At 46.5% G+C, this 51,257-nt stretch overlaps 6 protein-coding genes across 6 annotated transcripts; 2 read left to right on the top strand and 4 right to left on the bottom strand.

Moving 5' to 3' along the window:
* Positions 1–17,345: 17,345 nt before the first annotated feature.
* On the bottom strand, positions 17,346–20,767 carry PtA15_6A687 (uncharacterized protein; the record flags this gene model as incomplete). Its single annotated transcript, XM_053170418.1, has 15 exons — positions 17,346–17,393; positions 17,490–17,582; positions 17,694–17,716; positions 17,804–17,841; positions 17,914–18,335; positions 18,400–18,554; positions 18,694–18,797; positions 18,875–18,942; positions 19,028–19,182; positions 19,258–19,362; positions 19,453–19,494; positions 19,561–20,045; positions 20,143–20,341; positions 20,421–20,666; positions 20,737–20,767. 15 exons carry the CDS (start codon positions 20,765–20,767, stop codon positions 17,346–17,348), a joined length of 2,214 nt encoding a protein of 737 aa, XP_053021612.1.
* A 3,126-nt stretch (positions 20,768–23,893) lies between these two features.
* PtA15_6A688 (uncharacterized protein) lies at positions 23,894–24,188 on the top strand (the record flags this gene model as incomplete). The annotated part of the gene is made up of 2 exons (XM_053170419.1): positions 23,894–24,028; positions 24,093–24,188. The coding sequence occupies 2 exons, from the start codon at positions 23,894–23,896 to the stop codon at positions 24,186–24,188; spliced, it is 231 nt and encodes a 76-aa protein (XP_053021613.1).
* A 10,384-nt stretch (positions 24,189–34,572) lies between these two features.
* Positions 34,573–35,608, bottom strand: PtA15_6A689 (uncharacterized protein; the record flags this gene model as incomplete). Its single annotated transcript, XM_053170420.1, has 2 exons — positions 34,573–34,910; positions 35,149–35,608. The coding sequence occupies 2 exons, from the start codon at positions 35,606–35,608 to the stop codon at positions 34,573–34,575; spliced, it is 798 nt and encodes a 265-aa protein (XP_053021614.1).
* A 1,549-nt stretch (positions 35,609–37,157) lies between these two features.
* Positions 37,158–38,637, bottom strand: PtA15_6A690 (uncharacterized protein; the record flags this gene model as incomplete). Its single annotated transcript, XM_053170422.1, has 6 exons — positions 37,158–37,283; positions 37,440–37,568; positions 37,634–37,794; positions 37,863–37,924; positions 38,012–38,253; positions 38,329–38,637. 6 exons carry the CDS (start codon positions 38,635–38,637, stop codon positions 37,158–37,160), a joined length of 1,029 nt encoding a protein of 342 aa, XP_053021615.1.
* A 239-nt stretch (positions 38,638–38,876) lies between these two features.
* PtA15_6A691 (uncharacterized protein) lies at positions 38,877–43,455 on the top strand (the record flags this gene model as incomplete). The annotated part of the gene is made up of 12 exons (XM_053170423.1): positions 38,877–38,887; positions 38,972–39,091; positions 39,179–39,268; positions 39,334–39,422; positions 39,518–39,683; positions 39,761–39,951; positions 40,024–40,460; positions 40,546–40,905; positions 40,982–41,227; positions 42,307–42,682; positions 42,744–43,330; positions 43,408–43,455. The coding sequence occupies 12 exons, from the start codon at positions 38,877–38,879 to the stop codon at positions 43,453–43,455; spliced, it is 2,721 nt and encodes a 906-aa protein (XP_053021616.1).
* A 7,343-nt stretch (positions 43,456–50,798) lies between these two features.
* PtA15_6A692 (uncharacterized protein) lies at positions 50,799–51,044 on the bottom strand (the record flags this gene model as incomplete). Its single annotated transcript, XM_053170424.1, has 2 exons — positions 50,799–50,959; positions 51,035–51,044. 2 exons carry the CDS (start codon positions 51,042–51,044, stop codon positions 50,799–50,801), a joined length of 171 nt encoding a protein of 56 aa, XP_053021617.1.
* Between the last annotated feature and the right edge of the window lie 213 nt (positions 51,045–51,257).

The following is a 51,257-nucleotide window of genomic DNA, read 5'->3' on the forward strand; positions in this document are numbered from 1 at the left end:
AGGGCACTCAATGTTTCTCAAATATCATTGATTGAGAAACAAATGCAATCCATTGTATATGCATATCAAATACATAGATTTCATTGCTTGTATCATTGCTAGTACTATATGTCTAAAAATTAACCTGTGTAACTGTGGGACATGAAGTATTCAATTGGAAGTCATACCTGGATTGAAACATTTTCCAGAAAGGTAGAATTATCATACACTGCAGAAATTATTATTTTGGAGGAGACTGTAGCATTTCTTTGGCAAGTGCAATAACTGCTGGGTTTCAGATGATGGAACTTGTTTGAAAATTTCTTGTAAAAGCCAGTCCAAACCTTTAATTTGCACAGTACCTTTAATTTGCACAGTGATACATAGTTTTAACTCACTTCAAAGAAAATTTCCCATGATTATAAATTAGTGGGTTACATTTAGAGTGAGCTAGCTCCCATGCCACAGAATACCCTTCACCAACTGAAAGCATCAGACAAAGTATTTTTTGTCTCAAAGTCAATCAGCATGAATAATTATTTTCACTGTTTCTTACTTGGCACAATGATTGGTCTTCTTTCTTATCTTAATTTCTCAATCAGTACTCATCTTCCATCAGGTTTTTCAGAACAAGTGCCACAATTAAGATGTGAAACCACCCCACATAGATCACAAATTGACATTCCTGAATTGGAAGATCAAAACTTGATTCAAAATATAAGGACAGAATTACCTCAAGTCCAAGGCTCTGGGGGTGTCCAGATTGATTTGAAAACATTTCATAGGGGCTGCCATCCAAAATGTAAGTAAAACACTTTCTCATAGTCCACTCCAGTATCTATGATCATGGTGTGACTGAAGCTGAGTTTTGTGTTGAATGTGTGAATTCCTGTGACTGGTTAGATCATTTGGAAGAGTTTGAAGAAAACTTGCACAAATCAGTTGATGGGCTGCATAATCCCAGGCAAATCTTATGTGGTAAAATGAAGATGGAAAGTAAGTAATCAGTTCCCTGATGGAACTCCATTGAACTTTATGTTCTATCAGCTGTCCTGATATAAATGGGTTTGTTGATGGTAAAAATTACCAGTCAGAGAGGAATTCAAACCTCATCAATTCAAATTATCAGTGATTGATGATGAAAAGGATTCTGAGCACATCAGAAATGCTGATCTTTCAAATAATTGTAAGAAAAGAAATCTGAACAAAGGGTCAAAATTATCAGTTGAAAAAAGATTAAAGATAGAAAACCAAGATTTTGGGAAAACCCCCCAAGCTGTTTTGGAAATGTCTGTGAAAGAAGAATCAGTTGATAGGGCAAACTACCACAAATCAAGGGAATTTGAAATTAAAAAACTAGATGAAACCTGGAATAAAATGCTTGCTTGGGCAAGTTCATACCTTGGAGAGACTAAGAATTCACCTTTGATCAAGGATTTCTTGTCAGAATTTGACAAAAAATTAACAAAAATTAGCCAAAAGCTACCATTCAATAAACGTTGGAAAAAAATTGGCCTGAACAGCCCTTCCATTGAACTCATTGTAGCCCATAATAATCAAATGAGCATTCCGCATCTTGGTTATCATGAATTTTTGATTCAACCAAAGGGTTGGAGGGGAAAGCATGGAAACTTTCAGAAGAGGTTGAGCTATGCAAAAAATAAAATGGTTCAAATCCTTGAAGTATTGGTGCTTTTTCATGGACTTGCTCTTTCATGTGAGTTAAGTCAAAAGATCTTGGGTCATCAGATAGAAATTGCAATGGAAGACTTGGTGAAATGGTACAAGGGTATTTTCTTGGAAAAGACTGAAGATGGCCTTCCATTATTTGGTTGGTTTGAGGGGACATTTGAAGAAGCAGAACAATCCGGAAAAGAATTTGGCAGAATCAAGAAGGCAATGTTAATAGTTTTTTCTGACTGGCACTGGAAAAAAATAACATTTCATCACAAAGCTGAATTAGCACTTTCATTATTAGCTTATTGGTATGGAATCAAGTCAAATTTCAAAACTACTGGTTTGGACACCACCAAGAACCCTGAGATCTATTGGAAGTTGATTTCTGAAATACAAGAAAGATCAAGACATTTTTTGAATCAGGACAGAGGTGCTATCAGTATCTATAACAATAAGTACACAACACTATCTGCCACTGATTGGCATAAAGAGCTCACAAGTTCAATAGAAAATTCAATCAAACACCTCTTGAAAGATGAAGCTCTGGGTATATCAGCAAAATTTGAAAAATGCATTGAAGATAGATTACATGATTATGTGTTTAGAAGCCGGTGTGATTTATACAATGGAAGAAAGATAAGCTTGACTGGCTTGCCTCTTCACCTCATTCCAGTTGCTCAAGCTCAAAATGATCCTGGATATCAGGAGTTTTTTGTTGGGTTAAGGGAAATTGAGCAAAGATTCCTTCAAAAGTGTCGTAGAATGAGGTTTATTCAAAATAGAATAAATCCAGTCATTGAAAAACTCAAAATTATACACCACATTGCATGCCATTCTTTAGGGAATAAATTGCTGGCAAGCTTTGATGAACTGATTTCATGGATTTTCAAAATTCTATTTGATCAGACTGCCAGCAGCTTGCCAATTTTTGGTTGGGTTAACCTGAAATTACCCATAGATCTTCAGGCAACAGAAAGTTTATTTAGTCCTGTACACAAATACTTATCAATAAAACTGAATGAGCTAGGAAATCAGTCACCAAATGAGGCATTCAAGATTTCAATCGCAGTCTTTCAATTTTGGTATGAAGAAATCCTTTCCTCACAACCCAAACAAATCCATCCAAATGATTCTCAACTCCCTTTCTTCAAGGACCTTTTGTATGGAATGGTTGCTTATCTTCAGAGTTAATCTACTCAATATCAGATAGTTCTTTTGGTTCTCAATTTCACAAAATCCCCAACAAGAAAAATAGGAATGTGTTAGGCTTGGGTTTTAATTGCCAAGTGCTGATTAGGACGATGTATATACAGTGCAATCAACTATTGCTCTCCATCCAGTTAAGGTTTTGATCTGGAAACTGAGGATCTGGTGGTATCTGAGTGGATACCAGTTAAGGAAGGTTAAGGATTACCAAGTGAACACGGGCACCTTCGGGTGGGTAATTGTTTTATCAGGGTAGAAAATACACCTCTTGATGGCCGGTCAGCGCCGGCCATTGAGGGCAGTACAGTGACCCCGCCATGTAAGCATAAGGTGTTGAGTTACATAGTCAGGTTTTGTTTCCATTTCTCTGCTTCTCACATGTCATTCCCTTTCTCACATTTCACAGCCATGTTACATGTTGTATGTAGGCTACCTGAGGCAGCAGGCGTGGAAGGATCCCTTTCATCATCCTTCCACAATCCTTGAACACCGCCCACAACATGCCTGCTGTTCTCAGGTAGGTTATCTCTCTCACTTTCTTTTCTCTCTCTTCTTGTTCCAGTCTGACATGCAATTATCATCCTTCCAAAATCCTCAAACACCGCCCACAATGTGCCTGATGTTCTCATACCCTGCTCTTGCTCATCATAAGGATGGTGGACACAAATCCTATGCTTACATTGAGGTGTGCTTCTTAGCAAAGTAAGCATAAATCAATTATTGCTTATATAGGACTGGCCTTTATAAGCATTGTAAATTCCCAGGGCAGTTTGTGCTTACATTGTTTGGCTTGGTATATTTGGGAAGCAGATGATTAGGATATTGCAAGGATTCTGGGGAAAGGAGCTTTTAACTGCTCACTGGCCAAAAGATTTGAGGTTGCTGAGCTGTAGTTAGGAGATTCTTGTGGTTTCCAAGATGGAGATCAGTAGCATCTATGGCCCCTTGGCCTCTTTTCCCAGTCCTATATAAGCATATTTCTGTTTTCTCCCCCAAATCTTTTATGCATTATGCATTTATGGTGTTCAAAGTTGGTTTGCATAATTTTGTGCATGCATCCAAGTTTATTAAAGACACAGAAATGTTGGACCCCCCAAAAAAAATTCAAGGGTTCTCCCTGCAAATATACAAAATTGACAAAAAAAACATCATGGCCCCCCCCCCCCCCCCAAATTAAAAACAGGTAAAGCACCAACCACAACTCCTGCAGAACTGAATGCGCAAATTTCTCCAGCACCAAAAACTGAAATAGCCTTCCAACATCAGCAAAAGTGCTGTGCCACAGGCTCAGCCCCCAGCCCGCGTCAATTGCACGGGTCAAAAGGACTGGACGTGAAGGCCCCCGGCCCGCAGCAAAGGCTACTGGCCAGTGGGGGGCCCACTCTTTGCCCCTCAAACTGAGCAAGTGCTACAGCGGAGGGGTTGAGCGCGATGGATAGCTGGAATTACAGCATCTCGAATTGCGCTGGGGGATATTCAATTTTTCAGGTGGGGTACTTAAGCAATAGGCCTTGCACCAAACATTCCTCAACCTCGGCTAATTCAATCGCAATATACCCGCAATGTTTCACCAACTTCAACCCTAGCAATCCAACCCCGGGCTGCAACCACACCCTACACCCTCCTAGCAATCTCCCAGCCTTCATCTACAATACAGCAAACCCTTCCTGCCCCAAGTCCATCGCTCAAGTACAACGTATCCAAAACGGTTATGAGCCATCTCAATATCCCAGGGCATGATCTCTGTTGATCGTCGTTGGGTCAAAGCCCTCTCTCCGCCTTTTCTCCCCCAGTCGTTGCGATCGCCTGACAAAGTTTCCCTTGCCAAGCCGCCATTTCAAAGCAAAACAGGTGGGTCAAACTTCACTGGATCAGCTGTTGCCACAACCAAGGATTCCAATATCTGATTGTACTTTATTCCCCCACCTTGGCATTTGCAACAGGGCCTCACCTGATCATAACTAGGTTGGCTTGGCCTGGCAATGCCCAGTCCTTGTTTTGTTGCACTGCTGACGCCCGCGTTTTGGCTTATGGAGTCTATTACTAATAAATAACTTGTGTTAGGATCCCCGAACCGAGTTGACCATGAGATTCATAACCAGGCCATCCAGGTGCCCGGAAATTTATTCGGGAGAAGATGTGATTGGCCGTTGAGCGTGCTTCACCGGTCGTCTGAACGACAGGAATCTAATCACTGGAGATCCTGTCATACATATGTGTTCAGGAGTGTTGACAGCCTGGGTTGTTAGAGCTTACAAATGCAACTGCTTATTATTGGGTGCATTTGGGCCAAATTGAGTCATTAACCATAAGTACTTACTTTGTGGCTACCTTGGTTTGACTTCCCCCTTGGAGTCACTTTTGATGAGATTAGTGTGATCTGATGTTGATTTGACTTTGATTTGATACATCCGTTTATAATTGCAACTGGACAAATTTATGACTGATGCGTTCGATATTGGTTCTAGGGCTTAACAATAGGGCTTTATTGTTGCAAAATGTATTGTAAACTTGTCTTGCAAGCCATAGACTTATTTTCATGTTATCGTAAATAAAAAGCAGAACAATAATTATTAACGCCTTGCAGGAACGTAGTGCGGCGGTCCTTTGGTGAAGATCTCCAATTTATTTGTTGGGGCTGGATGAGCCTTGCGCCTTCGCCTGGTCGGACAGTGGCAGCATCCTGTGTTGTTGAATATGCAAGCCTTAATGAAATTTGCCTTTGCTCAGTTGTAGATAAAGTTTTATAATTATCATGAGTGTAGCCAGCAGCTATGTTGCCATAGGCTAAAATCAAAGTTTGACTTCTAGGCAAGGAACAAGTTTGCGCAGGGCATCACCCTTAGGTCCTTTGACTGTAAACCTTCCTAATGCAGCTTCCAATTTTTCATGACTGCAGAAATTTTGGTGTGCTTGCGCCTGGACACATTTTTGTGTGATGTGAGGAGAGAATCCGAGAGGCCTTGACACTGCAGCGGCAAAGCCGCCATGAACTCTAGTAAATCATAAAATCATAAAATCTTTTTGCAGGGGATATGACTGTCTGATTATGTAATACAAAATTTCCTCACCAAAATATTTTTATGATTTTATGATTTATGCATGCATAAAATTATGCAAACCAACTTTGAACACCATAATTATGCATAGAAAGCATCAAATTTGCAGTAACCAAAAATGGTGGACGGAAATCCTATGCTTACAGCAAATTATGCTTACAACGTGTATGCTTACATGGCGGGGTCGCTGTATGTAAAACAATACATATTTACATACAAAACCCTACCAATGACCGGTACAGACTGGTCATTGGGAGGACTCATCCTCTTGATGACCGTTACAAACCGGCCATCAGGAGGAATAAATTCCCTCAACTACCAATTGTTGCCAGTCCTTAGGGGGTATCAAATATGACAAAATCCACCATTATGTAATTGACGGGTTTGAAAAACCCACCATTTTTGAAAGATGCTGGTCCTTCTTCTACTCCATTTTGGGAACCACTGGTGACAAATTTCATTTTTGGCTAATTGACTGGTTTCTAGTTGTGGATTTCTCATATTTGCTACCCCCTATTGGGAGGAAACATCCCTCTCAATGACAGGTTCAGACTGGTCATTGAGAGGGATGAATCTTGATGACTGGCACAGACTGGTCATCAAGAGGGATGAATCTTGATGACCGGCACAGACTTGTCATCAAGAGGGATGAATCTTGATGACTGGCACAGACTAGCTGGTAATCAAGAGGGATGAATCTTGATGACCGGCACAGACTGTTCATCAAGAGGTGCTGTGGCACCTTTATCCACATAGTTGGCCACAGGTACCTGGTGTTTTTTTTGCCAAATTCCAACACCTGCACCCTCCTGCAGGTGCTGGGTACCACCAAACGGGTATACCTTGGCAATCCTTAATACCAGCTTGGGTTGGGTCACAGATGCGCTTTCAGAAACCTGATATCCAATCCAATACCTGGTTTTACAGCCAGAGGAATAAGATAGAGAAAAAAAACCAGCACAGCATTTGTTTGGCATTTCAAGGGAGTGTGAATGTGTAGCATACAAAATGAAGATACAACTTATTCTGGGGGGAGTTTGATGAAATATTGAATGAGCCAGATTTTCAGCAGATTAGTTCCTCAATGTGAAGCCCCTCTTGTCTTTGGGGTTTCACACAAAGGTTCATTGTATTTGGCAACACATGCACAGAAGTTTTTACCTCTGCTTCCCTAGTCCAGCAGAAAGCTTCCCTCTCTCCCATCTAGGCAAGCTTTTCTATTTTTCTCATTTCTCTTGTTGGTTCTAGTTGTACTTACCAGACAGCTCCCCTCTTTCCCATCTATCCTTTTTCAAATCAATTCTCCCGGGCTAGAGATGGCAAACGGGTACCCAGCACCCGCCGGCGGGTACTCATCAGGGTCGCGGCTACCGCCGCCACGGGTGCCAAGTACGGGTACGGGTGTTGGTTTTTGTGTGATTTTTAGGCGGGTACCCGGGTACCGCTGCTTGATACCAACACTGGGTCGCTACGCGTTAGCGTAGCGGCAAAAAGCGCCCATCTATTTTGCATAGCGTTAGCGCGCTGTTAGCGCCGCTACGCTGCGCTAATTTTCAGCTGCGCTAACAGCGCGCCAATTCTTTGTTAGCGTTAGCGCGCCGCTACAGTCGCTCCGCTACGCTGCGCTGCGCTACAGCGCTTTTAGCGGAAAAAAGCCCTTTTTTCCCGCTAAAGGCGCTGTAGCGCAGCGTAGCGCGCGCTCTTTTGCGCCCTGCATGTGTAGCGTTAGCGCAATTGCGCGCATCTGCGCTAACGCTACGCTATCAGCTAAAATAGCTGCGCACCGCGTGCGCATAGCGTTAGCGCATGTGCGTGCAATTGCGCTAACGCTATGCTAAAAAATAGCGCATTTGCGCTGCGCTATGCTACGCTAACCGCTATGGTTAGCGTAGCAACCCAGTGTTGTTGATACCCGCCAATACTGCTACCTATTTTCCGCTGTGTATGTCCCCAACCCCCTTCTGGACTTGTCTCCTGCAAGTCCTGTGTGATATCCCCGGCTGCAGCACATATCTACAAAAAACAACTTGGCGGGTACCGCCGCCACGGGTGCCAAGTACGGGTACGGGTATCTGTTTTGGGCCAAAAAAGCAGGCGGTACCCGGGTACCAATTGCCATCTCTACCCTGGGCCAAAGGTCAGCCTTTTCCATTTTGAATAGTTTACTTGTTGTCTCCAGTGAGGGTCCACTGGACCCTTAGACTCAAGGGGCTTTGAAAAACACAAGGGTAGGCATCAAACATGGCATAAATGTATGAAATTTGGATAAAATTCAGTCAGATCTGCTAAAACTGGAATAATCTGGCTTTTCATTGGGGTTTTGGGGTTCCCTGGGGGATTTTGCATCAAGCAGCCAAAAAAAGACACCAGGAAAATGAAATAGTCAGTTGATGAAAAGTGACATCACACCAGCTCCAGCCAGCTACCCACCATCTATCCAATATCTATCCACTATCTACCCCAATCTCCCAACCATCTCCTCAACTTACAAAAATTTACCAAGGAGTTCCTGTTCAGTTTTTGATGAGCCCAACTGATCCTCAGTTCTGTCCAGCTGATACTCAGCTTTGGTACCCAGCTCATACTCTACTTTTTTTCCCAGCTCAAACTCAGCTTTTTCACACAGCTCACTCTCAGAATTGGAATAAAGCCTTTTGAACAGTCCTTGCCCAGGTTATGCTCAGTTTTGTACTAGTCCTGGTGCAGCTGATGCTCAGCTTTGTACCAGTCCTTGCTCAGCCTTTTCCTAGTCCTGTCCCAGCTGATGCTCAGCTTTGACCCAGTCCTGGGCCAGCTGGCCAGCTGATGCTCAGCTTGCTGAGTATCAGCTGAGCCATGCCAGGGAAAAAGATTGGAATCAGCTTGGACAGGACCAGAGCTGAAAATCAGCTAGGCTAGGGCCAAAGCTGAGCATCTGCTGAGCCACGGCCAAGGCTGAGCATCAGCTGTGCCAGGGCCAAAGATGATCATCAGGTGGTTGGTGCCAAAGCTGAGCATCAGCTGGGCCAGGGAAAAAACTGAGAATCTGCTGAGCCAGGGTAAAAGCTGAGCATGAGCTGGGCCAGGGCCAAAGCTGAACATCATCTGTTTTTTTTCACATTGAGTGCTTTGATCCTGACACCTGTCATGTGAGCCCTAGATGTGCTGGTGGAGAGGAGCAGCATTGGAGCAGTGTTGGAGCTGGAAACAAAGCTGCATCATGTCACTTGCCATCAAGTGACTACTTTTTTTTCTGGTGCTAGAGATTCCCTGGTGCCCCCAAATGTAAAAACTCCAGATTTTACATTACCCATATTTATAGGGGGTTTCCAGGGTCTTCTTTTTACCTATCAATTCAAGGAGGAGCAGAAAGTATTTGTTACACAACAAGGCAAAATTGATGCAATAAAACAGAATAGACAGAATTGTAGTTTCTATTCTTGTGAGGAATTCGAGCCACTTCAAAGGAGTTGGTTTGATGAACAAAGGGGAGTAAGTTGACAAATGTCACAAATACGAGATGGCCCAAGGGTTGTAAGCCATATGCTCACAGAGTTGGGGTAGTACCTAACCTAAGAGCATTCACATTTTTTTGCTTAATTTTGAGGTCAAGTAAGCTTTGTTGACCCAGGGTTGGCCCAGAGTCCAGACCAATAGGGGGGTTCACATTAGGATAAAAATGAAATTTTGCAATCAATTTTAAGGCCTTTATCAACAGCTTTTTAAAAATATGGCAAGATGTACAGCACTTGATATCCCCTGGAAAGCAGAGCAAATTCTTCAATTTTTCAAAAAAATTGTTCATAAAGCTCTGAAAATTAGCTATAAAGTTTTAATTTTATCCTATTGTGAACCCCCCTAATGTGATTGCTGGCCAGGTTATGTTCCCCAAAACTACCAACTTCAAAGAATGTGAATGCTCGAAGTGTAATGTTCCTAGGATATAGTCTTGGTAATGTACCAACAGTGTTTAACATATCAGATAGCAGGAGCTACAGTTACGGGAGGTAAAAATAATGTAGCCAATGCTATTGATAGAATTTCTCAACACTGTTCAGGGAGGCCAGATAAAGTGGTGGACCAAAAGCTTTATAAAAGCTTTGCTCAGAGGGATTTCTAATAATAGCACATAATAAAATCAAAAGTAGACTGGGTAATATGGGGGTTCACAAGTGAATTTTATGAAACTTTGGAGCTAAATTCAAGGCCTTTATGAACAAAATTTCAAAATTTTGGTAAAATTCACAACAGCACTTTATCCTGGTCAATCAGTCCGATCTATCACTTTTTTTAAAAAAAAATGTTCATAAAAACACCTTAAAATGTGTCCTAAAGTTTTGCAAATTTCAGTTGCAAACCCCCCAATATAACACCAGTTATTGTAAACAAAAGGATCAATGAAAAATTTATCCCAGAGCTGTCAGGAACTCAGATCCAAAACATTAAATTTACACCAAGCAGAGGGATTCAGATTTGCCAAGCTAAGGGAGGTGCAAGACCTCTAACAATTGCATATTTTTGGGACAGGATTGTACAAGAAGCAATAAGGATCATTCTTAGAGCTATTTACAAACCCCCTTTTCTCCAGAGTAGTCACTGTAGCCAGGAAAATGATTCCTGGAGTCACCAACTTGTGGCATTTGGGGGTATCAAATATAAGAAATCCACAATTAGAAACCAGTTAATTAGGCAAAAATAGAATTCTTGACCAGTGAATCCCAAAATGGGGTAGCTGAAGGACCAGCATGTTATAAAAATGGTGGTTTTTTTCAAACCCGTCAATTACATATTATTTTTCCTTGAAAGCTTGGACCCGAGAGATTTATGAAATTTTGTTTATCGCACTGAGTATGGGGTTGGAATGAGATAGGACGGGGTATTGTTTTTGGCAAAAACCAAATTGAGCTGTCAAATATCATGCAATGTGATTTAGCACGATGTTGACTGTCAAACCCGCCAATTGCCAATTGGCAACTATCCCATCCGATCCAAGTCACTCTCCCAACGCACCAAGCTGTAAGTCGTTTCTGCCCAGCATCTCATTCCGCCAACCGACCCATTTTGCTCGCCTATCATTCCATCGCAGTCCAAAATCCAAATTCACCTCACAAATGGTTTACGTACCATACAATCCCCAAATCAAGGCAGTTGCGGTCAGAATGTCAATCGAAGGCCATCCACGAGACTTTATCCGAAGAACTCTAGGCCATCAAATCTCAAAACAGTCGTTCAATCGGTGGCTTCACATCTTTCAACAAACTAAATCAGTAATCCGCAATCCAGAGGAGTACGAGCTCCTTGGTCGCCCCAGAACAATGACCACCAAGGATGCGGCGTTCATGGTCCAGCTTGTGCGCGACGAACCTGGTCTATTCTTGGACGAGATACGTGAGCGGCTTTACGACTCGAGTGGGACTCTGCTCAGCATCAGTGCGGTTCACGAGAACCTGGTAAACCACTTATCAATAACTTTGAAGAAGGCCGAGACCCTCAACTCCAAGAAATGCTTAGTGAAGAAGTTCAGATATGTGGAGAAAATGCGATTCTATCCCGCCAACTTCCTGGTTTTCACAGGTGAGCCCGCCCTTATCTCTTCCCTTTTCATGGCGTCACGGTGCTGAGCTGAAAGCTTTGAACTTCCAACAGATGAAAGTGCGATTTGCAAGCGCGACTTGCTTCGGACGCACGCACGCTCCAAACAAGGAACTCCGGCGGCTCGTTTTATCCAGCGTTCAAATCCTATCCGGCTCAGCATCCTCCCGGCGATTTCAATTAATGGTCTACTGGCTCTGACCGTCCGGGAAGATACTTTCAACGCTCGGAAGTTTGAGCATTTCTTAAAATGGGACCTGGTTAGTCCAATTTCAATACAGCAGTTTCAATCATCAAGGCTCCTGATTACTTTGACCGCCACCCTAGATTCCACAAATGAATCGCTTTCCTGCGCCCAACTCGGTTCTAGTCTGCGATAATGCGAAGATTCACCGCAGCAATCGAGTTCGGGCAATCTGCAATGCGGCAGGCGTCCGGCTCATCTTCCTTCCAGCTTACTGCCCAGAGCTCAATCCAATTGAGCTCTGTTTTGGCATCCTCAAGGGACAACTGCGCCGAACTCAGGCAATGTCATTAAGTGAACATCCTGAATGGGACATTCGACGTGCTTGCGCACACGTGATGACTGAGAATCTCTGTGGTAAGCTTTATCGACATGCCGGCTACACAGTTCCATCATTGAGGCACTATCCCCAGTAGTTCCTTATTTTTGTGTTTTATTCATCTGGTCCTATATCTCTCTATCTCGTTGTCATGTAAACTATCAATCTGATTATGTCATGTATTGTGCAATCTAGTCAGTCTTGTCTCCAACGGAATGCAAGATATGATCGGTGAGATGTGAGAGTTATGTCTAGCTCTAGCGGTGAGGGTACGGTCTATGTCTAGGTATATGTCTAGGATATGTCTAGGTAAGTGTACGGTCCATGTGGTCAAATCGATATCGATCTACTCGCCATTCGAAAGACTAATGAGAACAATGGCATTGGTTACCAAGGCGCTGTTAGTTATGTCTAGCTGTAGCGGTGAGGGTACGGTCTATGTCTAGGTAAGTATACAGTCCATGTGGTCGCTGTGAGTTCTCGCCAATCGAAAGACTCATGAGAAAAATGACATCGGTCACCAAGGCGCAGTGATATTTGTCGGTATATCTGCCTGCCATCGTGGGTATGATTGAGCACCATAAAAGGAGCTGAGTGCTGGTATGATTTTCCCTTTCCCACTCGCTCATCCACCTCTTATTTCACTTCTCCTCCATCCATCACTCAATACAAAATGAGCTCTTCTGACGAGTCGCAAAATATGTTTAAAGTACCACGTCCATCGCCCCTCAACATTGACTACCTTTTCTACATGGAGGTCTCAAAAATATCTGGCATGATCAGTCCTACCCGCACACTCCTCCCGCATTCCAAAAACTGGACGAAAATCATTCCTGTTGCGGTTCTGGAACCTTTAGTCATAGACATCGTGTCTTTGACCTGGCCTAAGTTTCAAGAACAGGTCTTGACTCACTTGAAGTCGGGAGACCCAACCCATGATGTTTACCAACTTATACTTGACCTTCACGATAAGCGCAGGATCAAGTGGGTGGCGTCCATTACGAACCATAAGGACCGCGTTGTAAGGGCTGAGATTGGCGGCGCTGCTGATTGGGTCAGCTTCTCAAATGCGGCGTATGAAAATTACCCCGGTTGTACCGACCTGGAGCTCGTGATGGAGAACCCAAGCTGTGCAGCAGGAGATAAGGTAAGCTTCTGACCGTATGATTCTGCTTCATCAGTGTCAGTGTCCGCTCTCATAATCTGATAATGATTTGATTTATTTACAGACCTTCGAGAGCATTAGCAAGACTCGCCTGAACGGAGTTGTAGACACCATCTTGAGCTATGCGTCGGCAGTCGGTCCTCAAGGGATAACTATTGTTAATCCATTCGATTGGCGGCAAGTCATGCATGTGAAGAATGAACACCTCAGCGAATGGGCAGAAGGTGTCATCCACAACCACATTGGTGTCAGCGTCCGAGTCCCGCCTCCTACCAGCCATTTTGTTTGGGGCCTGGTCAATGATGCGCCGAAGAGTACCTCACATCCTGACAACTCACCTCCCGCTCAAATCCGGCGGCTCAGCGGTCCCAAGCTACCAACTGACTCGGGCGATGAAGAAGAGATTGAGGTCCTCACGAGTTCATCCGCCATGGGTACGCGTGCGGTGGATGAACAAATACCACCAGCGACTGGTCCACAACCGCCTCTGATCCCACAATCCGCGACGGTTGCGCCGCTAATTCCAATCCCACCAGCCTCCCCGCGATTAGAAAGCTACGAAATGGAGACTTACCTCCGGGCCGCTTTGATCGATCAAGGTGACACATACACACGCGGCCGCTTGATGAGCTTGGGCATCCACCACTGGGTTTTCTTCCGAACGTCAAGCGAGGCCGAGCTCATAGGTCTTGGCTTTCCAATTGGCGTCGCGCGAGCCTTAGTTGAAGGTGTTGGACGTCTTGAGCGGCACGATGACCGAGAATATGATCACGAACAGGACTATGAATATATTGCGCAGCGTGGAAGACATGGAACGCCGGCTACCCCTTCCCCGCTGATATGACATGTATTCCTATTTTTCATGTATTGCCTGTTTTTCCTCATGACCTCTGGGAATAGTCTTCCCGTATTCCAGTGTATTTCCACATAACCTCTGAGTATTCCCTCACTGTTCCATGTTTCCATGTTTGTTTCTTTTTTATTTCTGTATTTTATTACACTCATGACTTCCAGGAATAGCACCAATCCATGTTACAACTTTCTTAAGTCCAAATCATTGGCTCCTGTGAGTTGAGAGAGAGAAGTCTGAGAGACGTCTGACATTGGAGAGAGAAATATAACCAGCAGAGACAATGTGTATGGACAACGTGTATGATGACATTGAAGAGAGACAGAGAACCAACCAACATAGACAAAACTCGCACACACGCTAGTACAGGATAGATAGACACACAAGCGAGTCGTACAAATTATCTTCTAGCTAGATATTGATCGTATTTACTAACGTTATCAACCAAAGCTGTAACTACGCCTACCTTCAAGCCAAATTGACGGATCTCATTACGAGAGAGGGAAGATCCAGGGCGGAAGTACTTGTGGGAAATGATGTCGTTCTCTATGAGGATTTTGTGAACCATTGATACGTCTCTGAGTCGTAAAAACTGCAAGTACTCGAGAATCGGTGGATTCAAGTCGGGATTACTATCCGAAGACGGAGCTGGAGGAGTAGGAGGGGCAGGCGCGATGTGAGTGGATGGCTGCAATGATGATGCCACATTGGCATTGGCCACCAATGATCCTACATTTGCTGCGATGGCCTCAACTATAAACTGTTGCAACGATAAATTGGATTGCAACGGTTGTGGTGGATCGGCATCGGCTAGTTTGGTCTTCTTTGCTCCACGAATGCAGTAAGGTAGCAAACTTCTTGGGGGGGACGTCAAGTTAACTCCAGGCATATCGGGGTCAAGCTAAAAAGGCAGATAGATCAGTAAGAAATATACAGAAATAGACCAAACGTTCAAATAGCTCACAATACACATGGCCCATTCTTGACATGCATTCATTGTGACCACAACGTACTTGTTGGGATCCGACGGGTTGATGAAGACCGGCGTGTTCGTATCGTAATCTTTATTTAAAGCGCAGCCATTTAGAATCTTGCGCATTTGAAAGTTAACATCGTTCCAGTCTTCCGGGTCGATTTCATCTTCCTCATCGTCCTCGTCAGTACCAGCCGCAGAACCATCGCTTTCGTCATCTCCCGCCGCCTTGCGCTTGAGAGCTCGGTTATCTTTGACCGCTTGTTGGTACTGGGCTCGTTTGGCCAAGAGGTCTGCTTGTACTCCGCGTTTGATAACCGTGGTTGGATTGGTCATGCGGAGTGTCAAGAAAGCCTCCGGGTTTTTGACTTTGGTGTTGAGAAACGCATTGATCCAAAGTTGATAGGAGTCGACATTGGTTATCTTGACCCAGTCGCATTTGAACCATCCCTTGACTCGGGGGATGCTCACGAACCAATTCAGTTCATGCTTCTTCTTATTCTTCCCGAGCACCTCAAGAACTAAACTACCCGTGTTTGCAACCGCTTTATCACATCCCGACGCCACAAGTGATTGAAACTCCTCAAGTGTTGTTTTCCCCGGAATGATCGTCACATTAAAATCCACTTCGGATGGAACTGGCATCCAATTCTTGATGTTTTTTTTGCCTCGTTTAGATACAAAGAGTTTGAACGAAGTCGTCACATCCATTTGAGTCGACTATAACTCAACCATATGTACAATGATCAGTTACGAATCAATATCTTTCTTGTTAAAGGGTAAGAGGGAGGAGGGAAACTCACTGGCTGGGATGGTAAATCACTACTCTTTTTCAAGGGCTGACGTCGGCTGTTCACCGGTAGCGGAGCTGGTGTATCAGGCAAGTCGGGTTCTTTGGATTTGTGTTGCCGAGCAGCAGGTGCAGCCATTTCTGATATTTCTGGCAAAGGTGATTCGCTGTTATCCGGTGGCGGAGCGGGAGGCATGATTTCCGTCATAGTTGGCTGTGATTTGGTCGGGTTGTGGAGCTGGAGGATGATGATTTGGTTGGGTTTGCGGAGCTGGAGCGGATCGGGAGGATTTTGGATCGGGAGGATTTTGGTTGGGCGGATGGATGGGGCATGTCTGCGAGTGGCACCCGCGAGAAAGTAAGTGCAAGTGGCACCTGTCAGATAGTGAACAACAGGATTTGCAAATGAGTATGATACTCGTCAGAGTGTGTCATCCACCAGCTGCATACATTAGATTATGTCAAAAGGCAGAAACTGCGAGCTTTAAACGTGTATCTCCATGTTTTTTGGGAACAACAAAATTTCATAAATTTCTCGGGTCCAAGCTTTCTGGGAAAGACAATAATAGTGGATTTGGTCATATTTGATACCCCCTATTATTTGTTCCACTTGAGCAATCTTCATTTTTTGGAAACTAATTATTAACAAGAGATGGATGGTGGTATATGAATTCTGAGTAGACCAAATTATAGAAGGATGATAAAAGTCTGGAAAGGTGTGGTTCAGCCTCAGGACCTATATAAGAGAGGCTGGGGGTGGAGCTATTAGAAAGTTAAAAAAGCTTACAGCCTAATGGCACTTTCTGCTCCCCTATGAAGTTGTGGGATAATATGTGAGTCCCTCCCTGTGCCAGTCGGAGGGTTAGCTTTGCCGCCAGCCACAACTAACCTTCCACCAGGGGGGACTTGTGTTGAATGAGGGTTCCAGTGTTAATTGTATCCTATGTTTTTGGCGGTGAGCACAGCACTCTAGCTGGGCGGGCATGCTGTGTGACTTGCGATCTACGTATAAACTGGCTGCCACCAACAGGAAAATGCATTAAATAAGGGGTTTCAAAGTAGACCCGCACAAGGCAAGGCAAGCCGGCATTCAACTCAAATGTTGAACATCGACTTGCAGTCTCCCTGCAAAACTGGGTTATGCAAAGTGACCTGCATGCACGCGCAGGTCTACTTTGAAACCCCCTAATATGTAGATGAACTGGCCCCGCCGGCATCAGTCTACATAAGACCCAAAGCCCAAAAATCTTGCCAGCCTGGGCAATACGTCTTGACATGCTGACAGTTCCCTTAAGACACATTACCCTCTGTTGTCAGGCCATGGTCACTTTGAAAAATACACCGGAAGCCCAACTTGACTTCCACCTTTTTTTGAAAGCACCAACACAGGAATATCGATAAAAAGAAAGAGACTGAATTGGGTATATGTGTCAAAGGTAATTAAGTGGGAATAGTGATGGTGGATGGGATATTGGACCTGGAGCAAGTGGAAGAGGGATCGTAGTACATGCTTCACTTGCGTTTATTACTTGCTGCTACTTTTCCATCAACACTCAAGACCTACGAACCAGAAATCAGACAACCATCCAAACCCACAACCGTCAAACATGGAATCCATTGACAAGAATGGGAGATGAGAGTGAGAGGAGAACTGACGGCTGAAAAGGCCTCTTGGGGTATTTCAACTTTGCCAATACTCAACGACCTCAGCTTCTTTTTACCTTCTTTCTGTTTTTGTAGATGTTTCATCTACATACCCCACAAGCAAGATTAATACTCAGTGTATGTCCTAAAGATGACTGGACTGGAAAAAAAAAAAAAAAAAAACAAGAAAAAAAAACAAGGAAAGAATGTGCCCACCTTTCGTTCATAATGTCCCCCGTCTGGAAAGTTATAAAATAAATGAAAAAGATCAGCGGTGAAAATTCAATGGGAGATGGTCTATGATTAGTCATAAATGGAAATCGTACATAAACCAGCGGTCACATCTTTCCTAACAGCCGTGATCCTGCAAGACGAAAAAAAGTGATTAGGACCTGAGAAAAGAGAGTGACAGGGATCTGCATGAAGAGGGAGACACCTTTCACTAGCAATGATTTTAGAGCCGATTGCTGCTTGCAAGGCGATTTCGAACTGTTGTCTAGGGATGACAGATTTGAGACGGGAGAGGATAGCCTTAGCCTCTCTGAGCGCATGATCGCGATGGACGACGGTGGCGAAGGCGTCGATGGGCGAGCTCTTATTGACGACGATATCGACTCTGACGAGGTCGGCCTCGACAAAGCCTTCGTCGCCCTCGGGGGTCTCGTAGTCGAAGGTGGCATAGCCCGACGAGAGAGACTTCAGAGTGGAGTGGAAGGTAGTGACAATCTCGGAGAGCGGGATCTTGTATCGGATCTCCACCCATCGCTCGTCCCCTTCCAATACCACCTCGCCATCCTTCTTCGTCTCTGACGAGGGCGCGGCGATGTACTCGAACGTCTGCTGGATCCCCCGATGAGACTATCATACACTTTGGTTAGCTGCTGCCCCTCAGACCTCAAGGCTGCGGACATATTCACTCAACTGAACATAGCTCCATAACCGGTCCTGTGAATCGATCCGGTACAATAATCGTCCCATCAATGATTCGCTCAAAGACTTTGACGCCATCAGCCCGATTACGAACATTGGGGAAATCGATTGGCTTCTCGATCATCGAGGTCTTGCCCTTGCTGACAACTATCCAGATGCACGCCATTAAGAAAAATCAAAAGAAAAAGAATAAAAAGATGTTTGGGTCCATGTTTTTTACATATTTTATTATATGTTTTTTTTTATTTTCGATTGAAGCTCAGCAGGAAATGGACTGGATACGAACGTTGGAGTGGGACGAAGGGTCGAGTGATGATCACCTCGCTGGCATATTCATCATTCAACCTTTGCCGGAAAACGTCCATGTGCAGGGTGCCCAAAAACCCTAATCTACAACCGAGGAGAACAAAGCTTACATCAAATTTCCATCGTGCCAGAAATGAGATGAGCAGAGAGGGTAGACGGACCTGAAACCTTGACCTAGGGCCACACTAGACTCCTTATTCACAGTCACGCTTCGATCATTCAGTACAAGCTATTGTATTCAAATTTGGTTCCCAAAAACTCATCAACCTCCGTTCGATTGTTGGATGTGTTGAAAGGTGAGGGAGGAAAAGTACTCGTTGGATAGCGTCGGCCAATCGGTCAAAAGCATTGCTGTCGATCGGATAAAGGCCGGCAAAAACCATCGATTGGCGGGTCTCGATGCTCCGATTAACCGGCTCGATTTCCGTCAATGGTGTTTTGGCGGCATAAAACGTGTCTCCTAGGATAGCTGTAGGGATCAAAAAAGATCGTGAATGTGTAGAACAGTCTATCGAGTCAAGTTTGGTTTGCTGATCATGCTTACCTTCCTTGGCATTCTTCATCGCACAGGTCAGCCAGCCACATTGACCGGCATGCAGTCCTGATGGGAGGGAGAGCTGATGAGGGTGCATGATTCCACAGTCGGCAACTGAGATATTTGGCATACACAAAAAGAGTAGAAATGGATTGGTGAATGACTTGAAGAAATTGCAAGTCAATTGAATTCATGGATGTGCACCTTGAAAGGTCTTGCCGGTCTTGAAAGACTTGATTTTGTCGCCTAGAAGCGCGTAAGTTTAGCAGGATGGTCGCGGATCGTCCAGAGTGGAGGATTGGGGAGTGATACCTTTTTGGATCCTGCCATCGGCGATCGAGACGAGGGAGACGACGCCCTGAAAATGATCGAACCAGGAATCGAAGACGAATGCGCGGAGGGGGCGATTTGGATCGGCGACGGGCGGAGGCAGCTTAGCGACCAAGGCTTCCAACAAGTCCTCGACGCCCTGGCCGGTCTTGGCGCTGATTTTGATGATGTCTTCGTCGGGGCGCGAGTCGTCGAGCAATCGGCCGACTTGGAGCGCCACTTTCTCCGGCTCGGCGGAGGGCAAGTCGAGTTTGTTGAGCACCGGTAGGATCGTCAGTCGGCGTCTTCGGGCGGCTTGCAGGACGGCCAGAGTCTGGGCCTGGACACCTTGGGTCGCATCTACCAGCAGGATCGCCCCTTGTGTGGCTGACAATGAGCGCAGGACTTCGGTGGTGAAATCTACATGCCCGGGTGTGTCAATCAAGTTGAGTAGGTAGGTTATTCCTGATTGGGAGGTGTAGAACATGCTGTTCGTTCCATCATATTTCACAAAAAAGGGGGAGATAGGCCATCACTCTCTCTGGAGGCTCAACTTGATGACGCATGGGAGACACTGGTACGCACCTCACTGCAACCGCCTTGACAGTAATCCCTCGTTCACGCTCGACGGCCAGTTGATCGAGAACTTGTTGGTTCCTTGCCGGACCCTGGTTGGGATTGGCGTGGCCAGACGAAGATGACGCTGATGACAAAGGCTGCTGAGGAATGGTGCGGGTGAGTTCGAGGAGTCTGTCCGACAGGGTTGATTTGCCATGATCAATATCTGTTTTTTTTTGAACCAGCAAACCAGCATTCATCAATTTTCTTTTCTTGAGTTGAGAGTGGGATGGATGAATACTGACGGGCGATGATGGAAAAGGAGCGAATAAGGTCAGGTGTGAAGCTGGATAGGTTGATGGGCGTGGATTGTTCGGCGGCGGCTGGTGGGGGTTTTGTTGCGTGGAATGTCCGGTACTGTTGGTAGCTTGTGCTTACTCGTATTCGTGGTCGTATCGTTCTTGTGGTGGTTCTTATCATCTTCTGCTTTCCTGGCCTGGCTCGACGAAGAACGGCCGCATTGGAAAAGTTGGTCCGCCGTAAAGTGGGCCCTCAATTGTCACAGATCACCTCATCCGCATACATGTCACACACTGACACACAAGGCACAAACTTACTTACCACATTTGGCAAAACACCTTTGCAAAGACATACATAAATATGCCTTGAACTTGTGGTCTGATGGCTTCAGAATAAAGTATTCTTGGGGTTGCTTGTGAATGTGGAGGCGTTGGCGCGAATGACCAACATCCTAACATCAGGGTTTCAAACCTCATGATTTGTGCTTGCAGGTCCAATTTGCAGGTCTCTTTTTCAGGAAAAATTTCCCTGCCAAGGTTGAACTGAAATATGGTCAAGTTTGAGACTGAGTGCCCATAAATTCTCCTGAAAATTTGTGTTTTCAGGACCTTGAGGCTTTTGACAGTATTCAAACTTGGGCTTGTGATCCCCCCACCCCCTAAATAGGAAATCCTCATGGGGAAAATTAAACTGGAGAGATGAAGAAATAATTAATGCAACTTAGAGCATCCACATTGGTGGCTAATTCACCAGGAAAAAACAATGATCACTTGCCTAAAAGTGACATGAAATAGTAAAAAGGCCCCTTTTTACTTTGCTATGTCACCTGCAGACAAGTGATCATTGTTTTTTCCTGGTGTAAGTTGGCACGAGCTAACTTAGTCATCTGAAACCCGGCTAGCGCTAGCCAGACCCCCGCAACCGCATCTGTTGGAGCTACTATCCAGCTAAGTTAAATCACATAGCTTGTCTTCAGTGGTATCAACCACATTGTTTTTGCCAGCATTGACTCGCAAGAATAACACATCCAATTCCTGTTCTACAGTAATAAAAACACCTTGTCTCTTTTCATCTGGTTATGAAAAAACACATGGACAAGCAAGAGTGTAAATGAAAAGAAAGGTCATGAGTAGGAGAAAAAAACAATGTACATAGTGGGTGTGAGGAAGCTAGCAAGCAAGAGAAATGAGATCAATCCATCAACGGTGAGCGAGCAAGAGCAAGAAGACCAACCAACCAAAACTGATCCAGGAGAGTACCAGCAGTCAATTCATCAACCGCGAGCGAGCAAGAGCAAGAAGACCAATCAAAGTTGTTGTTTGTTTTCTTGTTGTTTGTTTTTTGTTGTTTGTTTTTCTGTTTGTGTTTTTTGTTGTTTGTTTTTGTTGCTGTTCCGTTTCGTTTTGCTTTCACCAACTTGTTGATCGAAGAGTACCTTGGGCAGCTCCCTAGCCAAGAAGCTAGGCACGGCTAGATTTAGCTTGAGCTAGCCAGGATTCTAGCTTTTTGATAAGTTAGCCGGTGTGGTGTGCCAAATCTGTTTCAAGTATCAAATTACATAAAGTGATGGTTGAATACATGAGAAGGAGATATATTCTTAGATTTATTATTGCATAATTAGATTTTGAAGGTCATTTAACCCCTAGTCACTCACTTGAACCACTAGGATAGCTCCACTCAGTCAAAAGTTATTTGCATTAAAAGGTTTTGTCATAACATAATTACATAGTATAGGATTATAGTGATAGTACATATTATTTCATCTAGGCACAAGTACATAGTTGGGGTGTAGTTTATACAGGGACATTGCATGTACCCCTGTATAGCCACATGACATCATCAGTCACATGTTTGATCACACGTTTTATCACATGTCTGACTAGCAGAATTCTGTCTGCAGAAGGCAAAGCTTCTATCAGCAAAAATGCCTCAGAAGAACCCTCCTTGATACATGTAATAGTCTCTGTACAGCAGTACATGTCACATGATCCCACTAGCCAAAATCCCTCAATAGAAGTTTCCATGCAGCAGAAATCCCTCATAGGAGAAGTCACACTAGCATAAATCCCTCAACTGACGTCACCACCAGCAAAAATCCCTCACATTTTACTATATAAGGAGCATGCTTCCTCCCCCCTCATTTGAATTCAGCATGTGAATAGCAGCCACCAACCAACCAGTCACTCATTTATTTAACAGTGTGATCTCAAACATCCACTCACCCAACACCTGTGATCATAATCAGGTTCTTAAATAGCTTGTGTCATTGCACATCATCTGCATTGTTTGATCTAAGTCTGATAGAGACTACTACACATAGTGATCTCTATCAAGGTTTTGCCACAACAATAAATAAATTTTGTTGTCAGAATCCTTGTGTAGTACAATAGAGGGGCAGGTCCTTCAAACCACCCGTAACATAAATATTGCTTAACTGCAAATATCATATTTGTTATCTCCCCCTCACAGAACTGCCACCCGTCCCAAAGGAGTTCTCACACCGGGTCTTAGCCCAACCCTATGCGGATGACCGGCGTGGCTAAGTGCCTTAGCTTGGGCTAACTTAGCCACCAATGCGGATGCTCTTACAAATTCTGTGTTTTGCATTCAGATTAAGCCTGATAGTTTATTTCTGAAGGGAGAACATGATAATTCAATTGAAAAACCTTGACAATTTGGGCCCCGTTTGGCAGCAGTGATGTTATGTAATAACCACTGCTTTTCTATAACCGGGCCTCACCAAGGCCCATATTTTATCACTCGCATTTTTGGCAGTTTTGAGAAGTTATGAGGGTCATCACAAGTTTCCTCATCACTCCTCATCATCCCCGCCATTTCCAATATAGTACCCCTGGGGGTGTATTTGGGGTGATATCGGCACCCTTACACAACACACCCCCAACTCTACCTCTGTTACTCACCTCAATGGCCGGTACAGACTTTGTACCGGTCACCAAGCGGAGTACACACTCCAATCGATGGGCCAACACAACCAGTCATCAAGATTGATGACCAATCCAACACAATCGGCCATCAATGACCAATGGACATCAAAGGGACATTCCCCTCAATGACCATTGGTCATTGAAGGGCCCATGTATCCCCCTGATGACCATTGGTCATCAAGGAGAATATGTACACAGTCCCTTTGATGACCATTGGTCATTCGAAGGGACTATGTATTCTCCTCAATGACCATTAGGGTTGCTAATTGGGCCGGCCCAAACTGGCCCACACGGATTTTGCTTTGACCCAACAAGGGTTCGGGGCACATGGAGTGGGCTAGGACCGGGGGATTCTTTGGAATGCCCCGATCATGAGCAGATGGGCTGGGTTGGGCCACAGTTCAGTTTGGTCGGACTTGGGTCAGGCCCAAGACCCGCATGGATCATAGGACACCGGGATGGTGACCAATACCATCCCACTTCGACCGACGACAAACAGTTGACTCGCCAGCGGCCATCTCAAGCCGAGCTGGATGAAACCAGTGTTTCCCCAGTTCTCGAGACTCGCCAGACCACGCTCCACGCCACCCATCAGACTCATCAGGACAATCTCCGCTGTCCACATGGCGAATCAATCTAGTCAATTTGGCAACTGGCCCGCAGACAAAGTAAGAGCAGATTCTTGTTCCGTGCCGACTTTGATTAACAAGTGAATTTCCTCTTTTTTTCTAGGTCCGAAAGACGTTCTTCGAGTACTTCGCCAGATCAAACGGCGTGGGGCACAGTGTCGTTGGCTTCAGGCCAACTGGTCGCTTCTCCCATCGTTGACACTCCTCGGTAACTTTTATTTCAGATAGGTAAGTGAAACAAAATGTAATAGTAGGAGTAATTATAAAACTTCAAGGTCATCTATGTGATTGTTGCAAATGTTTGTTGGATATCTCAACCAATCTTGGGCACAGATCAATGCCTCAAAAATTGGTATACTAAGTTGACTTCTGAATTCATCGAGAATCCAACCACCCGTTGAGAAAGCAGATTCCGAAGCTACAGAGGTCATCGGTGCCATCAGCACTGTCCTGGCCAGTTTGGAGAGATGAGTTAGTTCGGCCTGGTTGGCTTTCCACCAGTCAAGGATTTTAAAGTGATGTGATCGACTCCATGGTTTTTGAGGCTAGTGTTGAGAGGTTGAGAACCAGAAACGGTGACCAATGCCCACACAGTACACTGTGGGCTACAATGGGCTGCACAAAGCCCGGAATACAACCTCAGGTGCCCATGGGCTGGCCCATTTCAGCGTGGGATACATAAAAACCGACATCTGCGGCGCGGGTTGCCCATGGGCCAGCCCAGCCCAATTAGCACCCCTAATGACCATTGGTCATTTGATGACCATTGGTCATTTGATGACCATTGGTCATTTGATGACCATTGGTCATCAAAGGGACTGTGTACATATTCTCCTTGATGACCATTGGTCATCCAAGGGACCATGTCTTCCCTTTGATGACCAATGGTCATTGATGGGACTATGTGTTCCCCAAAAGGGACTCTGTATTCCCTTTGATGACCATGTACCGGCCATCGTCAAGAGGAGTGAAACACTTGATTAGCCTTGCCGGTTTGTACGCTCAATGGCCGGTATTTACCGGCCATGGAGCTTGTTTAGAGATGGCACTTGGGTACCCAGCACCCACCAGCAGGTACCCGGAACACCCGCTGAGCACCCACCGGCGGGTGCCGGGTGCGGGTGCGGGTGTTCAGTTTTTGGGCAGGAAAAAACGGGTACCCATCCGGGTACCCGCCCATCTTGGTGGGCCAGATGGATCAGAGGGATCTCTCCACTTGAAGAGGTGGGAGGTGTACATACCACCTCAAGCGGAGCGATCCCTCCGCCCAGAGGTGTGTGCACCTCCTCAACCGGAGGGACTCCTTGACCGGGAGAGTCCCTCCGGCCAAAAAGCTTGTGCACCTCTTTGACTGGAGGGATCCCTCCGGTCAAGGAGGTACTATACCCCCGGGAATCCGGGAGGAATCCCCGGTTCAGCAAGTATATTGATGACCGGGAAGATTCCCTCCCGGTCATTGATAAATAATCAATGGCTGGGAGGACTCCCTCCCGGTCATCAATATAATTGATGGCTGGGAGGACTTCCTCCCGGTCATCGACATAATTGATGGCTGAGAGGACTTCCTCCCGGTCATCGACATAATTGATGGCTGAGAGGACTTCCTCCCGGTCATCAATATACTTGCTGGAATGACCGGGAGGAAGTCCTCCCTCCCGGTCATCAATATAATTGATGGCTGGGAGGACTCCCTCTCGGTCATCAATATAATTGATGGCTTGATGGCTGGGAGGACTCCCTCCCGGCCATCGCGATGAGCTTTCTGACTGTGGTAATCCCTCCCGGTCAGTGAGTGTATGTATTGCTGACTGGGAGGGATTTCTCACCGGCAGTGAGTATATCAGAGCGGGTACCCGCCCCTGCACCCGGCACCCACCAGCAGGTACCCGGTATACCCGCCGAACAAACGCCGGCGGGTGTTGAGATTTTGCAAAATTTCAGGCGGGTACCCGCACCCGCGGTGGGTACCCGGGCGCGAGAGGCCATCTCTAAGCTTGTTATTTAGGCAAGCTGTATGACACGAGTGGCAGCCAAACACTCGTGTTATCTTGAAATATATGAAATTCAAGAGTGATGTGCATCACATTAGGTAAGTGTGCAATATCACATAACATGATTGCTGCCAAACGGGGCCTTGGTGTTTCTGTTTAGTTCTTTTCAAAAAATATATATGAAAAACTGAGTGCTTCCATGGAAAAATGGTTACTTGAAGTCAATAGTGGGTTGGCTACGCTATCATTAGCAACAGTGCAGCATAGTGCAGTGTAATGCCACTAAAACCAACAGTATCTCCCGTTAGCTGTTACATAGTGGCATTACGCTGCAGCTGACCGGTGGGAGGCAAAAAACTAACCCCATACGCCATATTATGCCTCTTCTTAGTGGGTTTTCCACTAAAAGTGGTATATGTAGCGTGGTGTTAGCTCCAGGCTGCTATAGAGTGAACACCCTGCCACTCCAAAACCAGCCCCCCCCCTCAATGGCAGGTCTGCGCCGGCCATCAAGGGCAGTATGTACCCTTGATGACCGGCACAGGCCGGCCTTTGAGGGCAGTATGTACACTTGATGACCGGCACAGGCCGGCCATTGAGGGCAGTACACTTGATGACCGGCACAGGCCGGTCATTGAGTGGACACACCCCTCTCAATGACTGGCATAGACCAGTCATCAAGCGGAAACACCCCTCTTGATGACCAGCCTATCCCGGTCATCAAGAGGGATCTGTCCTCTCAATGACCGGGATCCTCTCAATGACCAGGATAGACCGGTCATCAAGAGGGATCTGTCCTCTCAATGACCGGGATCCTCTCAATGACCAGGATAGACCGGTCATCAAGAGGGATGGATCCTCTGGATGACCGGTCTACACTGGTCATCAAGAGGAGTGTGTCTCTCAATGACCAGTCTATGCCGGTCATTGAGAGGAGTGTGTCTCTCGGGTGTGTCCACTTGATGACCGGCCTGTGCCGGTCATCAAGTGTACTGCCCTCAATGGCCGGCCTGTGCCAGTCATTGAGTGTAAATACTGCCCTCAATGGCCGGCCTGTGCCAGTCATTGAGTGTACATACTGCCCTCAATGGTCAGCCTGTGCCGGTCATCGAGTGTACTGCCCTCAATGGCCGGCCTGTGCTGGTCATTGAGTGTACATACTGCCCTTGATGCCCGGAGCAGACCAGCCATTGGGGGGGGAGGGGCTGGTTTTGGCGTGGCAGGGTGTTCACTCCATACCAGCCTGGAGTGCCTGGTTGGGCACTCCAAATGGGGGTTGGTTTTGGAGTGAAAAATTTTCCACTCCAAAAATCTTGGAGTGGTCCGGAGTTCACGCCTTTTTTGGTGTGCATCCGGCAATATTTTTCTTGATGACCGGCCTATCCCGGTCATCAAGAGGGATCTGTCCTCTCAATGACCGGGATCCTCTCAATGACCGGGATCCTCTCGATGACTGGTCTATGGTGGTCATCAAGAGGGGTGTGTCCGCTCAATGACCAGCCTGTGCCGGTCATTGAGTGTACTGCCCTCAATGACCGGCCTGTGCCAGTCATTGAGTGTACTGCCCTTAATGGCCGGCCTTTGCCAGTCATTGAGTGTACATACTGCCCTTGATGGCTGGCCTGTGCCAGTCATTGAGTGTACATACTGCCCTTGATGGCCAGCGCAGACCGGCCATCAAGGGGGGGCTGTTTGTGGTGTGGCAGGGTGTTCACTCCATACCAGCCTGGAGTGCCGGGTTGGGCACTCCAAATGGGGGCTGGTTTTGGAGTGAACAATCCTCCACTCCAAAAATCTTGAAGTGGTCCAGAGTTCACGCCAACACCGCAAGAGCTACGCTTCGCTACAAAAAGCGGCGCTTTTGTGTAACGAAGTGGGGTACCGCTTTTTCAAATGACAATTAGCGATAGCGCGAGCAGAAGGCCGCTACTTAAAGCGGTAGCGAAGCGCCAGTACCACTACTTTAAATATGATTAGCGTGTAGCGCAGCAAATTTTTTCCGCTTTCGCTAAAGTTGAGCGTAGCGGCGAAATCGGCGCTTTTTGGCGCTGTTAGTGCCTTGTAGCGCCAAAAGCGTAGCAAATGGGGCAGCTTTTCTTGAAAAAGCGTAGCGGGCCAGTCCACCTTTCTGTGGAAACTGCCTTAGATGAAAACTAATCATCAATCCTCCATCAATTATGATGCTGGGGATTGATATTGGAATGTTGCTACAGTAGCGCAGCAAAATCGCTAAAGCAAGGGTGTAACAGCTGCACTACGCGCTTTTTTCTGTATCTCCAAAAATAGATGGCAAGATGTCAGAAGTACACAGATTATTTTGGATATTCAGAATTCTCCTGCACCCAGGAATCAAAAGTGCATCTTTGTATTCTTTGAACTGGGATTATTTGGCTTTAAATCCATGAAGCAGGTGAGTTTGAAAGCTCAAAACAGCTGCACTGAAAATAGCGCCCAAATGACACTGCTTCATAGTTTCAAAGGACTACCACTTCAATAAAGAAAATCAAAAAAAGTGTTTTTGATTCATGGATGTGGGAGGATCCAGAATATCCAAAAATATTTCTGTAATTATGACATCTTGCCCTCTATTTTTGGAGATACAGAAAAAAGCGCGTAGCGCAGCTGTTACACCCTTGGCTAAAGTAGCGTTTTTTCCGCTACTTTAGCAATAAGCGTAGCGGAATTCCGCTATTCACCGCTGAAAATAGCTTGCTATTTTTGCGGATCTTTTTTGCTTGAAAAAAAAAGCAAAAAGCGTAGCGCCCAGTCCGCTACTAAAAGCGCAGCAAAGTGGGACCCAAATTGCTATGCTTTTGCTACGCTTACCGCGTTGCGTAGCGTAGCTCTTGCGGTGTTGTTCATGCCTTTTTTGGGGTGCATCTGTCATTTTTCTTGGCGTGCCTAAAGCCAGACCCTTTTGCAAACACATTTAACAGACTACTTGTTATGCTCATGCTCCCTTTCGGACTACTGGTTATGCTCTTGCTCCTCTTCTGACTGCTTTTTATGCTTGTGCTCCTTTTCGTTTTATACTTAGACTTTTATATGTTTTTATTTTATTTCATTTGTCTAGCTAGCTCCTGCTAGGTAGCTGGCTAAAAATAAGAGTTAAAATGATATTAGTTGACACTCTTTATAAAAAAAACTGCTATGCTGAAATATGATTCAGATTTCTGGCTAAGCTCAAACATCCAGCAGACAGGATGGAGATAGGAATGTGTGGCAAGCCAAAAATTTCACTAAAATTTCACAACAATGGTTTCAAATCTTTGTGTTGGCTCCCAAGCTGTTTTCAAGATTTTTGATGGAGATTCTTGCTAGGGAAATTAAGTTGAACCCCTAAAGCTGCTGCGGCAAAGCCGCCTTGGCCTCTAATGGCCAAATAAAAATACATTATTTTCTTTGGCTAATAGCCAAAGAAAAATACATTATTTTCTTTGGCTAATAGCCAAAGAAGAATACATTATTTTCTTGGACTTACATTGCGCACTGCGAAAAGCTCTTTGTGCACTGTGCAGTGCGCAAAGTTTGCAAACACTTCACGCACTGCGCGTGAAGGGCGCAACTTTCATGTTTTTTTTGACCAATCAATAGAAAATCTTATTATTCTCCTCTGTGAATTTATTTGGAGTTTTTTGAAGCTTCCTTCTATTCTTAAAAATTCCACCAATAAAAAAAACAAGTACACTCATTTGGGGACCTGGGATCCATATTCCCACAGGCCAAAAACTCCCAATAATTTATTGAATCATTTCAAATATTTATTTAAACTTTGTAGAACTTCTTGGCCACTTTGCGCCATAATCAGGAAAGTTCACCACTTACTGGCACATTTTGGCATATTTGGAGAAAAAGTTACTGATTTTTGAAAGCCTTGTCCTTCTACAAAGTGGCCAAAAAGCTCTAAAACTTTTAAATAAATATTTAACATGATCCACTAAATTATTTGGATTTTTTGGCCTGTGGGAATATGGATCCCAGGTCCCCAAATGAGTGTACTTGTTTTTTTATTGGTGGAATTTTTAAGAATAGAAGGAAGCTTCAAAAAACTCCAAATAAATTCACAGAGGAGAATAATAAGCTTTTCTATTGATTGGTCAAAAAAAAAACATGAAAGTTGCGCCCTTCACGCGCAGTGCGCGAAGAGCTTTTTGCAGTGCGTGAAGTAAGTCTGTATTTTCTTTGGCTAACTAGAGGCTAAGGCGGCTGCGCCGCTGTAGGGTTTGAATCCACTCTCAATTGTACCCCTCTGTGTTTTTCTTGAAGTGTTATTTTTAGAGCATCTCCAACAGAGCCGCTGTTGCGCGGTCTGAGTCCAACTTTGGCGGGCCGGAGTTTGTTTTTGGCCTCCAGCGGAGCTGCTGATCAAATCCGCCCTCAGCTGCTTTCTTTGGCAGCTTGGGCCTGTACTGGCAGTGTGGGATACACCCCTGCCTGAATCAACAGTTTGTAATAGAGACTGCTGTGACACATTAGTGACAGCTCAAGACATCTGCTTGCAGGCTGCTAAAGGCAAGCCAATCCACCCCTGGACTGTTGGAGATGCTCTTACTTTGTGCACTGCAAATAGCTGTTTGTGCACTCTGCAGTGCACACAGTTTTCAAACACTTCACACACTGCGGGTGAAGGAAGAAACTTAAGAAGTTCCAAAATATTCAAATAAATATTTATCACAATTCACTAAATTTTTTGGATTTTTTGGCCTGTGGGAACATGGATTCCAGGTCCCCAAATGACTATCCTTTTCTTTTCTTAGTGGGCTTTTTAAGCATACAAGGAAGCTTCCAAAAACTCCCAAAACATTTAGAGACAACAATAAAAGGCTTGCCTATTGATTGGTCAAAAATATTGAAAAAGTTGCTTCCTACACCCACACTGAACAAAGTGTTTGAAAATTGAGCGTACTGCACAGTCACCAGTATGTGAAGAGCTTTTTGCATTTTCCAATTCAAAGTAATTTCAATGTTTTATTTGTGTTTGGGTTTTCCCAAGCTTTTAATCTTTCACCCGTACCCATCTTGTGTTTGGATAGTTGGTCTAAAGGTATAAATAAATTTTGTTGTATACACAAGTTTGCCTGTTTCTCAACTCTGTTGCTATAGATACAGCCAACAGTATGGTGCTGTTGTCCGGGCTAAGCTCACAGTTCAGAAGTAACAATGCAACTCTGGCTAAGTAAGGTCAGACTTGAGAGAGAAAGGCTAACAAGTTAAACATTGTTCTTCTTTTCCCAGATTACAAAAAATGATCATTGTTTTTTCATTCGCGTGCGAGCCGCTTGGATGCAATAGCCGTTCCAGATAAGGGGAAAGCATTGGCTTGGTCGTCGTTGAACTGAGGATAGAAAGATGAAGTTAATCAACAACTGGGGATGTGCCCAATGTGCCAGCGAGCCGTCCTTCAGCAAGCAGGCCGGGCCGGGTGACGCGCCTGCACTCTTGGACCTGGTGAAGAACAGTCCGCTCCTAAATCACAACCACAAGCCTCAGCCAGTAGCAACCCTGAATGAGTGAATTTTCAGGGATGTTGCGTTCACTTTCACAGAGAGAGGTTTAAGACTCACTGATATCCAACCGCAGAAATGGCAAGGGCGGCGGTGTTTGACTCAAAAACAGTCTCATAGCGGCCATCAAACACACTGAATTTGGTGCTTGTGCCGCCCATATCAAGGCCGATTTCCCTGATCTTATTGATGGGTTTGAAGGTGATGTGGGTATAGCCAAGGACACCAGGGGAGCGAGAGAGGACTGAGTAGAGGCCAAAGGAGTGCGCCACATCTGTCATCCCGCCATCCTAGCGCATGATCTCCACTCGCTTTGTCTGCCACCCTGTTGGGCTCTTGGGAGAGCTGGCCGCACATTCTTGTAACTCTGCTGTCCTGGGAAAAAATGACCTGTCAGACGCGGACTTTAGGGTTTGGATGTGAAGCCGAGCCGAGTGGCTCGCTTGTTGACCTGGAAGAGGGCCGCATATCAGAGAATTGCATCTCAGTGGCGGAAAAGACAGGCTGTTCTTGGGTTTGGCATCGGGGTTCTTGTAGATTCGGAACCTTTCTTTGGTAGCCCTGTGGCAAGCTGAGTGGTTAAAAGTTTGTCTTCACAATCAGCGAGCTTGGGGGAAGGGGATTGGACTGACCATATCAAGCCAGGGAGGCTTCTTTCGAGCAAGTGTAGTGAAGCAAGCGGATGTGATGGTCTTGTGGGCCAAGCTTTTTGAAGGTGAAGCTGGCGAGTACCTTACAGGTCACGGTCAAAGCTTTTACACAGCGGGCCCACGGCAAACAATTGGGGATGCACCCGGAGTCGCCGCGACCCTCTGACAGGACGTAGTCAGTGCCGCGCAGGTCAAACGTACATCAGCGCCATGGCGGTGGCGTTGTCCGGTTGTCAAGGATATGTAGCAGAGCAGAGTCAAGGGGAAGGCTTGAAGCAAGACTGTTGGTGGATTTTGTATAAAAAGGGGTGCCCTTGTGTCCGGATAATCCCCAGGGCGTCCTCCGCCGCTGTACTTCCAGCGTGTGGTTCGTCCTCAACCCCCTCCGCTGTTGCACTTGCACAGTTTGAGGGGCTGAAGAGTGGGCCCCCCCGGGTTCTGCAGCCTTTGCTGCGGGATGGGGGCCTTCAACGCCCTTCCTTTTTGACCCGTGCGCTTGACACGGGCTGGAGGTTGGCCCAGATGCAACAGCCATTGCTGTTCACAATACCTTTGGTGTTGTTTGGGGGCATTTGAGTTTTCCTTTTTTCCAGTTCTGTTGTATCTAGATTAAACATTGTATTTTTTTTCTTGTGTTTTATAATAAGGGGAAACCTTGATGTTTTTTTTCTGTTTTTATGTATTTACAGGGGGAACCCTTGATTTTTTTTTTCTCAGTTGTGGAAAAACTGTGTCTTTAATAAACTTGGATAAACAGTGCAAAATTATAAAAAGCCAAGAAGAAATTCATGTATTTATGATCAGATGTATCAATACCACAGAATTTGGAAACAAATTATGAACTCAGCGCTCATCTGTGCACAGCTCAGCCAGCTCAGGGTGCGACTACACATGCGAATGACCGGTCTGAGGGGCCTCGGTCTTCCATCCATCCCTAAGACCGGTCATCGCAGCGCTATAAATGCGGATGACTGGCCTTCCGCAGGCCGGTCATCACAGCACTACACGTGCAGATGACCGGCCTGAGGGATTGAGGGACGACCGAGGCGGATCATCCGCACGTGTAGTCTTGCAATAACCGGCCTGAGGAAGGCCGGTCATCCGCATGTATAGCCCTGCAATGACCGGTCTTAGGGATGGATGGAAGACCGAGGCCCCTCAGACCGGTCATTCGCATGTGTAGTGCTGCGATGACTGGAAGACCGATGCTGGTCATTGCTGGGTACACATTGTGCCAGTCATTGGGTCTCAGTCCACTCAATGACTGGCGTGTGCCGGTCATTGAGTGGGTTGTTTACCCTCTCGATGGCCGGTGTGTGCCGGCATCAAGAGGGTTGTGTACATAATCGATGACTGGCTTGTGCCAGTCATCGGGTCACATTCCACTCGATGACTGGCGTGTGCCGGTCATCAAGTGGGTTGTGTACCCACTCGATGACTGGTGTGTGCCGGCATCAAGAGGGTTGTGTACCCACTCAATAACCGGCGTGTGCTGGTCATTGAGTGTATTGAGACCCACTCAATGACTGGCTTGTGCCAGTCATTGGGTCTCAGTCCACTCGATGACTGGTGTGTGCTGGTCATTGAGTGGGTTGTTTACCCTCTTGATGGCCGGTGTGTGCCGGCATCGAGAGGGTTGTGTACCCACTCGATGACTGGCTTGTGCCAGTCATCGGGTCTCAGTCCACTCAATGAGCTGCGATGACCGGTCTTAGGGATGGATACCAAGGCCCCTCAGACCGGTCATTTGCATGTGTAGTGCTGCGATGACTGGCCTGACTCAGGCCAGTCATTGTGCCCCGTGGCAACGACCGCTGGTGCATTGAGGATAGGGGCGCCACCGGGGCAGTTACAATAGGAGGAGGGTGGCGTGGCCGTGGTCTGGGTAAGCGGGCGGTGCGGTTAGATGGTGCCTGTGGGTAAATACATATACAAGGAAGGGGATTTGGGATTCATTGATCCGCAGGGAGGGGATTCGGCTTTGTCCGCCCCCTCCCTGGGAGCCCCCTAACTGCTTGGTTAGGCCCTCCCTGGCTAGTTTACCAACTGGCCCTCTTTTGCTCGTTGCTCCGGCACAGCTGGAGGGTCATCCATAGGGCCTTTGGGCCTTTGGGGATATTCAATGTGCCTAGTGAGAAGAATGGGGCATTTTTGCCCCATTTTGTGAGAAAAAAACACCCCAAAACTTAGATCTGCAGGTCTAGAATTCTGTGGATTTAAGAAAGTGGGATAGCCAAAAAAAGATATTATTTTCTTTGGCTAATAGCCAAAGAAAAAGACATTATTTTCTTTGGCTAATAGCCAAATAAAAGACATTATTTTCTTTGGCTAATAGCCAAAGAAAAATACTTTGGCTAATAGCCAAAGAAAAATACATCATTTTCTTTGGCTCATAGCCAAAGAAAGAAAGTGACAAAATCTCCATCTTGCAGACTGAATCATTTGTTGACAACTTTTGAGTGGCCTTGGTGTGTCTGTCCATGCCTAGTAAGGTTGTCCTGGCGGCGAGGATCAGGATAAAAACCTTTGCCGCATCCTTGATACCGGCAGACACCATAAGCCCGGTCGAGAAATGACAGCGGATCGGCAGCCGTGGGGGCCGCCGGAGGCGCTGTCGTCATCATTGCTTCGGAGGCCGATTGTTGGATTCCAGGGAAAATATCTGCATCTGCGAGCTGAGGCGGCTGGCTGCCTTCAGCTCCATTGGAGCCCGATTGGTCCAACCGAATAAAATCATTTGGTTCAGCCGGATGCTGCTGCTCGGCGTCGGTATGAGCTGTGAGGACATATGTAAATGGTACCAAAACATTAATCACAGTACAGAGGACAAATACATCATGTACTGTATGAATGAGTGGCCGGAGACCCCAAAGAAGCATTTTCCCGGTGTGGCATGGCGGCATTGATGGAGAAAACCTGTTGAGGCGGAACATAGTGGCATCGAACAAAGTGCTTGCATAGCAAGTCGTTGTTGGGGAGGCCGAGTTGCAGAGCAAGGCGTAAAGGGCACCAACGGCCGGGCACTCTTTGGGAGCAAAGGTCCTCATCTAGAACCATCACAGCGGGCGCGGCCGCGTGTGCCGAGAAAGTCACTTTGGCCAGACAATGGACGGGAGAAGATAGACAAGGGTGGGGTATGGTGACCAGAAAATATGTGAGATTATTGTCCGCAGCCCGGATGACAAAATGATATTTTTGGTCAATCTTCAGGTAGAACATATGTCGGATGCTTTTCTTCAAGGTGCCGGTAATAGTATGCGTTTCGGGACTGGTAGTCCTTCCTGCAACAACGGCTGGGCACTCCTTGGGAGCAAAGGTCCTCATCGAGAACGATCGCAGCGGGCGCGGCCGCGTGTGCCGAGAAGGTCCCTTTGGCCAGACAATTGTGGCACTCATGAAGCGCTTGTGAAGCGCATCATTGAGCGGCAGGCCGATTTCATTCGCGATGACCAAAGGACACCACCGGCCGGTCATCGCATGGGGACAAACGCCCTGACTTGGAACCGCCAGAGAAAGTGCGACCTGGTCCGCGGTCAAGACATCTTCTTTCGGAAGAGTATGAAATGCTCGTTAAGCACTTTTTTACAGGATAGATCCAGGTGGGGTGCGATGACGAGAGGGCACCAACGGCCGGCCATTACTTCGAGAAATACTAGGACTTGTTGGGAGATTGGCTATGTCAACTTCTTCGGGTTGGTAAATTTCATGGCACATCATAGCGTGCTTGCGTAGGTCTTGTCCTATGGAGGAATTAAGCTGTAGAGCAGACCACAAAGGACACGAAGCGGAAAGACTGTAGGCAACGTTAAGCCAAATTTCAGTTATTTTTTTGGGATTGCATGGTCGGGGCAGGACTCGGAGGGTGAAGTTGGGGTAATCTAACGGCCGTTGGCTAATAAGAGGATGTGTTTGGAGTGTTGGGAGTTTGATAGATACCTTCAATGAAGAATTGTATCGACTCTTATATAGAGGGGAGTGCGAATGCAACGGCAAATGAGAGAAAGTCGTTACTTATGCATTATCAAGCCTAATCGTTTCACTTGACCTGATCAAGGCTGTAAGCATAGGGAATGAGAACAAAGGCGGCGACCAGTTCCTTTGATGGAGGCAGCTACCCCCTGCGCATAATCAGCCCCTAGACCGCAATTGCATAAAAATAACGTGAAGAACAATCCACTGTTTGCATGCCTGAGGGTAGATGTCTGAGAAGATTGGATATGTGTGCAAAAGGAATGGAAGGCGCTGCCGCGGCCGGTTCCTTTGATCAGCCAACTACTCACCCAACCTAGCCCATTTGAGTAAGCGCACTACCAAGACACAATCCGGGGTTTGCAATGCAAGCATCTGCCCTCAAGGATGCAAAGTTGAACTTTGCATCCTTGAGGGCGCTTGGAAATTGGAATGGTGACATTTCAAATTTTCATGTCTGCGCGATTGTACGCATACACGTCTTGTCGCGAAAAGAATGTTAGATTGCAAGAACAAAGTCTATTGCAGGGTCGTACATGGTGTTTTGATGTGAAGCCATTGGGAAAACCTCAGTGAAGAAAGACGGAAGTTTTTGGACCAGTGCCTTTTGCAGGAGTGCAAAGAGTGTATATATTTATAATAACGACCCAAGAGTCATGGAAAACAGGTTATCAAAACGTCAGCTCACCTGACGGGTGTATTTCAAGGGTCTATCCATTTGATCTGCAGATGTAGGTAATGCAGCAAATTCTGGTATGCGTGACACGTTCTGTGACTCCCACATGCTGGTAATACCTTCTTCTTTACATTCATCCATTCACAAAGAGCCAATCATGCCACTCCATTCTCAGGAAAACACTCCAAGTGAGATTACTTCTGGTGGTCGTCTCATTTTCGTCGCGCGACAGCATCCTGGTATATCTTGTCCTGATTAAACAGAACTATATGTACATTAATCTAGCGAAAGAAAGCTGAGGAGGATGGACAGTGGGGTGGGTGGTCCGGCTTTTATCTTTAGTCAGCCAAGGCCCATGCACGAACAAACGAAATACGTTCAAGAAGAGGAAGGAGTATGAGTCGAATTGGTAGAAGAGGGGAACAAGTTTTCGTCGAGGAGTTTCTGGAGACTGAGTTGATTAGAGACGTTTCTGAAGCCGGACGAAGTGCGAGCGTAGGAGTCCTTAAAAGAAGCGGACGAGTTGAGCGAGGAGGCGAGTGTGTTTGAGTGGGGGTTGGTAGAGACGGAGGAGGAGGAGAAGGGGGAGAAGACGGAGCGCTTGAAGAGGTGGAGGGTGGAGCGGGAGAGCGGGTTGATGGTCGGGTCGCGGCTGAGGACCTCGTCCTTGTCTGTCGCCCTGCGGGTCGAACCTGACGAGGGCGAGGAGCGCAGCGAGGAGCTGAGCAGGCTGTGTCGGGTGAGCAGCGGCGAATGGGCAGATCTTCGGCCCGGATCGTCGCCATGTCCCTACACAAAAACACACACGGATCAGGAAACTGGACACGAGGGAGAGAGGGGGGAAAGGGGCTGACCAGGGAGACGGAGAGAGGGTTCTTGTGCAGGACTTGCACAGCTCCGCCGCGTTTCTGCTGCGGCGTCAGCGGCAGATCTACGTGCGTCACCGGCGTCTGGGTCTTCAGTCTGTAGTAGCCCTCCAGCAGGTTCCAACACAGCAGGACTAGCAACAGCCACTCTAAAGCCAGATCCCAAGTCAGTCCTCCTTTTTCTTGCTGGATGTGGCGAGGTAAAAGGTGTATGTACCTGTGACTTGGAGCGGGACCGAGAGGAAGGGCAGACGAGCCCCGACGGTCTGGATGCACTGGCTGGGATAAGAAAGCAACGTGAGTGTGTGGAAACGAAGGGTGAGGGGGCGATGCGGAAAGAGAGAGAGAGAGAGAGAGAGAGCGTACTTGTATATCCGGGTGGAGGTGAGGATCCATACGACGATGAGCGAGAGGAGGTTGACGCGGATCCGGTCGAGGATAGATTTCTGGCCAAGGATGAGGCCTGTGGTGGCGAGCGTGGGGTTGAGACTGATCGGGACTCGGCTAGAGGGCGCGGGCGTTTTGCGGGGTGTGGAGGTAACTGATGGGGAGGGTCTGTTGTAGACGGAAGACGAAAGCGGGGTGGAGGAGCTGAAATAGGAGGATGTCTGGATGGGCGTAGTCGTAGTATTTTTTGCTGGTTTCATTGGCGTTGTTGTTGCTGTTGTGGGTGTTGAGGGTGCTGAGGGTTTGGGGAAGTGGTTGAAGCTGGTCCGCTGGTCGTGGGTGGTTTCTACCAAGTCCTGGATCCATTGCTGGTGGTTCTCTGCCTGGTTTTTCTGCGCCGTTTTCTGGCTGGGTGTGTTGGTCGTTGTTGATGGTGAGAAGTGGACTGTTCGGTGTGTTGAGTATCGGCTGAGGGGAGAGTAGTCGGCCATCGTCGGCAGGTGTGGTTGGTTCCCGGCGGTCCTCGAGCGGCTGTGAAGGGGCGCCGCTGGTCGTTGGGCCCCAGCCGGGCCTGGGCAGTCCACGGGCCAGCCGAGCCCATCCATAATGCTGTCTGGTTCCGCAGCCCACAGAGACCGTTTCCATTTTGAATATGCAATTTGCAAGTCCCACGGCCCAGCAGCCACGCGGCGCCTGGGCGGACTTTTTTCTGACTGCAAGCAACGCTCGAGAAGACCTAACAGCCACTCAAGCCACCAAAGCCAAAGCATCTTCGACTGCCGCTCGTTTCTTGCTTTGACTGAAAATTCGAGGTGACGGAATAGTATCTACTTAGCTTCTCAAGATGTCAGTCAGGTTTTTCTTAGGATGTCCCACAGAACCTCTCCGCGCACAGAAAGAAGATTACTGACTCTCCCTATATCTTCTCCTTCTCTGCAGGTTGGTATTATTTGAATCTTCGGTCGGGTTCTGTCTTTTCAAAGTTGCTGATAACGGAAGTCTACTCACGGATGGAAACTTGTACAAGAAGTTTGATACCCCGGCTAGTGCATCCAATCTGTCAGTTCTGAGCCAACTATTTGGAATTCTCCTAGGGTGTATGTGAACTCAATCAGCGCGCTCGAACTTAACTTGCAACAACAACAGTGTCAAATTACAAAGCATTCACCGATTCAAGAGTACCGCTGATGCCGTCGAAGACTTGAGCGCAATCGGAGATGGCAAACTATCGAAAAAGTTGGTTGATATCCGCCCATACCCAACATGCAAATCCGGATACTGATTTCCTGCCTGCTTCTCAGCTTGAAGAAATTCTTGGTTGATGAAATCTCAGGTGGTGTCGAGGGCAAGAAAAGCAAAGAGACTTTGGCAGTTGTGGATCCCAAGCTAGGTTCGTGTCTCAGTCCCGGCCATGTCTCCCACCTTTGAGCACAACTCCCCCGAGCTCAATCCGATCACATCCCACTGGGGGAATTACCATGATAGGCGGAGCAATCACCAAGAAACTGGGCTTCAATGTCCTCTCCGATTCGACCACCACCGACCTGTTCCGTGGAATTCGTTCCCAATTAGCCCCTTTGTTGGGCGATTACAACGTCGATGAAAGTGATCTAAACACCATGAATCTGGGTCTCAGTCACTCATTGAGTCGGTAAGCTATGGCCCGTTGGTGCTTGCAACACGTCAAGCTCTTCATAGAGGCTGATTCTTTGGACGAACTGTGAACAGATTCAAACTCAAATACTCAACTGATAAAGTCGATACCATGATCGTTCAAGCCATTGCTCTTCTTGACGATCTCGACAAGGAGGTCAACATTTACGCCATGAGGGTCAAGGAGTGGTATGGATGGCATTTCCCGGAAATGGCGAAGATCATCTCGGACAACTTGGCTTACGCTAAAATCGTCAAGACAATGGGTTAGACCACCATTTCCTCATAACTTGTCTTGACCACAAACCTAACAATAGTTGTACGCCAAAAATCTTCAGGTCTCCGAACAAACTACGCGAAAACGGATTTTTCTGAGATTTTGCCTGAAGAGCTCGAAGGAACTCTCAAGGCTTCTGCAGCGATCTCGATGGGAACAGAAATATCTGAATCCGACTTACTTCACATCCAATCTTTGGCCTCACAAGTGATCTCGTTGATGCAATACCGGACCGAGCTGTTCGAGTACCTTCGAAATCGAATGACAGCTATCGCACCTAACCTGACGGCCATCCTCGGTGAATTGGTTGGCGCAAGGCTCATCGCACACAGTGGCAGTCTTATCAATCTGGCCAAGGCGCCAGCGTCGACTATCCAAATCCTCGGCGCTGAGAAGGCATTGTTTAGGGCTTTGAAGACTAAACATGATACACCCAAGTACGGTCTGATCTTCCATTCCAGCTTGGTAGGGAGTGCACCGGGCAAATTGAAAGGAAAGGTATGTCCTCCTTTATCCATCATACATGCGTTCTATCCTCTTGCGGTTGACGTCATTGGATAACTGATGATTATTTGATCACCAGATGGCTCGTATGACAGCAGCTAAAGCGGCCCTATCCATTCGTCACGATGCGCTAGCGGATGCGGATACAAAATCGGCGGAAGAAGCTCCGTTGATTGGGATGGAAGCACGAATCAAGTTAGAATCGCGACTCCGACGATTGGAACAATCCATCGGAATCCAGTCCGCCCGAAAATCAGGAGCCTCCCAGGATCACCAGAAGCCTTTCTTCAAACGACCCGACCCGGGATCGTACAACCCTGCAGCCGATAGCGTCATGATCCCTGCCGCCAACAACCCTGCCTCCTCGGCAACCGGGGAGAGCAAGGCTAAGAAACCTTTGATCGAGGAAATCAACCCTCAACCAAACGATGACGAAGCGGTAAGCCAGGGACATCATCACACAACTCGGATTTTGTAAACAAAGCTGAGATCTTTCCATTCTCTGTATTCTTCAGGAGGCAAAGCGGAAGCGAAAAGAGGAAAAGAAAGCTAAGAAAGCTGCCCGAGCATCTTTACCCGGCACCACATCAGCACCATCGACAGAGCCTGCCGTCGTTCCTCAATCGACATCTTCGTCTAAGGACAAGAAACGCAAACATGACGACGACGACGAGGGTGATAAGAGTGCCGGCCAGATCGATGCCACTGGGAAAGAGAAATCTTCCAAGTCCAGCAAAAAGAGCAAACGGAAATCCGCGGCTGTCTAGCCCTTTCACATAGATACCTCTACATGAAATCTCCCTGGCAAAACATAAAACTATCCGCTGTCTTGGCCCCTCCACTGTCTTATTTCTTTTTCTCCTTTTTGATGATGTATTTTTTTGTTTTCTTTTTTTTCAGAGGGAATTCATTTGGGGGACGTCTTGCTTTTTTTTATTCCTTCCTCACCCTTCCCCCAAAATAAACAGTCCATTGCACCATTCTCAAATTAAGTTTTTTTTTTTTTTCGTTCTGATCAGAAATACCACTCCTTTTTTTAATAAGTTTCACCCAGACAGATCTGCATCTGATCATTTCTTCCGGTGTGACCCCTAGAATGACGCAATGCTAGCTGATACACCAATCTAGCAAGCTCGTGAACACCTGTTCATCCTGGTTCTCTGCAAAGGAAATAGATATAGTTGAAACCAAAATTTCGATGTCATCATAGCAACAGAGTATATGATTTGTCCATTCCCACTGTCCACGTTTCCAGTCTGCCGAAGCCTGCCGGAGCATGTCATTTGCAGGCGGGGTGTTTTGCATATTCCACTTTGCATACCCACAACTGTGGACAGGGCCCAATCCACCACCCCAGCAGTACACGGCGGGGGTGCTTCCTGGCCCGCGCGTTTGTGGAGACGACGGGATCACCGGCTCCGTGAGATCCACGTGGATTTCACTGCTCCCCCCGTCGTCTCCACCCTCCCGTGGAAAATGCGTGGAGACGACGGGCTTTTCTCCACCCGCCTGGGATTTCCACGTCATTCCGATGGGGAAAATGACGAGGATTCCACGGCTGCCCCTGGGATCCCGGTGAAAAATTGTCCCCGTGAGTTCCTCGTCGTTCTCAACGACGAGGAACCCACGGATGCCCTTGCATTGCCGGTGTTAGGGTTATTTCGGTGATATCGGCCGTGGCTTGTGTGCGTCTTGAGGACACGGCTCCCAAGGGAAGAGACTTCGGAGTTTTTAGCGTTTTGAAGTCTGAGACCAAGACTCGAGTGGCGATCACAACGGCCTCCCTGGGGAATACATACACCTCGCTCTGCCTTTCACGCACACACCGCCGCCCTCTTAGACCCGCCCCTGCTCAGCGACCTCCAGCCCATCATCCTCCCCTCCCCCGACACCCTCCAGCTCGCTCTGCTACCTCCAGGCCCTCCTCGCCGCCCAGCCCCCAAAGACCAAAGCCGCCCAGTCAAAGATCGCCATCCCCCCCTCCCTCACCGACCGGACCACCGGCCTCGGATCCTTCTCCTCCCAGCCCACCGGGAACGCCTCCAACCACGACTACCGCATCTCCGACTCCGCCGCCGGCCTGCGCACCCAATACCTCATCACCAACCTCGCCCCCGCCACCAACTACTCCGCCTGGCTATTCCAGCCCGGCCCGGTGGTCAACAACGTGCCCACCGGGAGACTGTGGCCGTACATCTCCTTCCGGACCAAGTCCAGTCAGTCTCTGTTCCCTCTTGCGCCCAAAACATCCACACTCATCTGATCTTCCGCACACAGCTAAGAACTGCAGCCTACTCCACGGCCTGCCCTTCTGTCCCTCGGTCGCCTACGCGGTCCCGGCCAGCCCGAGCCTGTCGACGAGCGCGGTGGTGGCCCAATACAACCGCAGCGTCAGCGGCCATCTGGCCAACTTCCGCACGGTGGTCTCCACCTACCCGTGCAACAACGACACCAGCGGCCGGTACTCCTTTGTCACGGGCTGCGGGGACTGTTTGCGGGCGTACACGGACTGGGCCTGTGCGGTCGCCCTCCCGCGCTGCGTCGACCCTCCTGCCGCGTCCCCGGAGGCCCCAGGGACCCCCACACAGGTAGTGTTCGCCAGACCCGACCCCGCCCATCGCTACGCGTCTGCCGAGCAGAACTGGCTCTCGAAGGTCTGCCTCCAACAGGCGCCCCAGCTCGTCGGCTGGGCGCGGATCAAAGACTACGTCGACCACAAGATGGCTCGCATGGCTGAGCTCGACGCCGATTGGCCCGCGGCGCTCGTCCGCTACTGGAACGTGCTGCGGCGAAGGATCCTCTCGGGCGCTGGAGATGCGGACGATGATGAGCTCTATCTTACCAAATTCAGAGCGCTGTATCCAGTAAGACTCGTCTTCCTCCTACTGCAACCCTCCCCTCTGACGAAGAAGTGCAGGCGATGCTGCGTGGCAGAGCCCAGGAGGCCCCGGGTGATGAAGATGAAGATGGTGCCGCAGATGGCTTCTAATTATCTTATTTTCATGTTTTCTTTTTTTTTCCTTTTTATGTTGTTTGTTTTCTTATCTTTCCTCGTCCAGTGCTCCTCCATGTCCCCCATGCAATGCAGTGCGTGGTACCCAGGCGGTACCACATTCTGCTGCAGATATAACCCGCGGATTTGATCCGCTCCGCGCAAGGCTAACTGAGCCACCGCACCCCCCAAAGGTGAATGCGACGGACCGGTGAGCCACGTGGAGACCACCGCTCAAGGTGTCGCTGCCTCGTGGGCTCGACCAACCCGTCGTTGTGGGCTCGACCAACCCGTCGTGATTACGGGTTTTCCTCGGTGGAATTGCCGTCGGTGGTGTGGTGGGGCCGGCGTGGACCCGACCATCCCGTCGGTGCCACGAGAAATCCACGGGGAATCCACGGAGAGCCAAAAGCCCACGTGGATTCCTCGCCGTGCCCAGTTGGTGGAGTCCCCGTGAACGTGTGGACCAACAGCCGCTGGTCCGACCTCGCGCGCGGCCACCACGTGGAGTCCTTGTGGAAACCGCGTGATTTCCCCGTGGACGGACTCCCCGGGTGTATGTAGCATACCTGATACCCAAGGTCCCAACCTATTTTAAAACTCTAGTCTCCAAACCAGATTATTGAAATGAGTCGAAAGGTGTTTGGTCTCTCCAAGCTATTTGGCAGTGTATTAAAGAGGGGATGTGAGAATTGATGACTTGAAGAAATCTATCTCGAAAAGGGCCGTCAATCGATTGTCAGCTGGAAATGTCCCCAGCCAATGTATCTTGCCCGGGAAAGTCACGGCAACGATCGCACCCGATCAGTCAATGGACGCTTCGCTTCGAAAAGAAGAAGTGAACTGCGCGCCCCGCAGGCTCAGCCTGCATGGTCCAGCAGGACAGTTGCATCAGGGAGTCAGGACATCCTGGTTACCAGATGCAAAGCCAAAATTCCATTTTGAGGATGGTTCAGCTAACATGGTCTGTTTTGCAGCATTCAACTGCTTGCCTTGCGTGGATTGAACTATAAGACTCCCTGAGGGATCAGTCAATTAGGACTGCACAATTCAGAGAGCTTGGAAAATCCTGTTGCCAGCTGCGCCGCTGTAATTGGCAGTTAGCTGATTTCTAGCGCAGCGTAGCAGCCCACTGTTGCAGGCTGGTATCTCAGGATGTAAACAGGTCGGGTTTGGGTTGGAAAACAGTGCCCAAACCCAACCCGAGGTAAAAGTTGGGTCGGGTTGGGGCAGGTCAAAATGTCAAACAGGCTGCCCAAACCCAAACCCAATCAATGTTGAGTCAGGTCGGGTCAGGGTTGGGTTAGGGGTGACCCAAGCGTTTTGGGCCATTGAATGAGAAAGGAAATAAAATATTCAATTTTTGGACATTTTATCCAAATGGTCCTGGGGCATTCGTGTGTATACAACAGGGGGAGCTTGAAGATAAATTTAAAGAAAAAAAATACTAAGATGAGCTAGAAACAATCATCATCATCAGTCATTATAATGCCCTCTTCAGCGCAGATCCAGTTTTGCGTGCATACAAGTGCTTCAAGAGTGGTAGGTTGCATTCAGGTCTGATTAGGGTTAGTCTTTATGCACACCAAAGACATACCACATGCACATAATTTTTGGTGTGCATTGGTGTGCACTCCAAAAAAATGGAGTGCACACTCATGCTCTCCAAAAAGTTGGAGTGCACACTCATGCACTACAAAAAATTGGAGTACACACCTACTCCAAAAGACATGGTGTGCACACTCATGCACTACCTGATGAGTAGTGGATTTCTCTTTATTCCCACCAATGGTGGGCTTCTATTAGAAGCTCACCAAGTCTAACATAGAAATTCTATGCTACAATACACTTGGGGGAAACACTGTGTTAGCCAATCTGTTCTAACAGCAGCCCTTTTGCCTGTAGTGTTATGTTGCCGCTACCACCCCTAGACTACAGAGCTTTTAGCAGAAAAAAAAAAGACCAAAACCTCCAAAGAGCTTTAAAAAGTGTAGTAGGTTTTTTTTTGACCTGTGCAAGTTGAATAAGAGCAGAGAAGATGCAATTTCCCTAATTCTACCATAAAATGTAGTGGAATCCTGCAAAACTACACTACACCAACGCTTTGGTTAGCTTAGCTGGAACACTGTTGTTCCTAAAATTGAATATTAGTCTCACCAGGATATAATTGCTTGAGTTAGTTACTTTTTTTAGCTTGGTGAGCTCTGCCTCTTTTTTAAATTGCTGGCTTTATTGATTTCACATGGCTTCACCCCATTTTTTTCAAGTGATTGGGTGTACACTCCAATTTTTGGGAGTGCATGAGTGTGCACTCCAATTTTTTGTAGTACATGATTGAGCACTCCAACTTGTTGGAGTGCATGAGTGTGCACTCCAATTTCTTGGAGTGCATGGGTGTGCACTGCAATTTTTGGGAGAGCATGGGTGTGCACTCCAATTATTTGGAGTGCATGGGTGTGCACTCCAATTATTTGGAGTGCATGGGTGTGCACTCCAATTATTTGGAGTGCATGGGTGTGCACTCCAATTATTTGGAGTGCACACTAATGCACACCAAAAATGGAGTGCATGTGGTATTTCTTTGGTGTGCATAAAGGCTGACCCTTTATAAATCATTTCCTAACCCACATCTGACTCACATCCAACCCAGAAAAACATAAAATTAGACTCTGGCACTCTCTGGAGAGTGCATCAAAGTCACCTCTGGTGCATGGTATTAGGGGGGTTCACAATTGAAATTGACAAAACTTTGAGACACATTTTAAGGTGTTTATGAACATTTTTTAAAAAAATTGGTAAGTTGCACTGATTGATCTGTATCACCTGCTACTGGGCATTTTCCCAAAATTTTAAAATTTTGTTCATAAAGGCCTTAAATTTGCCTCCAAAGTTTAGTAAAATTCAATCGTGAACCCCCCTATTGAATTCTGATATATCAAAAAAACAATACAATATGTAGTATTGGCCAATACAGGTATAGTATTGTGTTGTTTCACCATTGGCAAAAGGTACTTGGTACATGTCAGGTACTGTGACATGTACTCTGAAGCTGAAATACATTGCCAAATCATGTAAATAATTGGCTCTGACAAACTCCATTGCATCAAGAGAAGTGAAACAAGCTTCATGACAAATCGGTTTCCAATCACTTGGGGATGATTCTAGCCCTCAAGCTGACAGCAATTTGAAAGACACATAAAATTGTCCCTGGAAAAGAAAGAAACTCATTTGGGCTGACCCACCATTCCCTTGATTTAAGTAATGAATTCTTTTATTTGTCAATATCTTTCACATATCATCCAGGACCCCAGCTTGGCCCTCCCATCAAGTATCTACAACTCATTGGCCATTGCTGATCCTTGAATAGAAAATACATATATTCAATATGCAACATAATGTTTGCTTTTTACTCATGGTATTAGTATACTGTCTTGAGGTCAACATAACTTCCTGTGGATTGGCAAGAAAGAATGCCTTTAAAGATGGGGCCCAGGAAGATATAGATCTGGAGCTCTCTCTTGGTATGAGTGGTAGGAAGCAACCTGTGGGAGGGAAGGTGAGATTTTGGAAACAGGCCAAGCTGAAAAGAACCACACTGATTCAGAATTGTATACATTTATCATGCATAGATGTCACCACCCAAAGAAACTGAAATGGAGAGCAATAAAGCTGGAAAAATAGCTCTTACTCAGTTTCCACTTGGTCCAGAGCAAGTTTCCAGTCAAAAAAGGGTTGCAAAACTTGAAAGTGAGGCATTGAATCCTCCCAAGCGCTTGTGTGCACCATCAGTTGCCCCTCAGAAAATCATAAAGTTGTCTTTGGTTCATCCTGAATCTGGAAGCAAGCAGGTCTCCTTGTGTCCTATGAAATTCACCCCATCCATGAAAATTTCAACAGGAGAACAGCTTGGTAAATATTTTGATCATCAGCATCCATGGGATGAGGGTCTCCTGGCTAGTCAAAGAAATAACCAAACACCACATCTTGGGTGCAATGATTTTGAGCAAGGTGCACATCCAAACAAGGCTGAAACAAGCTACAGAATTACTCCTCAGCTCATAAAGCACAATGATCATTTGAAGCTCTATTAACCACCAGGGCTGTTGGCAGGCCAAGGGGAAGTTACATCATCAACTGGAAGGCACAAAACTCATTACAAAATTGATAATACCAGAAAACTGTCTGAACAACTCAGAAGATACTACTCCTGTCAAATAATAGAGTGGCACCCAGATAAAATCAATGAAATAGCTGCTTTAGCCACTTGTTCCATGGTCTAAAATTTTTTGGATAAGGATCACTATAGAATAAAGCAGATGAATGAATCACACTCAATCCTGCTTCTGTTCATTTATAAATTGGTGATCAGAAAACCCACAAAACACAATTGGAGATGCATACTGGATGTGTGGAACACATTCTGGAAAATCAAATCAAGTGTGCAAGGGGATTTTGACATACTGAAGAAATATATTTGGATCACAGACCTTATCTCAGAAGCAACCCTACCTGAAATATATCAGGGTACTCCAAGGAATTTAAATCACAATGGAAATCTACTTTACGGGAATGATATGTTAGATCCCAAGTTGAAAATCATCAGGCAGCTCTCAGATGGTAGAATTCCTCAGGTTTTCACCAAGAACCACAGGAAGTGGGTGGTTGAACTATCTAGCATGTTTGAGGAAGATTCTTTCAAGAAACAGGCACCTCCAACACAGAATCAACTCCATGAAAATGTATTAACAAACTTGAAAGAAAAAGTGCAACTAATTTCTTCTGCAATGGACCATCTCAAATTCACAGTCAATTCGCCAAAGGAAATTCAATTGCTCCTCATAATTGCAAATAAAGTATTCCTAAACAGTGACATCAAGTCCCATATGAAGAAGCTTTCAGCCAAAGGTTCAGATATCCTTAGAAATCTTCAAGAAAACAACTTTGGGCCAGATGCAACTTCTGAATCATTTTCCAGATTACCCTTGCATTTAAAGTTATATTCTATGAACCATCTCTGTAAAAACTTGCATTTTATTCCAAAAGAAGCAATATCTTTGCCAAAATTCATCAATAAATACTTTCATGAAATTTATCCTAGTGAAATCAATAGGCTTTTCTTATCAAAACCAATCACAAATCCCTGACTGCTTCAGTGAGTGGTTGCATTATAATTAAATCATGGAGCATTTCTGAATATTTGTCTTTTTATCAGGCCTTCATTCTTTAGGGAAGCTTCACTTCTCATATCATCACTCTTACATATTCTCATTTGAATATCATTTCATTTATGTCATCACTACCATTTATTTATTTTCTCTACCATTTATTTCTAATTTAATTCCATAGAAATGGCTTCATTGTATGCTTGCTTCTGGATATCACATAAGGTTACATGCACATGACCTCTTTCTGCTAGTTGTAGAGTATTTGCATATTTTTCAATTCTCTGTTGAGATGATTTTCTTATATGTCATAAATTTCAACGCTAGAACATAATCTATCCAAGTTCTAAAGTTGATTTGGCAGAGGTATTAATTTAGGAGTTAGAGGGGCATCTAGAGCTCTCTAAATGCCAACGGGAAGTCCTCCATTGTTAGAAAAGTGCTACCAGTTCACTTATGCACCAAAACTTGCTGTTTTCCATAATTTGTTTGCTCTGCAGCCAAATTGGCTTGAACATGTCAGCAAGATCTCCCAGTTACACATTGAATCTAACTGCATACTTTCATGAGGGGAATAACCTCTCAGACATCCTAGTTTTTGACCACCAGAAAACACTGGGTCAGCTACGCTAACATCAGGGTTAGTTTAAAATACATAGCACAGCATAAAAGCGCTAGAAACCCAGCTAAGATGATTTTAGCTGTCAGCATCAAAGCTCAATCATTGGGCAGCCCAGCATTTGCTACAATGCGCTACACCACTGTTCAGCATGTTTTTCTTTTAAAAGCCACGTAGCACAGTGGAGTGGAGTGCAGCAATGCTAACAGTCTACTAGAACTAAGGCATGAGTATTCCTATCTTGCGGCCGCTAGGCTACATATAAATATTCTTGGCCAAATAGTGTGCCTTGGCGTATCAACCTAGTGTTGCACCAGGTTTTCATTTGGGCCTCCAGCGAACCCTTCCAACCACACAGCCGGCCAAACTTCATAATAAATTCTGTCCACCAAGAGGTATGAGGTCAGAGAGGGTTGACTGTCCATACAAAGGCTTGTATCTTCTCATTTTGCAGCGTGTGCAACACCATAACCACATCTGTGTGTTGCAGACTTGAGACCCGTGAGTCCATAGTGGCTGTGCACATTCCCCAGCAGCAGCCAGGAAAAAATCTGCATCCTCTGGAACAATGTGGAGGCACAAAAGCAGGGATGTATTTCTGACTGATCTGTATATTGACTGGTGCCGATTGAGCAGCTTTTAAAACAACCAGCTTATCCAACCTGTCTTGACGCCCCTCAACGCCTCCTGAGCCCGCCTTGCAAACCTCACTCAGAAAGAACCAAAAAAAGCAAAGGTATTTCCATTGACATGAACACACACACACACACACACCAGGCGAAGAATGTGACTTTAGTCATAAGCCTCTCCTTCAGAGACGCTTCGCGCCTCCTTGGAGAGGATTAGTTAAGCTCACCTCCACGTGGGGCCCACTGAAAATCCACATGGATCCCACGGTGAACGGGTGCACAAGGTCAGACCAGTGACATTTGGTCCACACGCCCTCATGGGCATCACCAACGCCATCACAAGGGCCCCTGATGTCCCCAAGGATTCCACAAGAGCTTTCAGCTCTCCGTGGGCACCCCAAGGACTCGTTGTGATACTGACGGGATGGTTGGGCCCACACCTGGCACACCAGGGCTCAATTGGTTGCCTCCCCGAGGATTATCCGTGAAACCAACTGGAAATAACCTCTGAGCCGGGGAACCCATGTAGCTCATTGGTGGGTTCCACCGGGTTTAGGTGGTCCGTTGCATCCAATTTTGGGGGTGGTGTGGCTTGGGTAGGCTGTACGGAGCAGATTGAATCCCCTGGGTGGGTCAAGATATAGCAGAATGTGGTACCACTTGGGTACCACACGCTGCATTGCATCATTGATGGAGAGGGGGAAGGATAACATAATGAAAAAAAGGAAAAAATAAAAAACAGAAAACATTGAAGAAAGGGAGAATAAAAAAGAAAACATTTAGGAAATTTAGGATTGATCAGGAGGAGTTTTGGTAATAAGGGAAGCCAAGAATTGCTAAGTAGAATTTTTTCAAGTAGTATTATTGAGGTTTTTTAGGAGGATCTTTGTTGGCGCGTTTTGGAGCAGCAGGATTTTTCCACAGAAGGGTTTAAGGAGGCAAGATTTTGTTCTGCTCAGTGCTGGCTAGAAAAGGATTGGAGGAAGGGGAAGCAGCAGTGGCTTTGAAACCATCAAGGGAGCTGGGATTGGGCATATTTGAGTTTTTCTGACTGGCATTGATCACACTGGTATTGGGGATACCTAATCTGCCTTTTAAAGATTTTGGGATCAGCCTAATAAACAGAGTAATGAAAACATTTTGTTTGTACACCAATAAAAAAAAACTTGTTGGCATTTCTCTGTACTTCATCAGCGCCTAATCTGCCTCTTCCAATGAAAGTCTTGTCAGGCTTATGGAAAATGGAGGCCAAAGTCAAGATCCCATTGATCAATTCCTCCAATAGAGCCGGCAAGACTAATGAAGATTGTAGTGAAATCATTGGCCTTGCTTTTAAGACTACCCCCTATCTCCCCAAAGCAAAAAAATAAAATAACCAACAATCATTCA

This window comes from Puccinia triticina, chromosome 6A (assembly GCF_026914185.1).
Source record: "Puccinia triticina chromosome 6A, complete sequence".
In the NCBI taxonomy this organism is placed as follows: Eukaryota; Fungi; Basidiomycota; class Pucciniomycetes; order Pucciniales; family Pucciniaceae; genus Puccinia; species Puccinia triticina.